This window comes from Nicotiana tabacum, chromosome 21 (genome assembly GCF_000715075.1).
Source record: "Nicotiana tabacum cultivar K326 chromosome 21, ASM71507v2, whole genome shotgun sequence".
Classification (NCBI taxonomy): domain Eukaryota; kingdom Viridiplantae; phylum Streptophyta; class Magnoliopsida; order Solanales; family Solanaceae; genus Nicotiana; species Nicotiana tabacum.
Window position 1 is genome coordinate 56,336,298 of NC_134100.1, and position 72,089 is coordinate 56,408,386.

Consider the following 72,089-nt stretch of genomic DNA (forward strand, 5'->3'; position numbering starts at 1 on the left):
GGTAGATTTTAACATAGAAATTGTAAAAATCATGAGATTATGATGAAAAACCTAGATTTTGGTAAAAAAAAAAGGGATTAGACCCTAAAATTGATTATGGAATTGAGTATAAATGATATATTTGAGTTCGTAAGGTTATGGGTAACATCTATCTACAAAATATTTCAGAATCCGGGCACGTGGGCGAGGGGGTGACTTTTAGGAATTTTCCAAATTTGGGTCAGGTAGTTATTCTAATAGTTAAATTATAATCTTTTGAGCATATATTGATTAGCTTGTACGACCTTTGGCTTGTCTCGGATTGCTCGGCACCGATTTGAGGCAATTAGTGAAGAGCCGAGTAGTGAACTTGGAAGCGAGGTTAGTCTCTTGCCTAACCTTGTAAGAGAAAATTATCCCCGTAGGTCTTTTAATTATTATTTGTTAATAATTGTGGGTGCGTACGAACAAAGTGACGAGAGTCCGTACGTAGATAAAATTATACTTATGTCGGGGTAGACTTAGGACTTTACCATAACATACTCGTATTATTTGAACCCAACTTGTTAGTTTAATTACTTGAATTTAAAATTGAAATTTAATTTTGAAAATTTGTGAGACCGAGCTACATTATCTTGAGTTTTGGCAGAATACTTGAATTGTTGGTGGAAATTATGCCTTCTTTAGTATTATTCTTGGGTTGTAGTCGTTGACCGCAACATGTAGAGTTTCTCTATTCCAGTAGATCGGGCCCAATGCCTCGGCAGTATATATGAGATACATCTATGGTTCGTATCGGTCGACCCTCGGTAGTGTACATGATTATTCTGGATTGGGCCATACGACCTCGGCATAACTCGTGCGTAATATTGCCAGGAGTCCGGTTATATTTGATATTTTTTTCATGACTTGAGAATTGATAATTACTTGATGGATCCTATTTGTTGAAATTGGCATGTGATAATTGAGATTTTAAATTGATATTTTCTTAAGGAATTTTTTTTTCCCATTCCATTGTTACTGTTGTATTTTATGCCTATTTATAATTCATGCTCTTTATTTATCGACCATTATTAAGTGTTGATGTCGACCCATTGCCACTACTTCTTCGAAGTTAGACTAGATACTCTTTGGGTACACGTTGTTTACGTACTCATGCTACACTTCTGCACAAATAGAGCAGGTTCTAAGGCAAGTACATCTAGTACTCGTTCAGGCGTGCATCCATATTACCGGGAGGCCTAGTGGTGAGCTACTCCCCCTTGCTCCGATCTGCAGCACCCGAGGTCTCCTTCTTGTTACATTTTATATTCATGTCTATTTTACTTCAGACAGTAGTTGTAGTGGTTTATATATTCTACTAGATTACTCGTGCACTCGTGCCTAGCCCGACTTTCTTCAGGAACGGGGCAAGTCCCTCGCATTCGTAAAGCACTACCAGCTTCTGCTCCCTAATTCCTCTACGCGAATTCCAGACAGGGCCCGCGAATGCGAAGCTTTACCGGCCAACCCATTGTGAACGGGAAGACCAAATCTCCTACCAGGCCAGCTTCCTCATCGTGAATGCGATCGGGGAAATGCAAACGTGCAGCTTTACCGTCCCTACCTTTGCGAACGCGAGACAATAGTAATGAATGAGAAGCACAAAATCCTAGCAGCCAAAATCATTCTTCCCGAATGCGTGAGACCTTTCACGTTCACAAAGGACAAAACCATACACCATCACCAGCTGTTGCAAAACAAGGAAAAATGATCTGAAACCACTCTGAATCACACTCGAGGCCCCCGGGACCCCGTCCAATCACACCACCAAGTCCCAATACCTTATCCAAAGGCTTGAAATGCCACGAATAACATCAATGTCATGAATCAACGACCAAAATTCTTCTTTCAACTTTCAAACATTCAAACTTTGACGAACGCATCCGAATCATATCTAAACATTCTGGAATGATGCCAAACAAGAATTCATCCGGTTACTTATTTGGGAGTGTTCATGTGCTAACAAATCACTAGAGTTTGGTTATATTCGGGACCAATTCAGAATGGGTGACTTTTAACAATGGTTCTAGTGTGTTCAAGAATTAAAGTGCGGTGTCTAAGGATTTTGGGTTCGTTATGTGGCTGAAGACTGGGTTTTGAAGCAGAGTGTGAAGAATACTTGGGGAATTTCTATGTTATCATCGGGTCTACGGTGCAGTGTTAGAGAAACAACTTCGGATTCGCAAGAGGTCTTCCAGAATGGGTGTATCAGTTAGAGATACTATTGAGTGCAGCAGGAGGGTATGAAATGGCTTATGGGTATTGAGACCATGTGGTCTCATGATTTGGTCACTCGGGATGAGTGTTGTTTGAGGTCCGTTATGTGTTTGAATAGAACTATTATTCCAAAGGCAAGTCAAGAGTAAATTGGAAGAAGTTGAGTCAGTTAGTAAAGGTTTGAATCAGCATGGTTGAGGAAATGATCAGTTCATTCAATGTGTTATGCTATACAAGTGATTTAGACTAAGACTTGAGGTTTGTATTTTCTGCGATTATAGGAATTCCGTTGCGTGTTACAATTGTTCTTCTGAAATGATTTGAGTGAATGGGGTTTAGCCGATGAAGTGCTTATTCTACTGGTGGTTCAGGGTTCATGATTAAATTCTTGTACTATCGCGTAGTGGCACGATAGGTGCAATAAGCATTATGGAAAAACAATTGAAGTTTAGGATCAAGGTTGCGGTTCGGTTTTGATAAGGATGTCACGAGCTCAGAGGAGCGGGGAAGGATTTCAGATGTTCAGAGTATGCTGATGCTATTTTCGGGTAGCCTGAGGATGGTCTATTTTATGGAAGAAGTGTTGGGTATTGGTATGCGGATGCTTTACTAGCACTATAGAAATAGCATGGTCGATGTCCATTGATGTCCAAATTTTACTACATGGTGCGGAAGGTTGTGGGAGTATATACCACGGGAAGATCGTATAAGTATGATGTGTTAGTCATTTGATTGAAAGAGATTTAAAACAAGTATGGATATTCTAGTACTGTCGCTAATGGGAGAGTTTATGTCTGGGAAACACTCTATTCCTTTAGTTGCGGACTGTGGGAGTTTGTTTTGGATCGGACGACTGCTTGTATGTGTCATGAATAGGGTCATTATGGATCTTTGAAAGGTTATCGGGCCAGTATGGGGTGATCGGAATCGGCTTGAGGTCCATTGGTATATCTAATGTGGATGTATACTCTACATCAGATTGGATGTGTTCCATTCAGCATAACATTGCTTATGGAGGAGTCTTCGGGCTTTGTGTGTTATTCCTGTCGTCAGCTATTCTATGTAATACTCTATTATGTCATGTGGGGTGTGAAATGATTATTCACACATGTGTTGTGGTCCTGTGTAGCTTGTGGTGTTATACGAGTGAGATAATTCTCGAGATGTAGGTTGTTTATTGCACCTTAGTCGTACTCGAGTTTTGTAGTGCATGGCGCTATCCGTCTCCCCAGGGCTGTATTTATGCACTTGGTGTGCTTGTGGTCGATATTTGGGTATTTCGTGGGATTGACCATTATAGCTTGATGGGTATTTCCGTATTGATTGTTATCTATGGATCAAGTGGCACACCGCCACGGGTATTATGTTTGGATCGGGTTACACACTGTAACGGTATCATTTGTGGATCGGGTTGCACGCCGCAATAATGAGATATTAAGTAGGGTTCCTTATACGTATTTTGTGTGCCTTGTTTCTCATCTTTGAGATAGGTTCATAGCATCTGTTTGGCCATTTTATTCGTTACACATGCTGGGTAGTTCTTTGCCAGAGTTTGTTCCTCCATATGGGTCATATTTGAGTTTTAGCTTGTTGGCGCATTGATGGCATCATATGAAATTTTAGACGGTATTTGTGGTGGCTTATTGCCCAAGCAACTTGTACTGGGTGAGACGAGGTTATTGGACTTGAGATCAGTGTGATCGGATTTATGTAAGGTATATTAAAGAGAAGATGTCACTATTCAGTTCAGAATGGGGTAATGGTTCTTGTCAAGCGGAGAGGCTCTATGATTTATTAATTTGGCAGGTGATTATGAACTTCTACAAGTCACTTTCATCATTGCAGTACCGCGAGGGTTGTATCAGGGCTTATATGTGTTATGAGGTATACTACGGGCATCAGGTTAGTGAATTAGCAACTTCTACGATTGGGGGATGTTATTATGGGCATACGAATTATGCAGCGCATTGTGTGGTTTCAGCATGGGTGCATGATCATATTTGGTACAGCGGGTTGAGACTGATACGCTGTTCATATATTAGAATCAGGTGTCGTAGAGAATTTCGAATGTTGGAATTTGGTTCTAAGGCTTGCGGGCAAAGGTAACAGGAAGGATCTTCAGTCTGGCTCGAGCTAATGTGCTCATATGGGTTGTGGTGGTATGGGTAGGTGCAAGAGGTGTTGAAAAGTGGTTTCGGGCAATTCCGGAGCTCTTCTTGACACGTTTGAGGACGAACGTATATTTAAGTAGGGGAGAATATAACGACCCGACCAGTCGCTTTGAGCTCTAGCACGTCATTCGGCGGTTGAATGCCTTGAGTAGCTTCACATCATATTTTATAACTTGTACGTGTGGTATTGGAACTGAATTTCGGGAAGTGCAAAGTTGATTCGGAAGGAAAATTCTCAATGTAGAAGCTTTAAGTTAGAAGAATTGACCAAGGTTTGACTTTTTAGTAAACGATATTGGAATCGGGATTTGAAGGTTCCAATAGGTTTGTATGATAATTTTGGACTTGGACGTATGTTCGGGTTGAATATCGGGTGGCCCGGGAGCATTTCGGTGCTTATTGTGGAAAGTTGGCATTTTGAAGGTTTTAGAAATTCCTAAATTTGATATAAAGTGGACTTTGGCGTTATCGATGTCCGTTTGGGATTCTGAGCCTTGGAATAGGTTCGTATCGTGATTCATGACTTGTACGTAACGTTTGGCATCATTCCAGAATGTTTAGATATGATTTGGATGCGTTCGTCGAAGTTTGAATGTTTGAATGTTGAAAGAAGAATTTTGGTCGTCGTTTCGTGACTTTGATGTTATTCATGGTGTTTCGAGCCTTTGGATAAGTTTGGATAAAGTATTGGGACTTGTTGGTGTGATTGGAAGGGGTCCCGGGGGCCTCCGGTGTGATTCGAAGTGGTTTCAGATCATTTTTCCTTGTTTTGCAACTGCCGGTGCTGGTGTCTGGTTTTGTCCTTTGTAAACGCGAAGGGTCTCACGCGTTCGCGAAGAAGAATTTTGGCTACTGGGATTTTGTGCTTTGCGTTCGCAATTATTGTCTCGCGTTCGCGAAGGTCTGGATGGCATGGCTTTGCGTTCACATTTCCACTATCGTGTTCGCGATGAAAAAGCTGGCCTGGTAGGGGATTTGGTCTTCACTTTCACGAATGTGTAGCCGCGTTCGCGATGGGCAGGTTGGTAAAGCTTCACATTCGCGGGCCTATATCGCGTTCGCATAGAGGAATTGGGTAGCAGTAACTGGTAGTGCTTCGTGAACGCGAGGGACTTGCCGCGTTCACAGAAAAGGTTGGGTTGGGCAGTGTTGTTTTAAATCGGGGGTTTGTCTCATTTTCACTTCATTTCTTCCATGGGAGCGCCATTTTCATCATCAATCATGAGGTAAGTGATTTCTACGCGTTGTGAGTTAAATACACGAATTTAGGCTTGTAAATTCAAGAATTTAAGTTGAAAATGTGGGATATTTGGTAGAAGACCTAGAATTGGTATTTTTGGAGTTTGACCACGAAATTGGACATGGAATTGGGAATAAATATATATTTGAGTTCGTGGCATTATGATTAATGTTTATCTTCAAAAATTTTCAGAATTCGGGCACATGGGTTGACTTTGTTAACTTTTCGAGCGGAGTTGGGAATTGTTATAAATTGTTAAATTATAAGCATTTGAGTATATTTTGATTGATTTGCACATTGTTTGACTAGTTTCGGATCGATGGGCATTGGTTTGAGGTGTTAGAGGGGCGTTGGAGCCGGTTATGGAACTTCGAGGTGAGGTAAGTCTCCTATCTAACCTTGTGAGGGGGAAACTACCCCTAGGTGATGTACTTGATATGTGCTACTTGTTGTGGGGTCTACGTACGCACGAGGTGACGAGAGTTCGTACGTAGCTAGATTCATATTTATGTCCGGATAGACCTAGGACTTTACCATGCAATAAATTGTATTACTTGAATTTAATTGTTAGTTTAATTACTTGAAGACTATAAGTGAAATCCGATAGAGATCATGTTAGATCTAAACTCAATTTCGTGAGTTATTTGGCAGGATAATCGATTGATGGTAAATATCATGTTTACTTTACGTCTTTGACCCCTGCATAGTAAATACGCGAGTCGTAAGTCGATAAATTTCTTTTCTTCATGGGGATCGGGCCAAACGTCTCGGCAGTATATGTAAATATAAGATGCATCTATGTGTCACGACCCAAACCGATGGGCCATGACGGGTGTCCGAGTCCTTCCTGTCGAACACCCCTAAGCGTACGTCTAAGATATAAACATGAAATAGAGGTAGGTCATGCATAACATATGTCAATAAACTGTTGAATCATGTGAATAACGTATATATGTAAATAATTTTGTTTATATGTATATACATAACGTATATATGTATATATAAATCATGTGAATAACAAAATTCCTGTGAATAATATATATATATATATATATATATATATATATATATATGCGCATGCACCGTGTTTTAAGCCGATAAGGCTGCTATGGACCACTATATATCAAAATAGAAACCGACAAGGCCACACACAATCCAACTATACATGACAGTCTACAGACCTCTTATAAAGTGTACAACTATATAAAGGACGGGACTGGGACCCGTCATACCCATATATGTATACAAAAATATCATACTAAAACCCAATAGCAGCTCCGGATCAAATGGAGCATACCAACTCTCGCTGAGCAAGGATCCTAAGAAGGGGGACCGTCAGCCTGTCTACCTGCACATGCGGGCATGAAATGCATGCCCCCAAGCAATAGGGGCATCAGTATGATTAATGTACCGAGTAAGTAAGGCATAAAAATCAGTATATAAAAGACATGAAAGAAACATGGAGTAAAGGACACAACCTGTAAGTCTGAATAGCTATGTGATTCATGAAACATTTATAATGTCATGCATATGCGTATAAATGTCATATCATGCATAGGTATATGCGTACATAACATCATCAAGCCTCTGAGGGCATCCCATCATATTATCTCGGCCTCAGTGGGCGAAATCATCAACGTATACCAACTAATCAGGTAGTGGTGCGTATATAACGCCGTAACCTTTTTCCACACCCCATATACATATAATATACGCGTATATAACACCATCTGATCATGGGTCAATGTACATGTATAAATGAATGCAATGCAGAAGAAGCAAGTCAATAAGATCTCTCGGGATGTCACTAGATCAATATGCCTTCGGTTAATATCATGAAATAAACTTTATCACTTATGTATTTTCTGATACCCATGAATATACGATATAATAATAGGATACATGGGGAATCAAGAACATAGGCAACCCTAATACTTGTAAGAATAGAGCCATTTGTGAAAGTTGCGTGTTTGCTCATTTCGTTATATTATATGGATCATGCCAAAAGGAAAGAAAGGATAGCTTTAACATACCTTATAGAAATCTGTCCAATAACAATGCTAAACTCAGCTCACTGCACCCTAATCTGCAACAACACAATGAAGCTATTGTTAAGCTACGAATGACTCTCTCATTTATATAACGAAAGTAACTTAATCTATAACAAAACGGGCAGCATTTCCCCTAATTTTACTACTTCCTTAAGTATACTATAGGCGAGACAACAACAAAATACAATCAGCAACTCAAAAATAACCTAACTACAATTCGAGGCCTTTAATACAACAAAAAACCCAAATATACCATAACACACCCAATCAACAAGTTATCAATTAGCCTGAAATTGCAACGATGAGCGGCCAGCGCACTTCCCTACCACATGTGGTGTTTCTCCATGCCCTTTATCCTTCAAAACTCCATAACTCAGTAGCACAAGAGGCCAACACGAGTGGACTACAAAATAGTCCACTACAAGTGGAATAAATCGAACTCACGACTTTCGATCACTGTCCCATGAGTTCTAACTATTAGGAAATGAATTTATCAACCTTCCTTGAGATTTAAAAGCTTAAATACAACAATTATTTGTTTTCTTAATCATGAAGTACCTTCCAATACTCAAACTACAAATAAAAAGAGAGGCGGTATATGTTATCGCTTCTTGATTTCGTACCCGAGATGTTAATCCTCTTGGAAACCCTTATTGAAGGCTTAAGGATAAGTTTATGGGTTTTCTTTGTTCGTGGTCTATGGAAAAATGAAGAAAAGAACGACATAAGGCATATATATATCCACTTTTGAAAACTCAAAGAGGTGCTAGCTTGGCACCCTAGCATTGGCCCTTCTTCAGACGCTTATATCATTTTATCCGGATGTTGTATGAATAAATGGTTGAGTGTTGGAAACTATATTCTACGACAATCAATTGGGTATATAATATGTCCCAAAAAGATCTCATATAATACACGAAATGTATTGCCCAAAATGCTTCATTACAAGGCAAATCCTTAGTCGGTTTTTTCGCAACTTAAATTCGATTTTTCCCAAACTTTATATTTTATATACAAACATCATATATAGTCATATTATGACTTTAGAATCATTTAAATCATGATTAACAAGTCTCATATTCATTATACGTCATCTTGGGACACACAAGATGTAACCATCTTCCCCTCTTAGAAACATTCGTCCTCGAATGTTAAACTCCCAAAGATCTATAGAGATTTTGGCAGAGTCTCCTCTGTAATGGTACTACTACCAACCTGTCATGTAGCAAACCGAACAATACAATGCCATACGGGGCCACAATCATCAATAATACCAATCGCCTCATACGACCAATGATAGTAACTAACATAAGAATCCAGTATCGTATACGCACCTAAAGGTTGTGATGTCTCAGTCTGATCCTCCTTCGGAAGTGGAAACAAGTGAGGATACCTAGACTTCATGTCTTGTTCAGCTTGACTAGTCATCTCCTCCACATTCTTGCTTCTCTAAAGTACTTTAACCGAAGCGTCGTCCTTAATTTTCAATCTCTAAACTTGTCTATCTAGTATAGCAATGGGAGCTTCCTCATATGATAGCTGCTCTGTGACCTGAACATCGCCAACTGGAATGACTTTAGACGGATCTCCGATACACTTACGGAGCATAGATAGACAAGCTTAATCTTCTCATCTGCCTATTGTACCAACTCTAGTCCTACTAACTTAGTTTCCCCAACATCAAACCATCTGATAGGTGACCTACACTTCCGTCTGTAAAGAGCTTCGTATGGAGCCATCTGAATGCTGGAATGATAGCTATTATTATATGTGAACTCAATAAGCGGAAGATGATCATCCCAGCTACCCCTGAAGTCTATTACACAAGCTTGTAGCATATCCTCAAGTGTCTGAATAGTACGCTCAGCTTGACCGTCTGTCTGGAGATGAAATGTTGTACTAAGACTTACCTGAGTTCCCAATCGTTTTTGGAAGGACTTACAAAAATTAACTATAAACTGAGCATCTCTACCTGAGATAATAGATATAGGGACACCAAGAAGTCGTAATATCTCCTTAATATAAAGCCTTGCATAATCCTCTGTTGAATACGTAGTCCTGACAGACAGAAAATAGGCTGATTTTGTAAGTCTATCAACAATCACCCGTATAGAATCGAACTTATGTTGGGTACAAGGTAAGCCTATGATGAAATCCATATTAATTACTTCCCATTTCCAAGTTGGAATCTCTATAGCCTGCAATAATCCACCGGGTTTCTGATGCTCAATCTTAACTTGCTGATAATTAGGGCACTAAGCAACAAACTCTGCTATATCCTTCTTCATTTTGTTCCACCAGTATATTTCCCTGATATCATGATATATCTTCGTCGCTCCTGGATGAACAGAATAACGAGAATAGTGAGTTTCTCCCATAACTTGCCGGCGCAACCCTGCCTCATTAGGAACACATAATCGACCTCGATATATGAGGACTCCATCGTCTGTAATCTCAAATGGTGTCTTCTCACTTTGAGGGGCAGTATCTCTGTAATGAGCTAGCACAGGATCCTCATACTGGCGTTCCTTCACTTCAGTTACTAAATGGGATGTTGTCGTGTCCTGAATAATAACTCCGCTATCACCTAAATCCAATAATCGAACTCCAAGACTAGCTAACTGATGAATCTCATGGGCTATCTCACTCTTCTCTAGCTATAAATATGATAGGCTACCCATAGATCTACGGCTGAGGGCGTCAGCTACTACATTCACCTTCCCTGGATGGTATAAAATATCAACATCATAGTTTTTCAGTAGCTCCAACCATCACCTCTTTGCTTGAAGATATACTGAAGGCTCTTATGATCCATATAGATATCAACATGAATGCCATACAAATAGTGCCTCCACATCTTTAGTGCATGAATCACTGCTGCTAACTGTAAATCGTGGGTCGGGTAATTCTTCTCGTGCTTTCTTAGTTGTCTAGAAGCATAAGCGACAACCTTACCATGCTGCATCAATACACAACCCAATCCAACGAACATTTACCATTCAAATTGAAAATGAAAATAAAAGAATATTTACAATCACTATTTAATAATATTAGTATTAGAATTGTGATAAATCGAAATTCTATATCGCTATATTAATCCTTATAATCTAGAATATTCAATATAATATTGAATAGTTAATAACTAACATTCAAATTCCAATAATTTAGTCAATTACTTGGGTTGTTCGATCAAGTAAAGAAAATTAAATGGAATTCATAACTGTCTCAATCTTATTTTTTCTGTTTTTCTTTTTATTTTCTGAATATTCAGTTTCTAAGACCATTCCAAAGCCCCCTTTCACCATGCATAAACTAAACCAATAATTAAGATAAGCACGAAAATGAAAGCTTCTATAAATACAGATACACACAATACGTCGAAACTCATTGCCCATGGATAAAGAAAAATCGTTTCAATGAATAGATAGCATAACCATCGGTTCCCTCAGAGAGTGTCAGAACCGGTGTTGAAGTCAATCTGTCCTTCAATGCCTGGAAACTCCGCCCACAAGCATCAGTCCACTGAAACTTAGTTGCTTTCTGATTCAACTTTGTGAATGGTGCTGAAAGAGAAGAAAAGCCCTCTACAAATCTCCTGAAATAACCTGCCAAACTACGAACCTTAGTTGGTGTCATGGGTCTAGGCCATGTCTTCACTTCCTTAATCTTCTGTGTATCAACCCGAATATCCTCACCTGAAATAATATGCCCAAGGAAAACTACAGAATTCAACCAGAATTCACATTTAGAGAATTTTGTGTACAACTTCCTTTTTTGTAGAACTTTGAGCAAAGTACGCAAATGATCTGCATGCTCAGCCTATGAACGGGAATAAACCAAAATATCATCTATAAATATAATCACGAACAGATCTAGAAAGGGTCTAAACACAGGGTTCATCAAGTCCATAAATACTCCTGGGGCATTGGCCAAACCGAACGACATAACACAAAACTCAAAGTGCCTGTATCTGGTCCTGAATGCTATCTTTGAAATATATTTCTCTTTAATCCTTAACTTATGGTACCCAGACCTCAAGTCTATCTTAGAGAAACACCTGTCACCCTGCAACTGATCAAATAAATCATCAATCCTCGGGAGCGGGTACTTATTCTTGATCGTCGTTTTATTCAACTGCATGTAATCAATACACATCCTCAAGGAACCATCTTTCTTTCTCACAAGTAACATAGGTGCTCCCCATGGTGATATACTGGGTCTGATAAAGCCCGTTTCAAGCAAATCCCTTAGTTGTTCTTTCAACTTTGCAGGTACCATTCTATAAGGAGGAATAGATATCGGCTGAGTATTTGATAATATGTCAATAGCAAACTCAATTTCCCGCTCTGGCGGAAGGCCTGGAAGCTCATCGGGAAACTCATTAACCACCGAGATAGACTGAAGGGTCGGTGACTCTGCTTTCACATTCTGTACCTAAACTAAGTGATAAATATAGCCCTTTCTAATCATCTTCCTTGCCTTGAGATAGGAAATAAACCTACCTCTCGGCTATGCAGTATTACCTTTGCACTCAAGAACTGGCTCCCCTGGAAACTGGAACCGAACCATCTTTGATCTACAATCAAAGTTAGCATAACAAGAAGCCAACCAATCCATACCCATTATAACATCAAATTCTACCATATCTAACTCAATCAGGCCTACTACTGTAGCACGACTATGAACTACTACTATACAATCTCTAAATACCTGTCTAGCTATCACTGGATCCCCAACAGGTGTAGATACCTCAAAAGGTTTAATCAAATCAGGTTCTATCCCAAATATACTATCAACCAACGGAGTGACATACGATAAGGTGGAACCTGGATTAATCAATGCATATACATCATATGAGGAGACTTATAATATACCTGTAACAACATCAGGTGACGACTCATGATCTTGTCGACCCGCTAATGCATAACTGTGGTTCTGTCGACCTGCACATGCGGGCATGAAATGCATGCCCCCAAGCAATAGGGGCATCAGTATGATTAATGTACCGAGTATGTAAGGCATAAAAATCAGTATATAAAAGACATGAAAGAAACATGGAGTAAAGGACACAACCTGTAAGTCTGAATAGCTTTGTGATTCATGAAACATTTATAATGTCATGCATATGCGTATAAATGTCATATCATGCATAGGTATATGCGTACATAACATCATCAAGCCTCTGAGGGCATCCCATCATATTATCTCGGCCTCAGTGGGCGAAATCATCAACGTATACCAACTAATCAGGTAGTGGTGCGTATATAACGCCGTAACCTTTTTCCACACCCCATATACATATAATATACGCGTATATAACACCATCTGATCATGGGTCAATGTACATGTATAAATGAATGCAATGCAGAAGAAGCAAGTCAATAAGATCTCTCGGGATGTCACTAGATCAATATGCCTTCGGTTAATATCATGAAATAAACTTTATCACTTATGTATTTTCTGATACCCATGAATATACGATATAATAATAGGATACATGGGGAATCAAGAACATAGGCAACCCTAATACTTGTAAGAATAGAGCCATTTGTGAAAGTTGCGTGTTTGCTCATTTCGTTATATTATATGGATCATGCCAAAAGGAAAGAAAGGATAGCTTTAACATACCTTATAGAAATCTGTCCAATAACAATGCTAAACTCAGCTCACTGCACCCTAATCTGCAACAACACAATGAAGCTATTGTTAAGCTACGAATGACTCTCTCATTTATATAACGAAAGTAACTTAATCTATAACAAAACGGGCAGCATTTCCCCTAATTTTACTACTTCCTTAAGTATACTATAGGCGAGACAACAACAAAATACAATCAGCAACTCAAAAATAACCTAACTACAATTCGAGGCCTTTAATACAACAAAAAACCCAAATATACCATAACACACCCAATCAACAAGTTATCAATTAGCCTGAAATTGCAACGATGAGCGGCCAGCGCACTTCCCTACCACATGTGGTGTTTCTCCATGCCCTTTATCCTTCAAAACTCCATAACTCAGTAGCACAAGAGGCCAACACGAGTGGACTACAAAATAGTCCACTACAAGTAGAATAAATCGAACTCACGACTTTCGATCACTGTCCCATGAGTTCTAACTATTAGGAAATGAATTTATCAACCTTCCTTGAGATTTAAAAGCTTAAATACAACAATTATTTGTTTTCTTAATCATGAAGTACCTTCCAATACTCAAACTACAAATAAAAAGAGAGGCGGTATATGTTATCGCTTCTTGATTTCGTACCCGAGATGTTAATCCTCTTGGAAACCCTTATTGAAGGCTTAAGGATAAGTTTATGGGTTTTCTTTGTTCGTGGTCTATGGAAAAATGAAGAAAAGAACGACATAAGGCATATATATATCCACTTTTGAAAACTCAAAGAGGTGCTAGCTTGGCACCCTAGCATTGGCCCTTCTTCAGACGCTTATATCATTTTATCCGGATGTTGTATGAATAAATGGTTGAGTGTTGGAAACTATATTCTACGACAATCAATTGGGTATATAATATGTCCCAAAAAGATCTCATATAATACACGAAATGTATTGCCCAAAATGCTTCATTACAAGGCAAATCCTTAGTCGGTTTTTTCGCAACTTAAATTCGATTTTTCCCAAACTTTATATTTTATATACAAACATCATATATAGTCATATTATGACTTTAGAATCATTTAAATCATGATTAACAAGTCTCATATTCATTATACGTCATCTTGGGACACACAAGATGTAACCATCTTCCCCTCTTAGAAACATTCGTCCTCGAATGTTAAACTCCCAAAGATCTATAGAGATTTTGGCAGAGTCTCCTCTGTAATGGTACTACTACCAACCTGTCATGTAGCAAACCGAACAATACAATGCCATACGGGGCCACAATCATCAATAATACCAATCGCCTCATACGACCAATGATAGTAACTAACATAAGAATCCAGTATCGTATACGCACCTAAAGGTTGTGATGTCTCAGTCTGATCCTCCTTCGGAAGTGGAAACAAGTGAGGATACCTAGACTTCATGTCTTGTTCAGCTTGACTAGTCATCTCCTCCACATTCTTGCTTCTCTAAAGTACTTTAACCGAAGCGTCGTCCTTAATTTTCAATCTCTAAACTTGTCTATCTAGTATAGCAATGGGAGCTTCCTCATATGATAGCTGCTCTGTGACCTGAACATCGCCAACTGGAATGACTTTAGACGGATCTCCGATACACTTACGGAGCATAGATAGACAAGCTTAATCTTCTCATCTGCCTATTGTACCAACTCTAGTCCTACTAACTTAGTTTCCCCAACATCAAACCATCTGATAGGTGACCTACACTTCCGTCTGTAAAGAGCTTCGTATGGAGCCATCTGAATGCTGGAATGATAGCTATTATTATATGTGAACTCAATAAGCGGAAGATGATCATCCCAGCTACCCCTGAAGTCTATTACACAAGCTTGTAGCATATCCTCAAGTGTCTGAATAGTACGCTCAGCTTGACCGTCTGTCTGGAGATGAAATGTTGTACTAAGACTTACCTGAGTTCCCAATCGTTTTTGGAAGGACTTACAAAAATTAACTATAAACTGAGCATCTCTACCTGAGATAATAGATATAGGGACACCAAGAAGTCGTAATATCTCCTTAATATAAAGCCTTGCATAATCCTCTGTTGAATACGTAGTCCTGACAGACAGAAAATAGGCTGATTTTGTAAGTCTATCAACAATCACCCGTATAGAATCGAACTTATGTTGGGTACAAGGTAAGCCTATGATGAAATCCATATTAATTACTTCCCATTTCCAAGTTGGAATCTCTATAGCCTGCAATAATCCACCGGGTTTCTGATGCTCAATCTTAACTTGCTGATAATTAGGGCACTAAGCAACAAACTCTGCTATATCCTTCTTCATTTTGTTCCACCAGTATATTTCCCTGATATCATGATACATCTTCGTCGCTCCTGGATGAACAGAATAACGAGAATAGTGAGTTTCTCCCATAACTTGCCGGCGCAACCCTGCCTCATTAGGAACACATAATCGACCTCGATATATGAGGACTCCATCGTCTGTAATCTCAAATGGTGTCTTCTCACTTTGAGGGGCAGTATCTCTGTAATGAGCTAGCACAGGATCCTCATACTGGCGTTCCTTCACTTCAGTTACTAAATGGGATGTTGTCGTGTCCTGAATAATAACTCCGCTATCACCTAAATCCAATAATCGAACTCCAAGACTAGCTAACTGATGAATCTCATGGGCTATCTCACTCTTCTCTAGCTATAAATATGATAGGCTACCCATAGATCTACGGCTGAGGGCGTCAGCTACTACATTCACCTTCCCTGGATGGTATAAAATATCAACATCATAGTTTTTCAGTAGCTCCAACCATCACCTCTTTGCTTGAAGATATACTGAAGGCTCTTATGATCCATATAGATATCAACATGAATGCCATACAAATAGTGCCTCCACATCTTTAGTGCATGAATCACTGCTGCTAACTGTAAATCGTGGGTCGGGTAATTCTTCTCGTTCTTTCTTAGTTGTCTAGACGCATAAGCGACAACCTTACCATGCTGCATCAATACACAACCCAATCCAACGAACATTTACCATTCAAATTGAAAATGAAAATAAAAGAATATTTACAATCACTATTTAATAATATTAGTATTAGAATTGTGATAAATCGAAATTCTATATCGCTATATTAATCCTTATAATCTAGAATATTCAATATAATATTGAATAGTTAATAACTAACATTCAAATTCCAATAATTTAGTCAATTACTTGGGTTGTTCGATCAAGTAAAGAAAATTAAATGGAATTCATAACTGTCTCAATCTTATTTTTTCTGTTTTTCTTTTTATTTTCTGAATATTCAGTTTCTAAGACCATTCCAAAGCCCCCTTTCACCATGCATAAACTAAACCAATAATTAAGATAAGCACGAAAATGAAAGCTTCTATAAATACAGATACACACAATACGTCGAAACTCATTGCCCATGGATAAAGAAAAATCGTTTCAATGAATAGATAGCATAACCATCGGTTCCCTCAGAGAGTGTCAGAACCGGTGTTGAAGTCAATCTGTCCTTCAATGCCTGGAAACTCCGCCCACAAGCATCAGTCCACTGAAACTTAGTTGCTTTCTGATTCAACTTTGTGAATGGTGCTGAAAGAGAAGAAAAGCCCTCTACAAATCTCCTGAAATAACCTGCCAAACTACGAACCTTAGTTGGTGTCATGGGTCTAGGCCATGTCTTCACTTCCTTAATCTTCTGTGTATCAACCCGAATATCCTCACCTGAAATAATATGCCCAAGGAAAACTACAGAATTCAACCAGAATTCACATTTAGAGAATTTTGTGTACAACTTCCTTTTTTGTAGAACTTTGAGCAAAGTACGCAAATGATCTGCATGCTCAGCCTATGAACGGGAATAAACCAAAATATCATCTATAAATATAATCACGAACAGATCTAGAAAGGGTCTAAACACAGGGTTCATCAAGTCCATAAATACTCCTGGGGCATTGGCCAAACCGAACGACATAACACAAAACTCAAAGTGCCTGTATCTGGTCCTGAATGCTATCTTTGAAATATATTTCTCTTTAATCCTTAACTTATGGTACCCAGACCTCAAGTCTATCTTAGAGAAACACCTGTCACCCTGCAACTGATCAAATAAATCATCAATCCTCGGGAGCGGGTACTTATTCTTGATCGTCGTTTTATTCAACTGCATGTAATCAATACACATCCTCAAGGAACCATCTTTCTTTCTCACAAGTAACATAGGTGCTCCCCATGGTGATATACTGGGTCTGATAAAGCCCGTTTCAAGCAAATCCCTTAGTTGTTCTTTCAACTTTGCAGGTACCATTCTATAAGGAGGAATAGATATCGGCTGAGTATTTGATAATATGTCAATAGCAAACTCAATCTCCCGCTCTGGCGGAAGGCCTGGAAGCTCATCGGGAAACTCATTAACCACCGGGATAGACTGAAGGGTCGGTGACTCTGCTTTCACATTCTGTACCTAAACTAAGTGATAAATATAGCCCTTTCTAATCATCTTCCTTGCCTTGAGATAGGAAATAAACCTACCTCTCGGCTATGCAGTATTACCTTTGCACTCAAGAACTGGCTCCCCTGGAAACTGGAACCGAACCATCTTTGATCTACAATCAAAGTTAGCATAACAAGAAGCCAACCAATCCATACCCATTATAACATCAAATTCTACCATATCTAACTCAATCAGGCCTACTACTGTAGCACGACTATGAACTACTACTATACAATCTCTAAATACCTGTCTAGCTATCATTGGATCCCCAACAGGTGTAGATACCTCAAAAGGTTTAATCAAATCAGGTTCTATCCCAAATATACTAGCAACCAACGGAGTGACATACGATAAGGTGGAACCTGGATTAATCAATGCATATACATCATATGAGGAGACTTATAATATACCTGTAACAACATCAGGTGACGACTCATGATCTTGTCGACCCGCTAATGCATAACTGTGGTTCTGAGGACCGCTCGATCTAGATGCTCCACCTCTTCCTCTACCACGACCTACGGGTGCCTGTGAACCTTGCCCAGGGGGCGTATTGATGATGACAAACCAACTCTAGATCCCGCTGTCTGAACTATACCTGTACCACCTCTTGTCGAATAATCTCTCATAATGTGGTCTGGATAACCACAAGTATAACAAACACCCAACCCTACAAGGCACTGCCCGGCATGCTGCTTACCACACTGAGCGCATCGTGGCAAGGGCGGCCTCATCTGACTTGACTTACCCCTATACTGAGAACTAGAGGCCCCGAAACTCTGACTGGGCCCTGAATATGTGGGACGATCAAATCTCCTACCAGCAAACTGGGGGTGCACTAGCCGATGGCTGGGCTAGATACCTCAGGTACTGCTGTGTCTGACCACCTCAAAACTCACCAGAAGGACCTGAAGATCTCGCTCTCTTACTCTGGCCCCTATCATTAACACGATCGGCCCTCTGCTTCTGCTTCTGCTTACGCTCCTCTACACCCTGAGCGTATGCCTGAATATGAGAATATCTATGCCTGGTTGAAGTGAGACCGACATAGAGTCACTAAGGAGGTGCGGCTCCAACCCCATCATGAACCGGTGAACCCTATCCTCCATCTTAGCTACAATAGTGGGAGCATACCTCGCCAAAGAATCAAACTGAAGGTTGTACTCCCAAACACTCATATTACCCTTCCCAAGGGTCAAGAACCTATCAACTCTGGCCTGTCTAATATCTGGTGGAAAATGATGATGAAGAAAAGCCTCTGTAAACTCCTGCCATACAGCTGGAGGGGTATCCTCACCTCTGGACAACTCCCAAGACTCGTACCAATTAACTGCAACATCCCGAAGTCTATAGGAAGCTAGCTCAACTGACTTAGTCATAGTGGCCTTCATTACCCTCAAAGTCCTCTGCATCCTATCGATAAATACTAGAGGGTCCTCGTTTGGATCTGCTCCAGTGAATACTGGAGGGTCCAAATTATTGAAATCACGAACCCTCGCACTGATGGCCCTATCTACCCGACCAATACCTACCTCCTGGCGCCGAGCCTGTGCAGCCACTAATCGAGTCAATAGCTGAATAACATCTCTTATCTCCTGACCTGGTGCATCTGGTTGAGGAGCTAGGGGTACTGGGGCTGGCATTGGAGCTGGTGCCCCTCGGATCTCCTCTAGAAAGGGCCGGGTATGTGAAGTCTAAGAGATGGAATCTCACTCCGAGACTCTCCCCGAGCCCTAGTAACTCATGGAGTTTGACTCGTAGTCTCATCAGCCACGGACTTGCCCTTTTGGGCAGCTATAGCCTTCTTAGGCATAGCTGAAAACATAACATATCGTTAGGAAAATAAATCCTTATATCGCACTATCTAAGATAATAAGGGAGGATAACATTCTATATGTCCTGCAGCCTTCTGTTTATAAGTGTGGTGCACAACATACTTATAAACAAGACTATACAAGATACGGTCTGTAGACAACTCTAGGACAGAACTGCTCTGATACCACTTTTATCACGACCCAAACCGATGGGCCACGATGGGTGTCCGATTCCTTCCTGTCGAACACCATGTATAAATGAATGCAATGCATAAGAAGTAAGTCAATAAGATCTCTCGGGATATCATTAGATCAATATGCCTTCGGTTTATATCACCAAATAAACTTTATCACTTATGTATTTTCTGAGACCCATGAATAAACGATATAATAATAGGACACATGCGGAATCAAAAACATAGGCAATCCTAGTACTTGTAAGAATAGAGCCATTTGTGAAAGTTGTGTGTTTGCTCATTTCGTTGTATCATATGGATCATGCCAAAAGAAAAGAATGGATAGCTTTAACATACCTTATAGAAATCTATCCAATAACAATGCTAAACTTAGCTCACTGCACCTTAATCTGCAACAACGACGGTGGAGCTATTGTCAAGCTACGAATGACTCTCTCATTTATACAACAAAAGTAACTTAATCTGTAACAAAACGGGCAGCATTTTCCCTGATTTTACTGCTTTCTCAAGTCTAGTATAGGCGAGACAACAACACAATACAATCAGCAACTCAAAAATAACCTAACTACAACTCGAGACCTTTAATACAATAAAAAGCCCAAATATACCATAACACAATCAACAAGTTATCAATTAGCATGAAATTGCAACGACAAGCGACCAGCCTACTACCCTACCACATGTGGAGTTTCTCCATGCCCTTTTTCCTTTCAAACTCCATATATCAGCAGCACAAGAGGCCAACATGAGTGGACTACAAAATAGTCTACTACAAGTGGAATAAATAGAACTGATGGCTTCCGATCACTGTCCCGTGAGTTCTAACTATTAGGAAACGAATTTATCAACCTTCCATGAGATTTAAAAGCTTAAATACAGCAAGTATGTATTTTATTAACCATTAATTACCTTCCAAAAACTCAAAATACCAAGAAAAAGAGAGGCGGTATAATGATACTTACGTCGTAGGGATCGTTCTAATGTTATCGTGTAACGACCCGGCCAGTCGTTTCGGGAGTTGTAGCCCCGTTTCTCCCATTTATATTTCCTTTATGCTCTTAAGCTATATTATGTTATATTGGGTTAGTTGGTTCGGGACCGGAGTGGTTTCAGAGTGAATTGAGACACTTAGTCTCTTAAGTAGAAACTTAAGTTGGAAAAATCAACTGGATGTTGACCTATGTGTAAACGATCTCGAATTTGAATTCTAATGGTTCCGTTAGCTCCGTTAGGTGATTTTAGACTTAGGAGTGCGTCCGAAATGTGATTTGGGGGTCCGTGGTAGAATTAGGCTTGAATTGGCAAAATTGGAAATTTGGCGATTTCGGTCGGCAGTGAAAAATTTGATATCGGGGTCGGAATGGAATTTCGGAAGTTGGAGTAGGTTCATAGTGTCATTTGTGACGTGTGTGCAAAATTTGAGGTCATTCGGGTGTGATTTGGTTGGTTTTGGCATCGGTTGCCGAATTCGGAAATTTAGAAGTTATTAGGTTTGAATCCGAGGGTAATTTGGTGTTTGGATGTTGTTTTGAGAGATTCGAAGGTTCGACTAAGTTTGTATGTTGATATATGACTTGTTGGTATTTTTGTTTGAGGTCCCGTGAGTCTCGGAGTGATTCCGGGTGGTTAACGGATTTGTCGAAGTTGAAATTTGCAGCTGGAGATGCTGCTTCTGCTATTTTCACACCTGCGGAAGAAAGCCTCGCAGGTGCTAGGCCGTTGGTGCGTTTGGGGAGTGCGCAGGAACGGGCGACGCTGGGCCAAGGCTGGGAATTTAGGTGCGAAGAATTGGCCGCATCTGTGAGCCTGCAAGTGCGAGGCCTTGAGCGCAGATGCGGAGATGAGAATTTTGGGCTTGTTTCGCATATGCGCACCAGGGACCGCAGATGCGAGTCCACAGATACGAGTCCGCAGATGCGAGAAAGGTGTCCGCAGGTGCGGAAGCTGGGGGATTAAGTGAGTTGCACAGATGCGGTCGCGCGGGTGCGAGAAAATGGTCGCAGGTGTGAAAAACTTGGGCAGAAACCATAAATAGAACCTTTCGCGATTTTGGTGCATTCTTCACATTTCTATTCGGTTTTTGGAGATTTTGGGAGAGATTTGAAGAGGGAATCAAGGATTTCGTTGAGGTAAGTTACTTGAGCCCTAATATTTGTATATATGGTGATTTTGTGTTGTTTAATCATGGTAATTAGTGAAAATGAGGGGTTAGGGCTTTAAATTTTTGGAGAGTAATTTAAGGATTTGAAGGACCAAACAATGTCAGATTTTGATGAATTTGATATGGTTAGACTCGTGAGTGAATGAGCTTTCTAGTTTTGTAAATTTTGTCGGATTTCAAGACGTGGGCCCGTGGGGCCGGGTTTGAGCCAATTTCGGGTTTTGGTCTAATTTTGTAGCTTTTCTTATAGAATTGATTCCATTAGCGCGTATTGATGGTATTGTACTGATTGTGAATAGATTCAGAGTATTTGGAGGCCGAGTTCAGAGGCAAGAGCATTGCGGGGTAGAAATTTGACCGGTTTGACATAAGTAACAATTGTAAATCTAGTCCTGAGGGTAAGAAACCCCGAATTTTGTATCAGTTTACTATTTTTAGTGACGCACATGCTAGGTGACGGGCGTGTGGGCGTGCACTGTTGGGGATTGTAACTTGGTCCGTCCCGTAGCAACTGTAAAGTTGCATACTTTGTTGAAACTATATGATACTTATATGTTTTAGAAAGAGTCTCTGTAAAATTGGGCTGAGTGCCATGTTTGGGCCTTGCGCCAGTGCTGTTTGGACCCTTAGGGGCTTCTCTTACTATCCTCTCATTGTCTTCGATTGAAAAATCTATACTCAGTCATGTTTATACTTGTTTACCACATAACTCAGTTTTATGACTCTATTTTGATTCATATAAATGTTTTGGGCTGAATGCCCTGTTTTACTGAAATGCCCGAGGGGCTTGAGAGGTTTATGATTGAGTGAGGCCGAGGGCCTGATTTGTGAGGATGAGTATGGATTGGGGCTACCCGCCTGTAATGTATTTTATTATTATAGCACGTGAGTTGTCCGTGCAGCACGTGAGTTATCCGTGTAGCACGTGAGTTGTCCGTGCAGATTATAGCGTTTGAGCTGAAGGAGCCCCTCTGGAGTCTGTACATACCCCCAGTGAGCGCAGGTACCTACTGAGTGCGAGTGCCGAGTGACTGGGAGGCATGAGTGATTGTGAGGTATGCCCGAGTAGCAAGAGTGATTGTGAGGTATGCCCGAGTGGCAAGAGTGATTGTGAGGTATGCCCAAGTAGCACGAGTGACTGTGAGGTTTGCCCGAGGGGCTGTATATGAGTGATGTTTTTCCCGAGGGGCTGTTTATGATTTCATCATTTTTGCTCACCTTTGCATTGAGCCTTTGTTTGAAAAACTGCTGGAAAAATATCTTTAAATGATTTTTACTGGAGTCGGGTTTAAACGAGATGATTTGATTCAAACACTGATTTTTAAAGCATGTTGTACTTTACTGAGATTTTATGATATGAACGTTATATGCTTTATTGCTCGTCACTACTGCTTAGTCTTTATTTATTGTTGTTACTTACTGAGTTAGCGTACTCACGTTACTCCCTGCACCTTATGTGCAGATTCAGGTGTAGCTGGACATGGTAGCGGTTATTGAGTGTTCTGGTTGCAGATTTTCTTGGAGATAGCAAGGTAGTTGTTTGGCGATCGCAGCCCCTGCTCTTCTCCCTCTTATATTCCTCTAGTTGTATTTAGCTATTTTCCAGTCTGAGTTAGCCTTGATATTGTTAGACAGATTGTAGTAGATGCTCATGACTAGTGACACCCCGATGTCAGGCTTTTCTTTTCCGCACTTCTATTTTTCTTTGATTTGAACTCCTTAAATGAAGGTTTTATGTTAAATAGTATTGAAATTATCTTTGAAATGAGAATATCGGTTTGTTTGGAAATGAGTCGACTTGCCTGGTTCCACGATAGGCGCCATCATACCCGAGATGTTAATCCTCTTTGAAACCCTTGTTAAGGCTTAAGGATAAGTTTATGGGTCTTGTTTGTTCGTGGTCTCTGGAAGAATGAAGAAAAAAAATGACATAAGGCATATATATATCCACTTTTGAAAACTCAAAGAGGTGCTAGCTTGGCACCCTAGCATTGGCCCTTCTTCAAGCGCTTATATCTTTTAATCCATATATTGTATGAATAAACGGTTAAGAGTGTTGAAAACTATATTCCAAGACCTTCAATTAGGTATATAATATGTCCCAAAAATACCTCATATAATACACGAAATATATTCCTCAAAATGCATCGTTACAAGGTAAATCCTTAGTCGGTTTTTCTGCAACTTACATCCGATTTTTCCCATACTTTATATTTTATATAAAAATATCATATATAGTCATATTATAACTTTAGAATAATTTAAATCCTGATTAGCAAGTCTCATATTCAATTATATGTCACATTGGGACACACAGGATGTAATCATCTTCCCCTCTTAGAAACATTCATCCTCGAATGTTAAACTCCCAGAGATCTATAGAAATTTTGGCAGAATCTCCTCTGTAATGGTACTACTACCAACCTGTCATGAAGCAAACCGAACAATACAAAGCCATACGAGGCCACAATCATCAATAATACCAATGAAGCAAACCGAACAATACAAAGCCATACGGGGCCACAATCATCAATAATACCAATGAAGCAAACCGAACAATAATGATAGTAACTAACATAAGAATCCAGTATTGTATACGCTCCTAAAGGCTGTAATGTCTTAGTCTGATACTCCTCCGGAAGCGGAAACAAGTGAGGATACCTGGACTTCATGTCTTGTTCAGCTTCCCAAGTCATCTCCACCACATTCTTGTTTCTCCAAAGTACTTTAACTGAAGCGACGTCCTTAGTTCTCAATCTCCAAACTTAGGATGTACAGGATGTAACATCATGGATCGGGCCGTACGACCTCGGCAGTATATGTACATGACTATATGGATCGGGCCGAACGACCTAGGCATAATTCATGCGTAAAATCTCTAGGAGTCCAAATACCCTCGAGATTACCCTCTTGTTTGAACTTGGAAATTACGTGATATTCTCTTTATGACCTGAGATCGGATGTTTAATTGATGGTTCTTATTTGTTGAGATGGCATGTGGAACTTGGGGATTTTTAAACTAATGATCTTTTGTTAACGGATTTTGTTACCTATTGTTCCTTATTCTATTGATCCTGTTGTATTTCATGCCTTCTTATGATTTATGCATCTTATTTATTTGACCACTAGTAAGTGTCGATGTCGACCCCCCGTCACTACTTCTCCGGGGTTAGGCTAGATACTTACTGGGTACGCGTTGGTTTACGTACTCAAGCTACACTTCTGCACTAAATATGCAGGATCTGACAGGTTTATTTGGTAGTCATCTTGGTGCGTAGGCGCAGCTGCTGAGGGGATTTTATGGTGAGATGCATCCCATGCTACGCGTCGCAGACCACATAGTCTCCATCACATTTATTTACTTTATCCTCTCTAATTCACATTCCAGATAGATGTTGTATTATTATTGAACTCCTTAGTAAATACCCATGAACTTGTGATACCGAGTTTTGGGAATGTTCTAGAATTTATTTATGGTTTTGCTTAGCACTGTCACTTTTATTTTGTGTTTTATTTAAATTGTATATATCTATGAATTCTAATGCATTAATTTCCTTATCTAATAAGATTCATAATTTTAAAAATAATAAAATGAATAATCAAGTTGGTAGTTCACCGTTGGCTTACCTGACTGTGACGTTGGATGTCATCCCGACCTATAGTGGGAATTGGGTCGTGACACCCCAAATCCTTCATCGCGAATGCGAGGCTTTCTCTGCGTTCATGAAGAAGGAAACCAGCAGCACAGTTTCTATAATTTTTTACTTAACTCCGGTCCGAAATACACCCGAGCTACCCGGGACCCCGTCAAATGCACCAACAAGTTCATAAATATAATACGGACCTGCTTGAAGATTCAAAACATATAAACAACATCAAAACTAAGAATTGCATCCTAAAATCAAATTAATCAACTTATGAACTTTAAACTTTTTCAACTAGCTCCGAACGCGACGAATCATACTTAGACAACTCGGAATTATGCTAATTTTGCGTACAAGTCATAAATCACCATATGAACCTATCACCAGGCTCAGAATCCGAAACGAATATCGATAACACCAAAGTTTACTTCAAACCAAATTTAAGAAACTCTAAAATCTTCAAGGTGCCAACTTTCAACGTTAAGTGCTGAAACGCTCTCGTGTCACCTGAAACTAGATCTGAACACACGTTCGAGTCCAAGATTATCATATGAACCTATTGAAACTATCAAATCCTAGTTCCGAGGTCGTTTACTCAAAATATTGACTCAAGTCAAACTTGACCATCTTAGGCCACTATTAAGGAACTAAGTGTTCTGATTTCAATCCGAACCCTTCCAAAACCAAACCAACCATCCCCTCAAGTTATAAAACAGTAAAAGCACATACGGGGAGTCTTAAATAGGGACACAGGGATCTAGAAAGCAAAACGACCGGTCGGATCGTTACACTCTTAAATATTCATAGTATACTACACTTTGGTATACCACAATTAGTATAATATACCAAATTTTAGGATTCACCGATTTAACTAGAAAGAAAAAAAAAGGTAAAAAAGAGTGACATACTTTTGATTTTAAAAAAAAGCCTTAATTTCTTAATAAATTGCAAAAAAATTCATCTAAAAATATAAAAGAGTGACACCATAACTATCGAAAACTATAATCGATTAATGATTGTGTTGAAAGTATTCCAATACTAATTTTAGACTAGATTTTTTATCTAGAAAGAACAAAATAAAAATAAAATTGGACATCTATTTCAATTTAGATGACACACTTTCCTTATTAGTCCATTCCAAAAAGAATGACACATTTCTATAATTGAAAATAATTTAACTTTAAACTCTTTATTTTACCCATTTTACCCTTAATGAGAATCTTTTATAACCACACAAATGTCATAACCCCACAAAGCTTTTACCCTGCTTTTAAGACTACAAGTTTTAAAAGTCTTCTTTTTTCTCTTAAACTCTGTGCCGAGTCAAACTACCTCATCTAAATTGAAGCGAAGGGAGTAATTATAAAGAAAAAATGTGACAAATATTTTAAACGAACAGATTTTACTTTAAAAAATAAAATCTAAAATTTCCTAAAAAACGACAAAGAAATATCTACAAATATTAAATAAAATTTTAAAAAAATAAAAAATAGTAACAATGGTAACTCTCAGTAATCATAATCAATTATTAATTGTATAGAAAGTATCCCAATTCAAATTTTAAGACTTGGTTGGTTATTTAATAAATAAATAAAAATAAAAGTTAAAGAAAGTGATAACAATTTTGGGCGGAAGAATTTACTGAAAAATAAAGATGAAAAATAATAATGAAAAAGGAAAAAAAGTGACAAAATATTTTGGACGAAGAGATTTTAGTGGAAAGAATAAAATTTAAAAAAAATAAAAAAACACATCAAAATATTAAAAAAATCAAGATAATAAAATAAAGTAAAAAAGAGTGAGGGGGTTACTACTAGAAAGAATAAAAATAAATAAAAAATTAAAAGAGAAAATAATTTAAAAAATTAAATAAAATAAGAAAAGATGAATAAGAGTGCATAATTTTATTAAAAAGAAAAAAACAAAGTGAAGAAAATAGCAAACAAATATGATAAAAACGTGAAAAAATAAAGAAAAGAAGAAAAAGGATCTTTGGTGAAGCCTAGGGCCCTAGACATAGAAAGGAGGGGCATCCTGATCTTAAAATCTTCAAAGGGGGCATGTTTTATCTTCTTCTTTTTAAATAAAAATAAAAAGGGACCATTTTGGTCATTAAGTATTTAAAAGGGGCTCTAAGTGTCATTTTCTCATTCTTTTTCTACTACAAGATAGCAAAATTGTGAGGTCTCACCCTTTGATGAATGAAACTTCTTGCCTCCTATAATTTGCGTAGAACTTTAATGAAATAATTAATAACAATAAATACAACATATGATCACGGGCTGAATCCCAAATATAAAATTATTTTAGTCATAACATATTGTTTCACAAGGAATAACAAAAGAATATATACTATGAACATCATTTTCAAATGAAGAAGTATCAAGCGAATATGATCTTAATAACATTTTTGTGCCTAAAAATATAAATATAATGTAATTACAAATAATATTAACTACCTTTTTTTTATATGATTAACCCTCATGGAAGCCAACGTGCCACTCAAAATCCACATAGTGAAAGATCATGACATGAAAGAAAGGCTTTGCTTAGAAGTGGAAGAGGGTGGAATTGAGTGATGATCTTGGGAATTAGCGAAGCAATGACAAGTTTTATAGAAAAGGTTACAAATAAAGTTACCTTGTGTATTTTTTCCTGCTAAAAAAATAATAAGTGAAGAGTGATAGCTTTTACCTAAAAGATTATGAGAAGACTGAAGAGGAAAAGGAAAAGAAAGAATTGTTGATCCTACAGCGGAAAAAGAGAGGAGTACATTTGATTGACGGTATTACCTTTTTCATTCTAGTAAAATAGATTATTCTAAAGATCATAAGTTTATGAAGGTTCTAATTTTTTCTAATGATAATTGATAAATACATTAAAATAATTATTACGAAAAAAAATTAGAAGAAAAGGATAATATTGCAAACTATATAAAAAAAAGTGGGAGTTATGAAGCAAAACCTAAGAAAAGGTCTATAGAACTTTCCCTTTTAATTACCGGCACACCAAGATACAAAAGCTCATGCAAATTACTATCAACAATCTCATTTGTCTCTTGAAAACTAAATTTTAGGATCTGCATGCACCATAGTTAGAGCCTCTAAGGGTTCCAAATGGATGACTTGAGTAGGTTCAAATAGACATCCAGTGAAATACTTTGAAGGGCTCATTTAGTTTGTTGTATACGAAAAAATGATCATGCATCAAAGATACAATTTAATTGTTTCTCATAAAGGTGTCAAACGGGCCGGGTTGACCCGGTTCCGGACCGGCCCTGACCGGTAGGTAGGGGGCGAGCAGGGTTGAGTTGGGACGGGGAACGGCTTGTGCCGGGTAGGATTGTGGTACCGATCAATCGGATCGGTAAGAACCGTTACTGTCTAATCAATTTGGAAGCGGTTAACCGGACCGGTTCAACGACTATTTCAATTCTTTTTAAATATAGTTGAATGTTGGCAACGGTCAGTTGCCATTTTGACCGTTGCCCAACGACTATTTTGTAAGAATAGCCCTCTTTGGGTATTTGTTTTCAAAAATAACACTTTTAGTATTTACTAATTTAGCCCTTTGAAAAACTATAAATATACTCCCCCTCCCTTTTTCTTCATTTCTTCACTCATCTCTCAATTCTCAAACCCAAATTCTCAATTGTCATTCTCTCATTCTTCACCGAAATTGCAATCAACTATTTAGCTCTCTTTTTTTTTTTGAAATTTTATTTATGGTATTATTTGAAGTGTGAACTTTGAACAATTGACGTTTCTTCGTGGTAACATCGGAGTTGCGAAATTCAATTTCAAGACTTCAAAAAACATATAGTGTTCAATTTATTGCGGAATTCGATGCACTCGTTCCAACTCTTTCTCTTATTTAATATTTTATTTGCATATTTAATTTTTATTTGTAGTTAAATTTTCACAATATGTTTAATGCTGCAAAAAGAGTTTGTAATAAGGTTGCTAATCGGGGTAATCGAGAAAATAGAAAAAGAGGTACTACTTCAACTTCTAGTAGTAATTTAAATGACTTTACACATGTTTCTGAAACATCACCTGATTATAATGTAGATTATGAACAATTACAAGAAGATTTCGGTATAGAAGATAATAAATTAGAAATTGAAGATGAGACACCACTTACACCAAGTAGTGTTAGAGTTTGTAGCAGGGGTGGTGGTCGTGGCACTAGTAGTAGACCACCTGTGGCCCCGACTAGTAATCGGAGAAGGAGAAGTAAAGTTTGAAAATATTTTGAGGAAATAGAGAATTCTGATAGAGTTAGATGCAAAATTTATAAAAATAATTTTAAACATAAGACTGGAGGAAGTTTAGGAGGGACTGGGAAACTTAGTAGACATATGAGAATTACTCATCCTAAAGAATGTGGCTCTGATTTAGATGAAAATCAAAGAACTCTAAACTCTAGTACTGGAGGGCTTATGAAATATGATAAAATGAAGGATGATGAGTTAACAAAAATAATTACTTTGGGTTGTCTACATTTTTCTTTTACTTCTTCCTCATATCTTATTATGTATATTGAAATGATTTATAATCTTTTATTTAAAGGTATCCTTAGAAGTACTTGTAGATATGATATCTTTAGACTTCATGGACAATATCATACATACATACGTTATTTATTTGACCACCTTCCTTGAAGAGTTTCTCTAACTTTTGATATTGGCCATGCTGTTAATGGAAATGATTATTTGACAATTACATGTCATTGAATAGATGATAATTATTGTATGCAAAAATATATTATCGCTTTTAAATATGATGAAGATCAAAGTCATACTGGTATTTTTATAAGTACTACTATTTGCAAAGTTATTGCATTTTACAATCTTACTAAAAAAGTATTATGTATGTCTTTTGATAATGCTTCTAACAATAATGCCGCTATTTCAATATTAAGATTGCATTTGAAACCACCGCTTGACGAAATTTTTCATGTTAGGTGTGCATGTCATGTTTATAATTTAATTGTTAAAAGTGGCCATGATTTATTTTTGACTGAGATTACTCATGTTAGAAGAGCAGTTGATGTTATTCAAGGAAATAATAAACAATCTAGAATTAGGGAATTTAAGACTAAGTGTATCGAACATAATCTTAACCCCAGATTCATTCCGGATGAAATTGTTACTAGATGGAATTATACATACTTATTTTTAAAATGATGCTACAAATATAGATTGCCGATAACTAAAGTTGCTAATGCGCATTGTACTGGTCCAAACCGTATGTTAACAACTAATACTTGGGAGACCATTAATGATGTTAATTTTTTACATAAATTTTATACAGCTATTGTTGAATTTTCTGGAGCATATTACCCTACTATTACTATAGCTTTAGTACATATAGCTGAAATTTTTTTTTTACTCTCTGAATTTAAGAAGAAAGAAAAATATAAGTGTCACGACCCAAAATTTTCACTAGTCGTGATGGCACCTAACCCAACCCGTCAGGTAAGCCAATTTCCAACAATCCAATTCTAATGAAATTAATTAAAAGAAAATATCTAAAACCAATACATCTCCCCAAGAACTGATAGTACAAATCATGAGCTTCTAAGAATAGAGTGTATAAAGCGGAAATGAAATGAATACATAGTCTGTTTTTATAATACATAAACAGAGCTTTTATAAATCTAAGGCTACCCTGAACAAGAGGCAGCTACAACAGGAATGCAGATACATCTTCAAATCATGCAACCATCGAACAAAGCAACAACAACAGCAAACATCTGCACGCAATGTGAAGAAGTGTAGTATTAGTACAACCGACCCCATGTACTGAGTAAGTAACAAACCTAGCCATAGGTTGAAAGTAGTGACGAGCTTCCACCAAGGTCGGGTCCAAAACCAATAGTCCACAATAATCCATAACAACATAAAGCAGATAATACCAGAAGTAACTCGGGGATAAAATATCCAGCCAAATAATAATTTCAAAAATAGTAGTTCTTTCTTTCAAATACATCAGTGAAAACCCAAATCGTTTGCCGAAGTTGCCTATAATATGAATAGTTTAAAAACGATAATTTCTCCAAAAATCTTTTCGATAATAAATAATATGTTTCATTTTCCTTTCGGATAACCCGTGTAAAACAAATGCATCACTATGCCCATCTGTCCAAATGGGTGAGAAATCATGAATGATGTGATGTTGTTCATCATGAGGAAAACTACATCTCTATGCATGTATGTCATGTGTGCATGCCAATGCGATGCAACTCAGTGATAAAATCATAAACAGCCCCTCGGGCAGAACATCACTCATATACAGCACCTCGGGCAAACCTCACAGTCACTCGTACCACTCGGGCATACCTCACAATCACTCTTGCCACTCGGGCATACCTCACAATCACTCTTGCTACTCGGGAATACCTCACAATCACTCATGCCTCCCAGTCACTCAACACTCGGTACTCGCACTCAGTAGGTACCTGCGCTCACTAGGGGTGTGTACAGACTCCGGAGGGGCTCCTTCAGCCCAAGCGCTATAATATGCACGGACAACTCACGTGCTATAATAATAAAGTATACTGCAGGCGGGCAGCCCCGATCCACACTCATCCTCACAATCAGGCCCTCGGCCGATATCAAACATGTTGCGGCGTGCAGTACGATCCCATAAATATCCTCACAAATCAGGCCCTTAGCCTCACTCAGTCATAAACCTCTCAAGCCACACGGGCATTTCAGTAAAAGAGGGCATTCGCCCCAAAATATTTATATGCATCAAAATAGAGTTATAAAACAGAGTTATGATATGCAATAAAATGAATATGACTGAGTATGAATTTTTAATTTAAAACAAATAATTCACAGCAATATAACCTCTGTGGGTCAAAATAATACTAGCACATAGCCTCTATCATGATTTTCAATATGTTTTTCAGCTTAATTTCTCTAACTCATAAAATGCATGGAAAATGCCAAGATCATTTAATTACAAAATTCCACAGAAATAATTATGTCACAATTTCTATAGTGCACGCCTACACGCCCATCACCTAGCATGTGCGTCACCTCCCTACAATTCACGAAATACATATATTCAGGTTCATACCCTCAACTCCAAGATTAAAAGAGTTACTTACCTCGAACAAATCGAATCCAATGTCGAGCAAGCTAGGCAATGCTCCAGAAATTTCATTCTGCACGTATCAACTTCCAAACGGCTCGAATCTAGTAACAATTAATTTGATTCAGCCCACAAAATTATAGGAATTAATTCCATATCAAAATACTAATATTTTCCATAAAATCCGAAATTACGCCCCAAAAATTACCTGTGGGGCCCACGTCTCGAAACCCGATGAAACTCACAAAATACGACAGCCCATCCAATTACAAGTTCAACCATACAAATTTTACTAAAATCCGACTTCAAATCGGTATTCAAACTTGAAAAATTTGTTTTGTGATATTATAGAAATTTCATTCTATTTCTCTTGAATATTCAATAATCTTACACCAAAAATGAAGATTAATTCATGGAATATAATCACAAGGGAGTTAAGAACACTTATCCCAAGTTGTGTGGAAAGTTTTCTCTCCAGAATCGCCCAACCTGAGCTCCAAAATTTGTAAATGGGAAAAAATCTCGGAACCCTCGTTTTAAACACTGCCCAGGCATTTCCGCACCTGCGGTGCCTGGGATCGCACTTGCGCATCCGCATTTGTAGATAAAAATGCGTGCCAGTAGAAAACAGCCGGCCCTCTAAAATCTCGCATCTGCGGCGCTTCACAGATGCCCATTCCCCTTCGCACCTGCGGTCGCCTCACGCCTGCCCCAGTCTGCATCTGCGCCAACGCCTTCGTACCTGTGGCCTCGCAGATGCGGAAAATTCCTCGCACCTCGAGCACTGCCCAGTCCCACTCTTGGCCGCTTATGCGGCTTGTTTTATGCATATGCGGCTTCGCACCTGCAATCAAAATCTTCGTAGTTGCGATCACACCAGTAGGTAGCAGTTCCAGCATTTCCTTAAGTCCAAATTTGATCCGTTAACCGTCAGAAACTCACCCTAGGCCCCCGGGACCTCAACCAATTGTATCAACAAGTCCCATAACATAACACGGACCTACTCGAGGCCTCAAATCACACCTAACAACATCGAAACGACGAATTACACCTCAATTCGAAATCATTGAACTTTGAAACTTCAAATCCTATAACTTGTGCCGAAACACATCAAATCACGTCCGATTGACCTCAAATTTTGCACACAAGTCACATTTCACATTACGGACCTATTCAAATTTCTAGAATCGGATTCCGACCTCGATATCAAAAAGTCAACTCCCCGGTCAAACTTCCCAAAAATTCATCTTTCGGTATTTCAAAACCTAATTCCACTACGTACCTCAAAATAATTTTCCGGACACGCTCCTAAGTCCAAAATTACCATACGGAGCTATTGGAATCATCAAAACTCCATTCCGAGGTCGTTTACACATAAGTCGATATCCGGTCACTATTTTAACTTAAGCTTTAAACCTTGGAACTAAGTGTTCCAATTCATTCTAAAACCTCACCGGACCCGAACCATTTACCCCGGTAATTCACACAACAACTGTAAAGTACAATTCGAACAGTAAAGGAGGAAGCAGGGTTGTAATACTTAAAATGACCGGTCGGGTCATTACATTCTCCCCCACTTAAACATACGTTCATCCTCGAACGTGCCAAGAGTTGTTTCTAAGCCATCAAATCACTGTTCCATCTTACCACACACGTACCCGGGGGTGAACCCACGTCACCCTATTCCATATACGCTTGACAACACAATCCAACTGAATTCATTAATTTAACTCTAGCCCATAAACCTTGGAATTTACTTTCCAACCTTTAGAATTTCTTTCAAGACATGAATCTTACATTTACACCCTGTATGAGTTTGAACAAGTTGTATCAAGCCATAACCATAACCGTAACCATGGACAAAATCACCTAACATATTACACAACTCGCATACTCATAGCACCATTCCTGACCACAGTGACTACTCCAAAACCAATCAAATACTAGTATTAAACTCATATCGAACCAAACCTCATCCCAAAACCTTCGTACACTGTTGATAATAAACGAAACATGCGAAATTTCATGACCACTTACCAAATCAACAAGTCATGGAGCTCTCTCGCCCCAACCGAAACCATAATCACTTTCTGAGCCGACTCTCAATATTATACTCCCGAATATACCGAAATCAAACTTGATACTACCCATTCTAGGTCCAATGACCTTATATTACTAAACACAATTGTTCCATAGACATGCCGCACCAATATAACATCAGATCCACAGCACGTGCTATCCGTGCACCAATACGCAGTAATTCAAATGTACCTAGTCATGGAAAATGACTCAAATGAGAGAACTGTCCCGCCAGATTAACAAGTACCGCACAACGAAATGCTGAAAATTCATCATACACCGTAGAACCATCACCCGATTCTAACACGAGGTTCATATTATATACCCCGAGCCACCCTGCTCCAAATTAATAACGACGGAGAGGCAAATGACAAAAAAAATACCACACAAAACCTGAAAGGACATAACCATTACGCTATCGATCATGCAATACCCAAATACTCATCACACTCAAATTCCGCTATAAAGCTCAAATAGAACCGCACCATCTGTGCATATAACCAATGAATCACAACTCCTCGTAGCATAAAGGAGTAACTCACAGATCATTTGAGAACATGAATAAGTTCAACATCAACCGAATGACACATCCCTCAATAATAGCAGTATGAAGCCAACCATTCCGGCTCGGTGTAGAATACACATCTTAATTGGGCCTACCTATGGACTCCCAAATCAACTTGGGTTACCCACAAATAGATAAAAATTCTTTCAAAAATCCAAAATGACTGAATCATAACACATTCTATCATCTGGCTAGCTCCGACCACAACTTCACAGTCCACAGCCATGAAACAATCCGCTCCTGAGAACTCCCAATCTCCAAATCCATAGAACACGCGAATCACCATATTTGATTCCATCTCCACCGCCCGAATGTCTAACACCTCTCTCATACACGATCATCCCACAAGAAATACTTTAAAAATTTTCTCGTGCCACTTGGCAAAATTTGAATATCAACATTCTATCAACCGTGTGAGTATCGCAATACTAATTTATACATTCGTAAGTCAAAATACAATGCGCCTTCTGAAGTCCGCCCCTTTCTCATACAACACCAAGTAGTAATAATATTCATCTAGTTATTTGAAATCGTCCATGTTGTCCAACATTCGTTACCTTCTTTTCAAGACCGTACTGCCACCTTGTACATGAAAATCTAGCTTTCGTACAACCCATAACATCTATCCTGCCATCATATGAAAAGCACAAGAATCTTATTATCAACTTTGAGTCACCAATAATTTACATACTATTTTAGTTAGAAACCTTTCTCTTGCTTCTTTCCAGGAGGAAATCACAATTCACAACACGTTCTCCACACCGGTAGAAACCATCAAGAATACTTTGGAATCCATTTGCACATAATCAAGCCCTTAAAACTAAATTCCTCTAACTCGACCAAGCCACGCAGGTCGCCAAGTCCAGGTCTATTGCCACAAAGCACCTATAGAAAACCCCCACGTCATAAGCACCTAAAGAACCGATCATATTCATTACCATACTGATCCAACCTTCTACCCAGTTGTCCTATTTTCTCTGAGTCCCTTCCGAATTTGTCTTCAGATTGATATTTCTTCTTGCTAAAATACCACGATCTTTAACCACAACTCACCCTACAAACCTTAGCATAAAATCACAATGCCCTACGGCCAATAAGCAACTGTATTCTTCTTAATCACCTTCAAAAATACCACAACTATAACACTCACTCTGAGAATACCTTATGTGAATTTTGAAATTGTTCTTCTTACCTTCCTTATACAAAATGTAGAATCCATAGTCATATAGAATTTTCGCAAGTCTAGGCACCATCAAACGCAAATCTCGGATTTTATCCATACACAAGTCCGGAAACATTCTCAATTGCTATATATAATTCTCAAACCCACTAGAATTTTTCTCGGGAGACACCCACTTTGCTCAAATATAATTGCACCGCCCAAATGGGCCAAAAGACATGTGCCCCATTAGCACCACAATACTCAAAGAAGTAACTCTAATTTAACACCACATATCAAATTCATACTCCGTACGCACTACATCATTCACCAATAATAACTCACTCATCCCGCGAATTTCATTTACTCATACGTGCAATATAATCCTTAACCAGGAATTTCCTTATTCGAGTCATCCTCGATCTCAACTTTTGCAAGTCATAGCTAACGCACAAGTATGCCTCAGACCAAAATTAAAATTTAATATATAACCATGAAATTAAGCCCTCTGCAGCAGGCTCCCCCACTTGGCTCAAAGCCATAAATTAAAATATTCCATAACTCACAATACCAATACTCTCTTATTGCCATAATTTCACAAGCAGTCCAACGAAACTTCTTCCCAAGTTCATACAACGCCAACCATAAAAATACCTCAATCATCCGCTAAGCTCGTATTCATCCTCTTAACACACAAGTCAACTTTCTCAACCAGATTCAGATTCAAATCTCCACCCATACACCTCGTCGGCAGAAAAGAAACTCTCTACTCACATCATAAGGAATGCTCCTACGTAGATTACTCCGCATGAGATAATTCACCTTCTTAGCCTCAATCTGGTATCTTGTTATACCCTTTCGCATTCACAATTACTATGCAATCACTTAGTCTATCTGAGTCCAAACTCATTAACCAGATGTGAGAATTTAGTTTTACCCCAAAATTTAACAATGTGAAAGATCCTTCAAAACATTCATACTGGAGACTGTACGCCACATCAATTAGAAAATCAAGCACCCAATGGCCTTTCCTATACATTTCAAGGAAACACTTTTCGTCATATTCAAATCGTCTTAACACATCCTGCATTTACATCATACTCATCACAAAGCCATTCCGCCGCTCATCGAGCCACAACTTCTACTCATAGGGATATTACCGGACATATGAGTCCAAATGTACAGGTTACAACTGAAGCTACCGAGCCTAAGCTGCGGTCTAAACCTGGCCTCAAGTCCTCCAGACTAGCTCATCACCAAAACACAGAATACACATCTCCAACATCGTTCATGGAATCACAAGCCGGCGATGCACAACTGATACTAAACGCTCATGTGCGCATACGAATACGTGGAAGGAATTCAAAGAGTTATGTCTCAAGCTGAATCAATCTCGCACAATAAGGAAAGAAAGATGGAAAGTATATATCCTAAATTCCATGTAGCCTCTCGAAGATAATTATGGACGTCATCATACCGATACGCAAGACTCTACTAGACACTTGCTCATGAATTGTAGAACCTATGAACCTAGAGCTCTGATACCACCTTGTCACGACCCAAAATTTCCACTAGTCATGATGGCACCTAACCCAACCCGTCAGGTAAGCCAATTTTCAACAATCCAATTCCAATGACATTAATTAAAAGAATATATCTAAAACCAATACATCTCCCCAAAAACTGGTAGTACAAATCATGAGCTTCTAAGAATAGAGTGTATAAAGCGGAAATGAAATGAATACATAGTCTGTTTGAATAATACATAAATAGAGCTTTTATAAATCTAAGGCTACCCTGAACAAGAGGCAACTTCAATAGGAACGCAGGTACATCTTCAAATCCCACAACCATCGAGCACAGCAACAGCAGCAGCAAACATCTGCATGCAATGTGCAGAAGTGTAGTATCAGTACAACCGCCTCCATGTACTGAGTAAGTAACAAACCTAGCCATAGGTTGAAAGTAGTGACGAGCTTCCACCAAGGTCGGGCCCAAAACCAATAGTACACAACAATCCATAACAACATAAAGCAAATAATACCAGAAGTAACTCGGGGATAAAATACCCAGTCAAATAATGATTTCAAAAATAGTAGTTCTTTCTTTCAAATACATTAGTGAAAACCTAAATCGTTTGCCGAAGTTGCCTATAATATGAATAGCTTAAAAACGATAATTTCTCCAAAAATCTTTTCAATAATAAATAATATGTTTCATTTTTCTTCCGGATAACCAGTGTAAAACAAATGCATCACTATGCCCATCTGTCAAAATGGGTGAGAAATCATGAATGATGTGATGTTGTACATCATGAGAAAAACTACATCTCTATGCATGTATGTTATGTGTGCATGCCAATGCGATGCAACTCAGTGATAAAATCATAAACAGCCCCTCGGGCAGAACATCACTCATATACAGCCCCTCGGACAAACCTCACAGTCACTCGTGCCACTCGGGCATACCTCACAATCACTCTTGCCACTCGGGCATACCTCACAATCACTCTTGCCACTCGGGCATACATCACAATCACTCATGCCTCTCAGTCACTCAGCACTCGCACTCAGTAGGTACCTGCGCTCACTAGGGGTGTGTACAGACTCCGGAGGGGCTCCTTCAGCCCAAGCGCTATAATCTATACGGACAACTCACGTGCAGCACGGACAAATCACGTGCTATAATAATTAAGTATGTTGCAGGAGGGCAACCCCGATCCACACTCATCCTCACAATCAGGCCCTCGGCCGATATCAAACATGCTGCGGCGTGCAGCCCGATCCCATAAATATGCAACATGTTGCGGCGTGCAGTCCGATCCCATAAATATCCTCACAAATCCGGCCCTCGGCCGCACTCAGTCATAAACTTCTCAAGTCACTCGGGCATTTCAGTAAAATAGGGCATTCGGCCCAAAATATTTATATGCATCAAAATAGAGTCATAAAATAGAGTTATGATATGCAATGAAATGAATATGACTGAGTATGAGTTTTCAATTGAAAACAAATAATTCACAGCAATATGACCTCTGTGGGTCCCAATAATACTGGCACATAGCCTCAATCATGATTTTCAATATGTTTTTTAGCTTAATTTCTCTAACTCATAAAACGCATGAAAAATGCCAAGATCATTTAACTACCAAATTTCACAGAAATAATTATGTCATAATTTTTATAGTGCACGCCCACACGCCTGTCACCTAGCATGTGCGTCACCTCCCAACAATTCACGAAATATATATATTCAGGGTTCATACCCTCAACTCCAAGATTAGAAGAGTTACTTACCTCGAACAAGCCGAATCCAATGTCGAGCAAGCTAAGCAATGCTCCAGAAATTTCATTCTGCGCATATCAACTTCTAAACGACTCGAATCTAGTAACAATTAATTTGATTCAGCCCACAAAATTATAGGAATTAATTCCATATCAAAATACTAATATTTTCCATAAAATCCGAAATTATGCCCCAAAAATTACCTGTGGGGCCCATGTCTCAAAATCTGACGAAACTCACAAAATACGACAACCCATCCAAATACAAGTTCAACCATACTAATTTTACTAAAATCCGATTCCAAATCGGTATTCAAACTTGAAAAATTCGTTTTGTGACATTATAGAAATTTCCTTCTATTTCTCTTGAAGATTCAATAATCTTACACAAAAAATAAAGATTAATTCATGGAATATAATCACAAGGGAGTTAAGAACACTTACCCCAAGTTGTGTGGAAAATTTTCTCTCCAAAATCGCCCAGCCCGAGCTCCAAAATCTTAAAATGGGAAAAAACCTCGGAACCCTCGTTTTAAACACTACCTAGGCATTTTCGCACCTGCGGTGCCTGGGTTCGCACCTGCGCATCCGTATTTGCGGATAAAAATGCGCGTCTGCGGAAAACAGCCGGCCCTCTAAAATCTCGCATCTGCGGCGCTATTCTCGCATCTGCGGGCTTCGTAGATACGCATTCCCCTTCGCACTTGCGGTCGCCTCACGCCAGCCCCAGTCCGCATATGCGCTAACGCCTTCGCACCTGAGGCCTCGCAGATGCGGCGAATTCTTCGCACCTCCGAGCACTACCCAATCCCACTCTTGACCGTTTCTGCGGCTTGTTTTACGCACATGCGGCTTCGCACCTGCGATCAAAATCTTCGCAGGTGCGATCACACCAGTAGGCAGCAGTTCCAGCATTTCCTTAAGTCCAAATTTGATCCGTTAACCGTCGAAAACTCACCCGAGGCCCTCGGTACCTCAACCAATTGTATCAACAAGTCCCATAACATAACATAGACCTACTCGAGGCCTCAAATTACACCTAACAATATCGAAACAACGAATTACACCTCAATTCGAAATCATTGAACTTTGAAACTTCAAATCCTATAACTTGTGCTGAAACACATCAAATCACGTTCGATTAACCTCAACATCCGGTCACTATTTTAACTTAAGCTTTAAACCTTGGAACTAAGTGTTCCAATTCATTCCAAAACCTCACCGGGCCCGAACCATTTACCCCGACAATTCACACAACAACTGTAAAGTACAATTCGAGCAGTAAAGGGGGAAGCGGGGTTGTAATACTCAAAACGACCGATCGGGTCGTTACAATAAGGACTCTGTTGAAAAAATACAAGCAAAATTCAAAAAATATTTCTTTCTAATTCCTCCTATTTACTTCATTGTTGTTGTTTTAAACCATTCTATTAAGATGTCTAATTGTTACCAATTAATCAATGCTTTATATACTTATATGGAGATTGAACCAACTGAAACCCGAGATATATATTGTTGTATGAACAAGCTAAATGATTATTTACAATAATTATATAATTATTATACAAATATAATTGATGATGCTACTATTAATGTAGGCAATGTTAATCCACTATGCATTGTACTACTTCTACTGCATCTGCTACTATGGATGAAGATGAAGACCTTGATGGTTTTAATATTTGGTCTACATTTCCTTCCACTCAAACCAGTAGCAGGAACATTGATGAACTTCAATTCTACTTACAAAAGCAAACAGAGCCTGGAACAAAGGAATTTTCACATGTGGCATGGTGGCATGAGAATGCAAATCAATTTTCTGTTCTTTCCGCTATGGCTCGGGACATGCTAAATGTGCCAATTTCAACTGTTGCATCAGAGAGTGCATTTAGTCAAGCAAGACAACAACTATGAGACACTCGTCACCCATTGGGAAACAATGCTTTGGAAGTTTTAGTATGTTTCAGAGATTGGATTAGATCGGAACGAAGAAATCAAGAACGTGAAGATGTTGAAAAACCAGAAGACGAGGAACTTGGAGATATATTAACACATGGTAACCCATCTGAATTTAACACTCCAGAAGATGACCAAGAAGTTCATATTGATTATGAAGAACTTACTAAGGCAATGCAAAACCTTTGAAGTTCTTGATTTATATTTAATAATTCAAATTTGAATTTACTCTTTTTTCTTTAATTTAGTTGTTGTAAAATGTAAACTTTAATTTGCAAGTTTGAATTAAAAAAAGAACTTGCAAATTATAAGTTAAATTTTTTTCTATCTTCATTGTATTATATTAAATTCTTAATGAAATATTCAAATATAAGGCTTCTAAAGCCTTTGAAGTTTTTTTTTTTCATAATTCCAAATATAAGACTTTTAAAACCTTTGAAATTTATCAAACACTCTTTTTATAAGATTGTTTTTATGTTTTACATTTTTACTTTATCTTAATATAAATTACGATAGTTATATAAAATACACAAAAATAAAACGGTCCGGAACCTTCTGGTTCAAATTTTCACCGGCGAGGTACAGAACCGGTAAAACCGGTAACCGGACCGGTACGGAGACCGGCCGGCCCGGCCCCTTGACACCCTTAGTTTCTGATACAAGACTTATTCAACTATTCCATATGGAATAAAACGACGAAAATAGAACTTAGAAGCATCAGAAACTACATATTAATTTGTTCATTTTCCAATCATGTCATCTGTCTTTTCGCAAAAATTTCTGCACATCAATATAAGAATCAGTCAAGTAATTTATGAATATAAGACAATACTAATAAAGAACCTGTTCCCAACAGTGTTTGGAGAGGGGGTAGGGGCATGCTTAAGATTCAATCAAGAACAGTTCAGGAACTCTCTGCTGACCACTTATTTTTTCATCATAATCCGTCAGAAGCCTATCTTGCGCAGATTCTCCAAAATGTTGTCGCATCCATGTCGGTTCCTCCAAAAAATCACTACTTTTGGATGATCCGACACGTACCCGGCAACATCTTCGTAGAGTCCGAGCAACATAGCCAGAAACTAGAGATCCAACTTCCATGTTCTCCTACACCTTATAAGGTATACTATTGCTGAAAGATTTTGAGCAAACACAAGCTGGAATCAGACTTTTGGGTTTTGTTCAAGTTATAGGAATGCAAATATACTTGTCGATGGCAAATAGCTCGATTAGCAAAATTCGAGTTTGGCAAAAGAACCAAATCAAGAAGCTACCATGCTTCAGATGGAATTCCATTTATTCCAGTGGCATGCAACCATCGTAAGAAAAAGAACAAGATATAACTCTTATAAGATGATTTATGGCCTGTTTGGCCAAGCTTTCTTTTGGGCCAAAAATTGAGATGTTTGGCCAAGCTTTTAAAAGGAAAAAAAGTGCTTTTGAGGAGAAGCAGAAACAGTTTTTGAGAAACAGAAAAATATAGTTTCTCTCCAAAAGCACTTTTTTGATAAGCACTTTTGAGAAAAATACACTAAGAAGCAATTTTTAAAAGCTTGGCCAAACACTAATTACTGCTCAAAAGTGTTTTTAAAATTAATTAGCCAAACACAAACCGATTCTCACCAAAATTACTTTTTTGAAAATCACTTTTGAAAAAAACACGTATCAAAATAAGCAGATTTTAGAAGCTTGGCCAAACTGGCTATTAAGCTCTATTCACCGCCCAACCTCAGAATGTCACTGATACTTCAACAACTCGTAGTTCATAAGAAAAGTGGGAAATGTTTCTCCTGGCCTTCAAAAATTAGCAGCAAAGATTATATGATAGTTATATCATTAGATTATATCAAAGACTATGAAGATATAAAACAAAGAAAAGATCAAGTGATTTCATCCCATCCTACCAAATTTGTCAATGTAATATAAGAAAAGAATAAGAAAGAGAGGAAGGCGTGGAAAATATTCTACCTAGGTAACATGATAACAACCTAAAACTTACGACTGAAACATTCTTCAACAATGAAGGCTTGTTAATAATGAAAGGAGTAGCAGTGTAGCCAGATAGAGCATTCAGCATTGCTTATTCACATTAACTTATTCATGCTCTCTCCCAATAATAAGTTTTACACAATTAATATTCTAGTTAAACATGTAGCAACCACAACATTTTTAGCGTATGTTTGGATGTATCCTTAATTTCACCTAAAGCTTCCAAGTGTGTATGTCCTCACTCTAAACATGCACTGCAACTATAATCCACTACCAACCCGCAACTTTCATGGCTAAAATGAAGAATTATATATAGCTCTACTAGATTGAAGAACGAAAAATCATACTCCAGGGTCCAGAGGTACTCGCACATGGAAACATGATATACTTTCCTTGATCAACGAACGTGATAAAGCGAAAAAGTACTCACTGAAATTAAAAGAAAAAAAAAGAATTTATATGAGACTTCTTCCTTACAGGAAGATAAAATTACCTCTCAATTTTGTCCGACGAGTCCCTCTTGCTTCTTTCTTGAGATCACACTTTTATTATGCCTTTTAATCTGAAAGTACAAGATGTCTGAAACATTCCAGTAGGAATAAACCTCTCATGAAGAGTATCTTTTTAATAACTAAGGTCAGGTGATGTTTTTTTTTAATTACCAGCAACAAGCATGTGCTGGTAATTACAGAGAAAAATACGATCTCTAGTGGAGAGAATGCTTTAAAGTTAGATAAGGAAAATGAGCAGAATCAACTAAACAATAGTTTTATGCTTCATGGACTCTTCATTTGCCTTGAAACACCAGTGTCGATCAGTTGGTTATGGGTTATTTGCAATAGGACAGAGGAGGAAGATAAGAAAATGCAACAATCTAACCAGTAAGAGCAACTCAGCGAGAGAGACAAAGACGAGAATTGTGTGTTTTGGGGTTTTGGGGGGGTTGTTACGATGGTTATGTTCATAGGTAAACAATCAACAGGCGATGCGATGTCTGACGTTAGTGGAAAACTGAAATTGCAAAAGCATAAAATATTCTCGTGCAAATCTTTTACGAAGAACAGAGGTACTAAACTCATCAATTCCTTTAATCAACATCCATAAGATCTGCCCTCTCTACAAACCTTAAACTCAAGAAATTAGGTATAACAAACAGATCATTTCCCACGTTTTAAAATTGCAGTGAAAATGAAAGAATAGCTGCAAACTTTAGGTTCCACCTCCGTGTAGTTTCTCCTTTTTCTTCATGCAACACCGGCATGAACGGCGAGGACATGCTGATACTCTACCATTACTTTGGAAGTCGCAATTACTGTGCATGCAAAAGGAAAATTAGTTTGTTGATAAGCTTCAGCAATACGAAATACAATATCAGCCGAGAGATGTTCCTGCAATTTAGTAGTATTGTGCACTTCAAGCTTTGACAAGAAAAGTAGTTTGCACTTCAATTTCTTTAGTAGCATCAACAGATATATACTAGACCAACTTATCTTCTTGCAGCTACTGAATGTTCAAAGAAAGAGTTTTCCTTGTTCGTGATTAACAGGACCTCCTGTACCGATATTCCACAGCAACTACTAGCATTTTGGACATCCTTCGTTTTATTCTTGACTTTTAACAAGGAATTTCCATCCTTAAGTTCCTCAAAAGCAGGGTTTGATTAAGGATCTTCTGGACAGAAATGGAACTCCAGCTTATTTGACTGTGAAGTTCGAGCCTAAAATTACACCGAGCATCAGCAAAAATTAGATTCCTTACAATCAATTGGCATAGAAGCTGCTACATGTCTGTACATCCAATAGTCAGCCATTATTTATTTTTTATTTTTTTATAAGTAGTCAGCAATTGGTATTAATTCACATTCCTTGGCACCACTTTAAGCATTCTAATACGATTCACTAATATTATTCACTTTTCTATGATTTCCTGAACAACTCGCATTCTAGGATATAACAAGGCTAGATCGGGGTCTATACCTCATGAGGAAAGGAGAAAGTTATCATCCACCATTCATGACATTCAGTTTTACTTAATAATTGTACTTGAAAAAGTGTCTTCTTCTTTAATTAAGTAGCAACTTTTTCGAGTTCTTTTCCACTAAATAAGGTATCAACTCCTATCTATTAAAAACAAAACAAAAAAATGTAAATTAAAGCCCATATTTTTGGAAAACTAATCAAACTATTTTTGTTACCTTTTTCCACTTTCATTTTTGTAGAATGCCAAATAGATGTCATACATCTTTTTATTTTTTTGATCAGGTAAGATAAAATAGATGTCATACATCTTTAAAGCAGTTAGTAAGATTTTCTTGAATGTTATGCAAAGGTTCGATGATGTACACTAATTTGCAGTACACATACCATTCTCTGATATTCCAGTACCACCTGCAACTTTTGGAACATGGTCCCTACCAAGGATATCTCCGCTAATTTTCCTTGCATCCTCAAAAAATTGTCCAAAAGAATAATCACATAACATACACAAAGGAAAAAAGAAAAAAATTAGCATCAGAAGACTGAAAATTTAAGGACACTGTAATAGCAAATACAATAATCCATCAGATATGAACACAATAATGTAGCTTTATAAAAGATTTAAGAAGTTGTAATCTTCTAAATAGGGTATTATATGAAGGCTAAATATGTATAGTCTGGAAATCAAATAAATGCTAACAGATGCAATAAAATGCAGACCTATTTATAAGATGCAAGGCCAATTCCACGAGGCATTTTCTTTGAGCTAGAATCTTCAACGTCTTTCAACTGATAGTAGTGAGGAGCTACCTCTACTAGCCATTCTGGTTTCAATTCAGTAACCTGCCGCATGTACTCCTTAGTTGTCAGGACCAGCTCATGGTAGACAACCCATCTAGGAAGCACCTGTGATAAACCTGAGCTGGGGTGAATATGACCTGTCTGGGGATGCTTAACAGTTCGATAGGATCCACTCTTCTGTAGTCTTGCTGCGTGAGGAAAGAACCCTGATATTATAGATTTCTTAACAACTTCCAAGTCATTAACATTTGAATTCAACTCAATTCCAACCCTTTCCAGCAGGCCTTCTAACTGATCTCGGATATCTCTAGCTATTTTCATGCTTCTGACTTGGATATAATTCTCGTAGCACCATTGAGTTGAAAAGTTTATTTCTTTCCAAGAATTGTAAACCTTAAGCAGAGCAATATGATCTCCCACATTGCCTATGTGAAAGTTCATCCATGCATTGTCAGCTTGGACTTGTCTATCCTTTGGACGATAGAAGACTGAATTCCCCACAGAAAGCATTGCAGCAATACTTATTATCTCAGCAGAGCACTTGTACTTGTCAGAGGCAACAATCATCTTGGACAGCATGGGATCCAGAGGAAACTCAGCCATTTTTTCACCCACTTTGGTTAACTTACCATCCTCATCAAGGGCACCAAGTGCAAACAACAGCTCCAGGGCTTTAAGTAGAGCTTCAGTTGGTGGACGATCCATGAAGTCAAAGTTCAGCAAGTCTTTAATCCCAAGGCTCTTGAGTAAGAGCACGACATTTGCAAGGTTGGTCCTTTGTATTTCTGGAATTGTGTTATCTTCCAAATCGTTCATGTAGCTATGTGCAGTGTATAACCGGAAGCACTTCCCAGGACCTGTTCGTCCTGATCGACCAGCACGTTGGTTGGCAGACGCCTTCGAGATGGGAGCGACCAGCAATGACTCGGTTCCTGTCCGAGGGTTGTAACACATGATCTTACAAAACCCTGTATCAATAACATACTTAATCCCATCAATTGTCAAAGATGTCTCGGCTATATTTGTAGCCAGGACAACCTTACGAGCCCCTTCAGGAGTGGGCTCAAATATCTTGGCTTGTAGTTCAGCTGGTAAGTTTGCATATATTGGGCAAGTTATCAGCTCTGCTATTTTTGTTCCCAAGCCCTTTATCCGGTGCTTAATGATACTCTCGGCTGTTTCAATCTCCTCCTGCCCCGTCAAAAAAATTAATATATCACCATCACCCTGTGGTTGAGTTGCATGGATTTGAAGGGCAGTAACTACTGCTGCATCCACGTAATCTGCTATTGGTGCTTTTGTATGGTGTATGTCAATAGGAAACCGCCTTCCAGGTATTTTAAAAATCGGAGCGCAGTCAAAATAATCGCTGAACTTTTCTGCATCCAGGGTGGCACTAGAAATAAGCAATTTGAGATCAGGGCGAGCACGAGCAACATCCTTGACCAGGCCAAATAGAACATCAGTTGACAAAGTTCTTTCGTGAGCCTCGTCCACCATGATGACACTATAGCTCGCCAAATCAGGCTCTCTAAGAAACTCCCTTAGCAACATTCCATCAGTCATGTACTTCAGAACAGTTTTTTCAGAAGTACAGTCTTCAAAACGGATGGAATAACCAACTTGGTGCCCGAGTTTAACTCTCATCTCATGAGAAACTCGTGCAGCAACCCTCATTGCAGCAACTCGACGAGGTTGAGTACAACCAATCTTCCCACCGTTCTTAGTATAGCCCGCCTCGTGCAGATATTGAGGTATTTGAGTTGTCTTCCCAGAACCTGTTTCTCCAACTATAATAAGAACCTGATGATCCTGAACAGCTTGGAGCAAAGCATCCTTATAGGGATAAATTGGTAGGTCCTTCCTATCCTCGTTGAGTTTAGATTTTTTTACTGACGACTCACTGGTAGGCTGCTGCTTATCAACTTTAACACTAACACCATCAGTATCCATTACAGCTGCCTTTAAGAAATCAATTTGGCCTTCAAACACAAATTGATAATCTGTTGGCTTTCTGTCTTTTGATCCAAAACGAAGTGTTGCCTTCTGAAGCTGATTTTGCTCCCATGCTTGTTGTGGGTGAATCTGCAGTTCGTCCCTGTAACGCTGCGTAGTTACAGAAAATCTCTTTTTCTGATTAACACTACCACCTTCAAAATTATCATACTCTTCAGGAATCCTATACACATCCGCCTCTTCTTCTGACCACTGCTTCTTACTAACTAGGTCAAAAATTTCCTTCTTGTATCTTAATTCCCGTTGTTCTGATTCAGTCAATTTGTCCGCCTCAAATAAGTGTCCCTCTTCTTCGATATCACATTTGATTTCCTCTACCTTCTTCTGCTCCCGTTTCTTCAAATACTCTTGCCTAGATTTTTTCCTCAAATTTTCAATCATAGCCTTTTCTTCTTCTTCTTCTACAGTACGTCTCTTAACCGCCCGTCTTTTAACATTGTTGTCGTCTTCATCGGCCTCCAAAAGCTTGTAGGTCTTCTGCTTCTTGGCCAACAATGCGGCCTCTCTTTCTTGTTGAACATACACATTTGTCCTATTTTTGCGCTCAACCCTGGCAAAGATTTGTTGAGCAAACTGGCTTACCCTAGTTTCATCACAGGATGACAACATTCCTGTATCAACAAACTGATTTGCGAGATCCTCTGGTGATGAACATCTCTTAGATGCACTAATAATATGAGCGATATCCAGTTCTGTCGTCGTTGAATTGTACCCTAGGGACCTCAATTTCTCTCCAACCCACGTCTTCAAATCACAAGCCATCTTAATTTCCTCTGCCAACTTTGTGAGACCGATTTTGATTTTTCTTTGGATGAGGAAGAGAAGGCATTTGGCAACGCTTAAATAGAACAATTCCGAGGTGAGTTCTACTTTCGTAATTATAATGCGAGTGGGAATGAGAAAATTGAAACCAAATTTGGATTGGTTTTGAAAAATAAAAAGGTATATTACTCCGTACTAATTTTGACTGACCAAAAATTTTTAACGTCATTTTATACTTAACTTTAGTTTCTTTCTTTTTCCCTCTCTAACTTTAGTTTTGTTTGTGTGTTTATTAAGTATTATTCCTTCATAGTTGAGTTATATTTAATTAATCATTTTAAGTTAATTTATTTTATAATTAATATTATTATTATTCCATCCCTTTCAATTTATGTAAGCTTATTTGACTGTATACGGAGTTTAGAAAAAAAAAATAAAGATTTTTGAACTTGTTGTGTAAAATTATGCACATATTTTGTGCGGTTATAAATCATTGAATAAATATAAATTATTTTCAAATATGGAAAAGGGATTTTTTTTTTAACGGATTAAAAAGAAAATTCACATAAATTAATTTTGACCGAGCATTAATTTAAATGCGCTATAGTGATAGGAGTGTGCTCCTATAAGCGTAATGTTGGCAGTTGGGTCCAACCGATTCTAGCTTTGATAATAGGCATGTGCCTGCGAATATACTTTGTCAGCACGTTTAGAAATGAGTGGTGGAGATTTATTGGCTGGCCTCCATTTCTCTTTTTCCTTTATGTGCGTGGAGGCCAAGTTTGTTCCCTGTAAATAGGACTGTTCTCTATTGAAGAAAAAAAAATGCAAGTCAAGCAAGAGACGGTACGGTGGAACAATGCTACAGTGAGGTGGAAAAAAATAAAGAAAATTAAAGAAATGATTTTTTTAATCAGAAAATGATATGAAACCTTTATACTCGATATAGTGTCCGCTTACGAGGGATATGAATTTTATCTGCCACCATTCGTCGACTTCCTATTCTATTCTTGAAAGCGTGTAGACAGAAGGCCCTTTTTTCGGACTGTCTTGTTTTCAGATGATACACGAGGAATCTTTTTATGGTGGTTCTTCCTTCTAATGACCGGCATATCTATGATTATTTTCTCTAGAAAAATGCAAGGGGCGTTAGCGGTCTTTTTTGCCTCATCTGCTACTGGGAAGAGAGAGCCACTGTCATTCTTCGCTTTGTTCGAGAATCAACCGCACATGAATGCTTGGGGCTCAGAGCTCCTTAAGCTTGGGTTCGCTTTGGACTTGCGTTCGACCTTGGCTTCGGGGTTGGCTCCTAGGCCCAGCTAATAATAAACTACAGCACCAGATCTCCAGCGGATACTCAATGGTAAGAGGGTGGCACGTCAATTAGCTAAACTATCCATTTCATCATCAGGGATGGGAAAATATGGTTATAGGAGGTTGTTGAATAAAATTCCTCTAATAAACCATGGAGTCTTTCTAGAAATTGGATGTGTTTGGCCAAGATAAAAAAGTGTTTTTGAGTAGCATCAGAAGCAGTTTTTCTACTTTTGAGAAAAAACTACAAATTGTAGCTTATTCTAAGAAACAGAAGCGAAAAATTAATTATTTGAAGACAAAAGTATCCTCACAATAAATTTATATTTTCAAAATTATGTTTCATTAATTTAATTTTTTTCTCTTTCTTTTTTGTTTCTGCCATCCTTTTTATTTAATTATATTATTTTTATTATATTTTTATTCTCCTTCTCCAATTCTTCTTTGAAATAGTCTTTCCACTATAACTTCCTTTTATATGGAAGTAATAAAGTAAATTAATAATTTATATTGGATTATTATATTTTGATATATTTAAATTATCATATAAACAATAAGTAATATCTGATACCTAATATTGTTGCTTTGGATAACTATATCTTATACTGATTAAATTTTTAATATATATTTTTATTTTATATGTTATATTTTAATTAAATAAAAATAATAATTATTTTTTTATAATAAATATTGAAATTTATGTTTTCTTTTAAATAATATACTAATTATAAACTGAACATTTACTAGCCATTTTCGTAATTTAACACTCAAAGGTACTTTTGAAAAAATTGACCAAACATAATTTGCTTATCAAAATTATAAAAAGTACTTCTCAAATGGATTGGTCAAACACAAATTATAACTCTCCAAAAGTATTTTTTGGAAAAATCTTTTTGAGCAAAAATACTTTTTAAAATAAGCAGTTTTTGACAGTTTGGCCAAACGTGCTCTAAGTCTTGTGCATTTTTATTGAAATTGTCAAATTGTAAAATATAGTGGATCACTTTCATAGCGACTCATGTTTTTTTTCTTTATTCAAAAGGACTTTCACGTTAAATCTTGATGTTTTTGTAGTATTATTTATTATTATTATTATTATTATTAATTAGATTTTGGTGCTCTAGTTTTGTTATTATTTTATATTGTAAAAATTATTCCTATGTGTTATTTTTTTTTCCAACAAATACGACACCAATGTTTATCTTTTTCTGTGGCCTTATGAAAAGACATGCACGTCAGCACGTGACCTATTTTTTCAATGTAGTATGTGTTTCTACATCTTTAAGGGATCATTTGGTTTGAATAATTAGCATATCACAGTATACAAACATGCATTTTCTTATTAGGTGTTCGGTTATCATTTTGGATTAAGCATATTTAATAATGATATAGTTATACAGTAATTTTTGTATTATTTTATACCGAGTACAATGTCGGTTAACTAATTGATAAATGACGAAAAGTGTATGTTATTTAGTACGTTTGCATATTGTTTCTTATGTGAATCGCGGGGGATTACATGCTTATAAACATAAAATATGCTCATTACGTGTTTATTATAGGTAGGAATAGGTTTGAATGGAAGTTGATGAAAATTGGATGAAACCAAATTGGTGCATTGCATGAAAGGTAGGCGCAAAATGGCCTAGAAAGTGAACCAAAACCAGTGAAGTATGGCACTTTAGCGCCAACCCCTAGCACGCGAAAGAAAGAAAGAAAAAGAAAAATTGGGAGCGTGCCTAGGGGTCGCGCGTTGCATGAACCCTAGGCACGCGACTCAACTTCTCCTTTTCGAGATAGGAGTGCTCAAGGACGTCCCATACAAACCCTAATTGATATAAATACATCATAAAACGTCCTTTTGAAGAGAGAGACACTACTGTAGGGTTAGACAACACCTAAGGAAGCGAAAATACGCTAGGAACAAGGAAAAAGATTCAACCACGAGTTTTTCCCCTCTTCTTCCTATTTTTCATCGTTGGTTATGACTTTTAATATTGTAGTATTACATACTATTATGAGTAGCTAATTTATTATCTAGAGTTTTGATGGAACCTTTTGGAGGATGAATTCTTGTTACGTTTTAATATAATTTAGCGTTTGGATTGCTCTACTTGTTTAACTACGTGCTTATTTTAGTTGATTGAATGACCATCAATTGACTGTGCCTATTTATTATATATTGCTTGAGAAAGGGTACATATTTAATGTAATGACCCAGCCGGTCTTTTTGAGTATTGTAGCCTCGTTCCCTTATTTATTGCGTATTCTATATTCATTTATTATTATGTGACTTGTCGGGGTGGTTGGTTTAGTTCTAGGGATATTTCAGAATGAATTGGGATACTTAGTCCCAAGGTTGGAAGCCTAAGTTGAAAGAGTTGACCGGATGTTAACTTATGGGTAAATAACTCCGGAATGGAGTTTTAATGATTCTGATAACTCCTTATAGCGATTTTGGACTTAGGTGTATGTCCGGATATTGATTTGGAGGTCCGTAAATGATTTTGGCTTGAATTGGCGAAAGTTAAAAAAGTTGAAGTTTGGAGAGTTAAAAAGTTTGACCGAGAGTTGACTTTGTTGTTACTGGGTTCTGATTGTGGTTTAAAAAGTTAAAATAGGTTTATTGTGTCATTTATGAATTGTGTGCAAAATTTGAGGTAAATCGGAGTTGGTTTGATATGTTTCGGTATCAATTTTAGAAGTTGAAAATCCATTATTTTTATCAGGCTTGAATTGGGGTGTGATTCATGTTTTTGATGTTGTTTGATGGGATTTGAGGCCTCGGCTAAGTTTATATCTTGTTTTATGACTTGTTGGTATGTTTGGATGAGGTCCCGAGGGCCCCGGGTGTGAATCAAATTGAAATTGGGATCAAAATTGGACAAAGAGGATTGCTGAATCAGCTGAAGTCTGGTGTCATCACACATGCGGTGGGTGTGGCCGCAGGTACAGTCACGTAGGTGCTGATGAGTCGTTGCAGGTGCGATATTTGGGGAGGAGGCCTCGGAGCGTAGGTGCGAAGAATATTTCCGCACCTGCGAGGTCGTAGATGCAGAAGAGTGGCCACATGAGCGGAAGAAGGACTTGAATGGCAGGTCCACAGAGGCGGAGTATTTTGCGCAAAAGTGCACCCGCATGTGCGGGCGTTGGACCGCATATGCGGTTGGTCGGGCCTTAAGTGGCTTCCGCAAATGCGATTTTTTAACCGCAAAAGCGGTAACGCAGAAGCGAAAATGCTGGGCAATTCTATAAGGACGAGTGTTAGAGTATTTTCTCCAATTTTGGACTTTGAGAGCTCGGATTGAGGCGATTGTTGGAGAGGTTTTCACTAGATTTCAAGAGGTAAGCAACTTTTGATCATTTTTATCTATTAATATTGAATACCCATTGAATTTCCTCCATAGATTTGGTATTTTTGAGGTAAAATTTGGGGATTTTTTATCTATGTATTAGAGAGTAAGGTTTGGGGATTTGAGTGTCGATTTGCGGTCGGAATTAAATAATTTTGGTATGGTTGGATTCGTTGTTGAATGACTGTTCAGATTTTTTTAATTTTTATCGGGTTCCGAGACGTAGGTCCGGGGTTGACTTTTGACTTTGGTTAAAGAACTTAGTTTTGTCGTATGGAATTGATTCCTATAGCTCTTATTGATTGAATTAAGTTGTTTGTGTCTAGATTCGAGTCGTTCGGAGGTCGATTCGCGAGGCAGGGGCTTGTTGGAGTAGGGATTTACGCGGTTTGAGGTAAGTAACACTTCTAAACTTAGTTATGAGGATATGAATTCCTGAAATACATGTTATGCGGTTGGTATTGAAGTGATGCACATGCTAAATGATAGGCATGTGGGCCTGCACCGTGATAATTATGATTTGGTTGACTCCGTGGTACCGTGATGTTATCAAACCTTATTGCTAATCATGTAATCCTTACGTGTTAGAGTAATTGAGCTGAAATCCATGTTAGAAATCATGTTTAGGCTATATGCTTATTCCGTGGGGCCCGCTGAGGTCATTTCTATTGTTGAATTATTTGCTTAAACTGAAAATTTTATACTCAGTCACATTCATCATTTGCATACCATATCTCAGTCTCTGTTGTCATTTATTGTTACATCGTGTTATCATTGTTCGGGCTGATTGGCATGAGATTTGTGAGCCTGAGAGATTGGAGAGATTGATGACTGAGTTGGGGCCTGAGGGTCGGATTGTGAGTGATATTGATGGGATCGGGTTGCACGCCACAACAAGTTTTATTGATTCATGATGGGATCGAGTGCACGCCGCAATAGGTATTAATTATTCATGATGGGATCGGGCTGCATGCCACAACATGTTTTATTAGCGCTTGGGCAGGATCTGCCCCTCCAGAGTCTGACATACTAGCAGTGAACGTAGGTACCGTACAATGCTGAGTGATTGAGTGTGATGAGTGAGGGTTGTGACAGTCAGATTTAGTACTCTTAGAGTGTGAGTACATAAGTTTATCACTGTGATGCATTACATGTGACATGCACATTTTACATGTAGATATAGAGATGTAGCATTCCTCAAATCAGTCATACTTGGCATATTTTATCAGTGTTGAACTTAAATTGTTAAACTTGAAAGCATGTCTATATTTCTGCACTGTGTGCAAACTGATTATGAGATTTCTCTGAGTTATTACTATCATTTTCCTGTCGTATATGTATTGTTATTATATAGATTTGGACTGTACCTTTCGGAGCTTGTAACTACTTTCAGCCCAAGGTTAGTCCTGTTACTTATTGAGTACATTGGTTTGATTGTACTCATACTACACTCTGCACTTCGTGTGCATATCCAGGTATATCTGGACCCGGTGGTTGCTAGACTAGGAGCATTACCTGCTTGGAGACTTTTGAGGTAGCTGCTATGGTGTTCACAGACCTCAGCTCTCCTTCTTTTCACTTTATTTAGCACTGTTCAATCTTTTCAGATAGTTGTATTAGAAGTTTTGACTGTGTTGACATTTAGTAGCTCATTGTCATGACCCCAATTTCCCGCCGTAGGATGTTATGATGGCACCTAGTCTCTAAGACTAGGTAAGCCTAACATACATTCAATATTAATTGAGAATTTATAAAGGACCTTCAAATAACTTAATCATATAAAACATTCCCATAACTCAACAGAAACACAACTTCCCAAAATCCGGCGAATACAAGTCACAAGCTCTATAAGATGGTACTAAACATCCCTATACATTAGTATCTATAAAAGGATAAGAAAAGAAAATAGACTAGATAAAGGGTGACTCCGAGGCCTGCGGACGCCGGCAGGTATACCTTGAAGTCTCTGAACTGGGTTCGTCTCACTAGTGCCTGGACTGGTAGGAGGTACCTGGATCTGCACAAAAAGATATGCAGAAATATAGCATGAGTACACCACAATGATACCCAGTAAGTGCCAAGCCTAACCTCGGTAGAGTAGTGACGAGGTCAGGTCAAGGCCCAACTGGAATAAATAAGAAACTGGATAGGTATATAACAATGAAATAATGATAGCAATAGAAATGAGACAATAAAGGAATACACCAAGATTAGCTACACTGAACTAAGGCAAATAATGCATCACGGAAGGAAAACAAGGAATGTTATGACACAGAACAAAGCAACAAAACACAAGTGAAGTAATAGAAAAGTATCAACAAGAATCACTACTGAGGTACCACCTCGTAGTCTCAAATCATAAAATAATTCACAATCTTTCCTTATATCACCGCGGGAGCATTGCATTTAGTTTTCAAAATTAGTTTTTCCAAAATAGCATCCCGCGTTTTAGCATACCTTATCACACCGCGTGGCTTCAAGTGGTTCCCCTACTAGCAACACGCTTATCAATCCCACCTTATCTCACCATATGCGTTTCAATCCCAAATTCTTATACCACCACATGCGTATTAATATCACAACGTATCACAAATCGCACCTCAAGTGCCTAATATCACAACATGTCAAGAAACCAACAACAATAGTGTTTTCACAACAAATAGCCCATGGCTGAACCACAATATGCACAAGAGTCTCACAATAACAACCGGAGGTGAATAACTCAACAAGAATAATATTTCACAACTTTACAATTTTGCCTCAATGTAAATCACGACCTTTATAAATCGATACCAGTTTCAACAACAAGATATTCCAAAAATAACAACTTCAGGTAAAGAAGTCAACGGTTAAATAATGAATAAGGAATAAAGGAAACAATACTTTGACTAAACATGTAAAGGCAATTAACAAGTAAGGGATAAGACAAGTAGAGAATGTGAAAATAGACTAATGATGATGATTATAACATGTTAATGTAACTCAATTAAGGTTTGAAAGGAATCTACATAGCTAAAACCGGTAAATTTCCATATTTAGACCCTGTACACACTCGTCACCTTGCGTACATGGCTTTCCCATATCATAATTAACGCAAACCAACACCAATCCTAAGGGGTAATTCCCCCACACAAAGTTAGGCAAGACAATTACCTCAAGACACGCTAACTCAATCCACTAGTAAGCCCTTCCCTCGATTATCCAACTCGGAACGACTCGAATCTAGCCAAAACAACTTCATACCATAAATATAAACTATAGGAAACTATTTCGAATAATAAAGTTACGATCTTTACAAAGAAACAAAAAGTCAACATGGGCCCGCATCTTGGAACCCGACCAAAATTACAAAATTCGAACACACATTCGATGACGAGTCCAACCATACAAGAATTACTCGAATCCGACCTCAAATCGCTTTTCAAAACTCCCAAATTTAGTCTAAGAAGTTTTCACAATTTCCCCCCAAATTTCCAATTCAAATCACTAATTAAATGATGAAAATAACAATTGATTCTAGTAATATAACCAAAACCGAGTTAGAATCTCTTACCCCGATGAATTTCTTTAAAATCTCTTGAAAGATTGCCACAAACCGAGCTCTCTAGGTCCAAAAATAAATAATGAAATCAAACCCTCGAACTTTGCCCTTTTTTGCCCAGTGAATTCGCATCTGCGAAACCACAGCCGCATCTACGGCTCTGCACCTGCGGAATTTCCATTGCAGGTGCGGTTCTCACTAATGTCTTGAGATCCTGCTTCTGTGGACCATTCAAGCGCATCTGCGCCCTCGCTTATGCGACCACTGGATCCCTTCTGCGCGCCCGCATCTGCGGAGCACTGACTGTATCTGCGGTCCAAGTTGGGCAATACCAAACTTACTTCTGCGGCTCGAAGGACGCTTCTGCGGTGCCGCACCTATGGCCCAAAGTGCGCAAGTGTGACTGCACTAGACATAACCCACCTTTAGTAATCACACAAGTCCAAATTTGATCCGGATTCAATCTGAATCACACTCGGGCCCCCCAAGACCCCGTCCGAATATACCAACAAGTTCCAAAATACATAACAGACCTACTCGAGGCCAAAAATCACATCAAACAGCATCGATTCTACAAATCACACCCCAATTCAAGCCTATTGAAACTATGAACTTCCGAATTCCAAAACTAGTGCCGATTCATACCAAAACAACTCCGATTGACTTCAAATTTTGCACACAAGTCATAAATAACATGACGAACCTATTACAGCTTCAGAATCAGAATCCAACCCCTATCAATAAAGTCAACTCCCGGTCAAACTTCTCAACCTTCCAAACCTTCAACTTTCTAACTTTTTTCCAATTCATGCCGAAATGACCTACGGACCTCCAAATCAACATCCGAACAGCTCCTGAGTCCAAAATCACCATACAGAGCTATTGGATTTGTCAAAACTCTTATTCCGGAGTCGTCTACACAAAAGTCAAACTATGGTCAACTCTTTCAACTTAAGGCTCCAACTTAGGGACTATGTGTCTTATTTCACTTTGAAACTCACCTGAAACCAAAACCAAACACCCTCGGCAAATCACATAACCATAATACAACATAGAGGATGCAATAAATAGGGAATCGGGGCTAAAATTCTCAAAGGGGCCGGCCAGGACGTTACATCCTCCCCCTCTTAAAACAAACATTCGTCCTCGAATGAGTATAGAGACATACCTGAAGTAGTGAAAAGATGAGGATAACGGCTACGCATATCATGCCCGGTCTCCCAAGTCGCCTCTTCAACTGGTTGACCCCTCCACTAAACCTTCACTAAACCAATGTTCTTCGACCTCAACTTTCGGACTTGCCTGTCCAAAATGGCCACCGACTCCTCAACATAAGACAAATCCTTGTCCAATTAGACTGAGATGAAATCTAACACATGTGACGGATCACTATGATACTTTCGGAGAATAGAGACATGTAATACTAGATGAATTGCAACTAGACTAGGAGGCAGTGCAAGCTTGTAGGCCACCTCACCAATCCTCTCAAGGATCTCAACCTAGTGCTCAACTTGCCCTTCTTCTGAACCTCATAACGCCTTTCATGGGCAAAACCCGGAGCAAGACTCGCTCTCTAACCATGAACACAACATCGCAAACCTTCCGATCCGCATGACTTTTCTGTCTTGATTGGGTTGTACGAAGCTGATCTTGAATCAATTTAACCTTTTCCAAAGCATACTGAACTAAGTCAGTACCCAATAGCCTAGCCTCCCCCAGCTCAAACTAACCCACTGCAGACCGACACCGCCTCCCATACAAGGCCTCATACGGAGCCATCTGAATGCTCGACTAGTAGCTGTTGTTGTAGGCAAACTCCACAAGCAGCATGATCTGATCCCAAGAACCCCCGAACTCTATCACACATGCACAAAGCATATCCTCCAATATCTGAATAGTGAGCTCAGACTGTCCATCCGTCTGAGGGTGGAATGCTGTACTTAACTCAACCCGAATGCCCAACTCAAATTTGTACGACCCTCCAAAATTGTGATGTAAACTGCGTACCCCGGTCAGAGATGATGGATACCGGCACACCATGAAGTCGGACAATCTCACGAATATAGACCTGAGCCAGCTGCTCTGAAGAATAAGTAGTCGCCACTGGAATGAAATGAGCCGACTTGATCAACCTATCCACAATCACCCATACTGCATCAAACTTCTTTTGAGTCCGTGGAAGCCCAACAACAAAATCCATGGTAACCCGCTCCTATTTTCACTTGGGAATCTCTAGCTTCTAAAGCAATCCACCTAGCCGCTGATGCTCATAATTCACTTGCTGACAATTTAGGCACCGAGCTACATACTCCACTATGTCTTTCTTCATCCTCTTCCACCAATAGTGCTGCCTCAAGTCCTGATACATCTTAGCGGCACCCGGATGAATGGAGTACCGCGAACTATGGGCCTCCAGAAGAATCAACTCACACAACCCATCTACATTGGGCACACATAGCTGGCCCTGTATCTATAACACACCATCATCCCCAATAGTAACCTCCTTGGCATCGCCGTGCTGAACAGTGTCCTTGAGGACAAACAAATAGGGGTCGTCGTACCGACGCTCTTTGATATGATCATATAGAGAAGATCGAGAAACCACACAAGCCAAAACTTGACTCGGCTCCGAAACATCCAATCTAACAAACTAGTTGGCCAAGGCCTGAACATCCAATGCTAATGGCCTCTCCGTTTCTGGTAGATATGCAAAACTGCCCAAGCTCCCCGCCTTTCGACTCAAGGCATCGACCACTATATTGGCCTTCCCGGGATGATACAGAATGGTGATATCATAATCCTTAAGAAACTCTAACTATCTTCGCTGACGCAAGTTAAGATCCTTCTGTTTGAACATATGTTGTAAACTCCGGTGGTCGGTGTAGACCTCACAAGGGACACCGTATAAATAGTGCCGCCAAATCTTCAAGGCATGAACAATAGCTGCTAACTCGAGGTCGTGGACATGATAATTCTTCTCATGTACCTTCTACTGTCTAGACGCATAGGTAATCACCCTACCACCTTGAATCAACACCGTGCTAGGGCCAACACGTGACGCATCGCAGTACACAATGTAAGACCCCAAACCCGTAGGTAACACCAACACTAGGATGTAGTCAAAGCAGTCTTGAGCTTTTGAAAGCTCTCCTCACACTCCTCGACCCACCTGAACGGAGCACCCTTCTGGGTCAATCTGGTCATAGAAACCGTAATAGATGAGAAACCCTCTACGAAATGATGGTAATACCCTGCCAAACAAAGAAAACTCCGGATCTCAGTAGATGAAGAAGGTTTGGGACAACTCTGCACAACTTCAATCTTATTCGGATCTACCTTGATCCCCTCACTAGACATAACATGACCCAAAAATGCCACCGAGTCAAGCCAGAATTCACAGTTTGAAAATATTTGTATACAATTTCTTTTCTCTCAAGGTCTGAAGCACAATCCTCAGGTGCTGCTCATGATCTTCCCAGCTCCGGGAGTACACCAAGATGTCGTCAATAAACACAGTGATGAATGAGTCAAGATAGGGCTGGAATACACTGTTTATCAAGTGCATGAATCCTGCTAGAGCGTTGGTCAGCCCAAATGACATAAAAATGAACTCGTAATTAGGGGTGTGCGTCGGTCGGTTCGGTCGGTTATTATGAAAGTACGGTTCGGTTTATCGGTTTTTGATTTTGTAATATTAATAACCAAATCAAACCAAAGTATTTACGGTTCGGTGCGACTTTTTCAAAGTTCGGTTCGGTTATTTTTGATTTAGCTTTTCGATTATTAACGGTTCAAGATTTTTATATCTTGGATTTACTTCCAGTGATCATAAACTTCCAGTCTAGTGGTTTTTGGATCTTGAGCCACTGGGCAGTGGGCATAATGTTTTATCTTTTATGGATGTAGCATTGTAACTTCTTGCAGCATCCAAACATGAATAATAGCAGGATTTCACAATATAACAATTAACCTTTCAAGTCCAAACAAGCTATCAATATACGAATCACTGGATTTCACAAACAAGCTAACCTTTCAAGTCCAAACAGAACATAACAGGATTTCACAATATAACAATTAACAACGTCAAACATCCAAGTAGCAAAATACCGCACAGTTCAGCAAACATAGTGGCAAATCTCGCAGCTACCAAAGTCCAAAACAAGTCTAGAAGTACCATCACCAAACAACAAAACAATAGCAAACTAGTCACAAGCCACAAGCCACAAGCCACAAAGTAAGTCTAGAAAAGGATACTTAAAGTCTTAAATGCGAATCATTGGATGAGTTATGAGACACTTCTTAATATGCTTTACTAAGCCAAAAGTGCCATAATACTTTGGATGACAATTATAAACTAGACCACAATGAAGGCACTTTGCTTTGCGGGCTTCTTCATTTACTTCAACTAGCTCAAAATGTTCCCAAATAGGCGATCTAGCTTTAGGACCACAAGGCATAGTTGAACCTACAAAAAAAGAAAAGATCACAAGTTAATAAAATATTTTTAATTATAAATAACAAAAGGATATTATAAAACAAGCAAATCTTTTAACTTACCACTTGTTCAAACTATGCATCAACAATGCTAGTATCTCTTTTAACAATGCAAGTTTCTCTTCCGCTCGTTGCCATATCTAAATATAATTTGATAAAGTGTGTCATTTAAACTTACAAAGTAAACTAATTTTCACTTAAACACTCATAAAAGGTACACCAAAATGTACAAGATCTACACCAAAATAGAATGAGCTGAGGAAGAAAACTGAAATGGAACTTAGAAGAAGTCGCACTAACCTGAGGAAGAAGGATGAGCGACGAGCTAAGGAAGAAGGCATCACAGTCGGGCGTCGGCAACACTGCAGTAGTCGCATAGAGGTGAGAGGACTAGAGGAACCCTAAATCTAATTTTTGATTTCTAATTCTAAGGTGGGAACATAAGTCAGTAAGAGTAAGTCACTAGGTGACTAAGTCTTAGGTTTGGGTAAATTAGGTGGGCTTTAAATGGGTATTGGACTATTGGGCTTCAGCCTTCAGATAGGTAATAAGTTTTGGACTCTCAAAAGAACCCATATGTTCAAACTTATTTTTCTGAATTTCTCAACTGATACCCAAAATTTTGGTTTTTCGGTTTAACTTAAAACCAAAATACCAAAACCGTAAAATGCATCGAAAAACTAAAATTTAATAATTTAAAAACCGTGCACCGATCGAATAACCAATTAAACCAAAACTGAAAAACCAAAATTCACGGTTCGGTCAACTTTTTCGGTTCGGCCGGTATTATGCCCACCCCTATTCGTAATGACCATACCGAGTCCTGAAGGCAGTCTTCAAAATATCTAGCTCTCGAATCTTCAACTGATGATAGCCTGACCGCAAATCAATCTTTGTGAACACTCTGACACCCTGTAGCTGATCAAATAGGTCATCAATACGTGACAATGGATACCTGTTTATCACTGTAACCTTGTTCAACTGTCGATAACCAATACACATCCGCATAGAACCATCCTTATTCTTTACAACTAAGACTGGTGCACCCCAAGGTGACACACTAGGCCGAATGAAGCCCTTATCAAGCAATTCTTGCAACTGCTTCTTTAACTCCTTCAGCTCTACTTAGGCTATACGATATGGTGGAATAGAAATAGGCTGAGTGCCCGACAATAAATCAATACCATAATCGATATCCCTATCGGGCGGCATGCCCGGAAGATCCGTCAGAAATACATCTGGATAGTCCCTCACTACCAGAACTGACTCAACGGTAGGAGTATCAACATTGACATCTCTCACAAAGGCTAGATATGCCTCACACCCCTTCCCAACCATCCGCTGTGCCTTAAGGAAACACACCACCTTGTTAGGAACATAATCCAAAGTACCCCTCCATTCCAACCGCGGCAAACCTGGGATAGCCAACATCACCGTCTTGGCGTGAAAACTAAGAATAGCATGATAGGGTGATAACCAGTTCATGCCCAAAATAACATCAAAATCTACCATACTAGCAACAATAGGTCAACTCTGGTCTCAAAACCACCAAGATCAACTAAACATGACCTATACACACGGTCAACAATAATGGTATCTCCCACTAGCGTGGACATATAGATAGGAGAACTCAAGGAATCATGGGATATACCCAAATATGGAGCAAAGTAAGATGATACATATGAATAAGTGGAGCCTGGATCAAATAAGACTAATGCATCTCTATGAAAAGCCGGAACAATACCTGTGATAACTGAGTCGGATGCAACTGCCTCAGTCCTAGTCGGAAGAGCATAACATCTAGCCTGGCCTCCCCCTCTAAGGCGACCTCTACCCACCCGACCTACACCTCTAGCTGGCTATGTAGGTGGAGTGGCAACTGGTGCGGTAACCACGGCTTGAGAAGCCTGAGGACCTTGTGGAATACGTGGAGCCTGAGTAGTCTGTAGAGGTGCACTCCTCCTGAGTCTGGGGAAGTCCCTCACCATACGACGAGTGTCACCACACTCACAACAAGCTCTTAGAGGACGTGGCTACTGGGACTAGCTCAGTCCTGGTCAGCCAAACTAACTGCTAAAAACCTCGTGCAGGAGGTGCACTAGAAAATGGCGGTGCATAATAGGCAACCTAAGACCTGGGAGTGGCCGGAATACCGCTAGAAATTGGAAGTGCTAAATGAATAGGGCAGGTCATATAGCCTCTACCATGACGGGCTGCAACTGGGGAACATGCACCACTATATGCACCAGAATCTCGAGCCTCTTGGCCGCTCTCTCCTCTCTCTCCTGGCCCTACATACCCTCTAATCTTCGAGCGATCTCCACAACTTGCTTGGGGTATCAGTCTCTAACTCCCGAGCCATTCTGAATCTAATACCATGGTTAAGCCCCTTGATAAATCGACAAACTCGCTCTCTGACAGTGGAAACTAATGCAGGTGCAAGTCTGGACAACTCGTTGAACCTAACAGCATACTCTAATATGGTCATAACACCCTGGCGCAACTGCTTAAACTCTGCGCGCCATTCATCCCGAAGACTTTGGGGAACAAACTCTCTCATAAACATCTTTGAGAACTAAGACCATGTGAGTGAAGCTGCCTCAGCTGGGCTAACCAATTCATATGCTTGCCACCACTGATATGCTACTCCCTTAAATTGGAACGTAGTGAAAGAAACCCCACTCGGCTCCATAATACCCTTAGTACGGAGGATACGATGACACTCCTCAAGAAAACCCTGTGCGTCCTTTGTATCTAGGCCACTAAATGTAGGAAGATGGTACATTTTCTACCTCTCAAGCTTGATCTGCTCCTCCTCAGATGCTACTGCCTTATCCCTGGGCTGAACTAGGACAACCGGCTGCACTGATATGACCTCTGGGACCTGGTCAACCTGGACCCGCTGCTCTAGGGTACGGCCTGTGGGAGCCTGTGCTCCTCCCCCAGCCTAGGATGTGGCGGGAGCAAGTGGAATCAACCCTACCTGAGCTAGAGTGCCAAACATGCTCAAAAACTGGGCGAGGGTCTCCTGAAGTTCAGGGGTAGTAACAGGCATCTCAGGTGCCTGCCCTCTAGCTGGAGCTACTGGTAACTCCTCTGTCGCAGCTCAGGCAGGTGCTTTAGCTGCACCACGTGCCCATTCTCGGCCTTTGCCATGACCTCAATCTTTGGCGACTCTAGTAGGGGGTGCGGGTGTCTGATCGTCAGATCCAGCTGTGCATATCCTCACCATCTGTGAGAGAATATAAAGACAGAGATTTAGAATTTCGAAGTCAACAAATTCACATGATAAGGGATCAAACAAGTGAAGCTTTCCTAACAGTTCCATAGCCTCCCGAAGATAAGTACAGACATCTCCGAACCGATCCGCGAGACTCTACTAAACCTGCTTGTGACTTGTAACACCTATGAACCTAGTGCTATGATACCAAGTTGTCACAACCCCGATTTTCCTCCGTAGGATGTCGTGATAGTACCAAGTCTCTAAGACTAGGTAAGCCTAACATACATGCAATATTAACTGAGAATTTATGAAGGACCTACAAATAACTCAACCACTATCATATAAAGAAGCCCCGTAACTCAACAGAAACACAACTTTTCAAAAATCCAGCGAATACAAGTCACAAGATCTATAAGATGGTACTGAACATCCCTATACATCAATATCTATAAAAGGATAAGAAAAGAAAATAGACTAGATAGAGGGTGACTCCGAGGCCTGCGGACGCCGGCAGGTATATCTTGAAGTTTTCGAACTGTGCTCGTCTCACTAGTGCCTGGACTGGTAGGAGGTACCTGGATGTGCACAAAACAATGTGTAGAAGCGTAGCATGAGTACACCACAATGGTACCCAGTAAGTGCCAAGCCTAACCTCGTTAGAGTAGTGACGAGGTTAAGTCAAGGCCCTACTGGAATAAATAAGAACCTGGACAGGTATATAACAATGAAATAATGATAGAAATAGAAATGAGACAATAAAGGAATACACCAAGATTAGCTACACTGAACTAAGGCAAATAATGCATCATGGAAGGAAAACAAGGAGTGCTATGACACGGAACAAAGCAACAAAACACAAGTGAAGTAATAGAAAAGTATCAACAAGAATCACTACTAAGGTACCTGTTTACCCGTAAAACGGTACAATTAAATTTATACATGGTTTCTAGACAAGTGAACTAATTTGATCCTGATATAATACAATAATTGAAGAAATGTACAATACATAGCCTTAAAATGCAGATGAAACAAAAGAGATGACAGTTTCGGAAACAAGATTTCCGGGCATAGCAATGATGAGATCAAAAAGTGAAAAAGTAAGATTGTATTAAGCTTTATATAGAATGTGGTGTAAGTTTTGCCAGCGAATTCGTTTACTTTACACTAATAACTAGGCTCACTATTTATAGATGTTTATAGGGAAGGAGGTCCTAGGATCGTGCCCTCCGTTAATGTCAATTATGATGGTCATTGATGAAGATGTAATAGTGAATATAAATGCCAAATTCTCTGTAACGGGCCATCGCTCTTAATGTAGCAGAATTTTTCTTATTAAATGCTACCGGGCATAGAGCATTTAATACATCTTTATGAACGTTATCCCTTCCGGTGACAAGCGGAATGACTGTGTTCAGTATTTGGCCATCCTCATCTAGGGTTCCACGTGTCTTTCTTTTAGATGACCACGTGTCATATCATATTTCACCCTATACAGATAGTTCCCCTGCTTTCCAGTGACATAATGTTGTATTACTGGGAAGTTGGTAGAAACACTCTTTTGGTGAGAATTACTATAACTCCCTCTGAAGGCTTCTGACAGTTGATTAGAAGCACGTCTCTCCGCATTTAATCCCCTAAACATGCGTCATCCCACGATTCAGCACAACGTTTGCCGATCATCGAGGTAATCATGGCCATGAATTTAGCCGCCAAAAGTTTACTTATAGGCATCATTCTTTTCCTTTGCACTTCACAATTTCTCGAACTTCTGATTTGCATCTTTGTTCTCCATCCTTTCTCTAATTCACTTCAATCAAAAACATTTTCCTTCTTCTTATTCAATGGCTTCTTCCTCCAAGCGTGCCATTTTTTCAAAGAACAAGAACAAAGTCGAGGACTCTACTCCTCCAACTGTGGGTTCCATCATCCCAAGGAGAATCAGTACCACAAAGGACTTAGAAGAGAAATTCCCTACTGCTAACCCTCGTACATGGGCTGTTAGTAGGTACCCTTCTTTCATTCGTCCTTTTAGTATTCCTGTTGTGCAGGAAGACTACCGCTGTCATGAGTTGGATATCATTGCTCCTGATCTATCAGAGCGAGTGACCCTTCCTAAGGAAGGTTTTACATACATTTACATGTATCCCTTTACTTTGGGTGCGTTTTCTTTGAGTGGAGAGATTGATTCCATGATTGCGAAGTTTTGCCTTCGCTACCAGGTGTGTTTGGCACAGTTAAGTCCTTCAGTGTAGAAGGACGGTCGCCTGCCTTCGACGCTTGTGCCAGGAGACTGGAGAGGAGCTGACCTTAGCTCATATGATGAATCTCTATTCTCCCAAAATCTTCCGTGGGGAAGTGATAAACTTCTGCAAGCGTGGCCACCATGCTTTTCTGTCTAGCATATATGATGGCAATGACCGTGGGTAAATGGAACAGGTCGTTACAGTTGCCATCAATGACATCATTCCGACAACGACTTCATCCTTTCCGGTCGCTTGGAACCGCACTCGTTATCTCTTTGTTTAGTATTTACTTTTAGTAAATATTTTTCTATAGCCATATTGATCCTCCATCCTTCATTTGTTTCAGCAACTCGATGGATCCCACCGGTGATGGAAGGCTTGGACTGGTGGGTTCAAAAGGTCTTGGATGTCATGACGCCCGAAACTCGTTTGTGGAAAGAACTAGCCCTTAAATACGGGTGGAAGGTAAAAAATCATGGTAATTTTAACTTACCTTACTTCCAATTTTTTTTATATGTAAAACTTGGTCAAACCCTTCTGACTTGTTCACAAAATTAATTCTACCTGTGGGCTCTGTTGCTGTCCCCGAGGAGGACGTCTTGGCTGATGCTGTTGATGCAACGAGGTTGCTTTAGGAGTCACTTACTCGAACATGTATCTCCGGGCCTATTTTGGGAGAAAACACTTCTTTACGGAGTACCCGGTCGGAGGATAAACAACCTAAGAGAAGACGTTCCTCTATGGCCGTGGAAAAGAATAATAGTGCAAAGATTGATGCCCCTGAGTCATCTTCGGTGGCGATGGTGACTGGTCTTCCTTCCGGTCCGGTCATAGACACCATGTTGATTGATGGTGATGAAGAAGCTAGTGATGAGGGAGTTTCTTTACATAGAAGACAACGATCCTCATTATCTCAATAGGATGCTCGACCTGTTGAGAGAGTTACACCAACTGAGGATGACGCCTCGAAACTTTGGGGAGAGTTTGATTTGGTAGATAATGTCAATTCCCTTTTTCGAGCCCCAATTGATGTGTCTGGTATTATGGGGCTGAGTACCGGGTCCCTGTCGTCTTTGGTTGGCGAGCATCCAACAACCAACACTGCATTTGATGCAACTGCTTCTCACTCTTCAACTCCATCAGCTTCATCTCCATCTTCACCAATACCAGCAACTGCTACATCACTTCCATCTTCATCCACTCTTCCACTAACAGTTGGTACATCGCCTCCACCGGCCGTACCTGACCATGAAGAGGGTGTTACTCTTCCACAGTCCCCAGTTCATGGGAATTTGGGGCAAAATTATGCTTCCCCTTCTGAAGATCCAAAAAGGAGGAGGAACATTACTCTTTCGGTCTCTACCAGATGCAACTTGCTATCCCGGCCGGTGGAGCTTGCTAATTATCTGATGCCTTTGGCTTCAGAGAAAGACTGAGAAAAGATTCAGGCACTCTCGAGAGAGTGTTTGTTGAACAATGCCATACACAACACTGCAACGGTATGTTCCTTTCTTCCTTTGTTATTTTTTCTACTTTTGTATGAATGTATTCTAAGTATTACTTCTTTTTGTTTTTAGGCCAACTTTCTTGCTTTTGAGGGCCTTCAGAGGTTGATTCGTGAGAAGGAGGAACTTACTTCTGAACAGAATCAGCTTTTGGTGGAATGGGACCGAACTGTTCTCCGCCTCTCGAAACTAGAAACCAAAGCTACTGAGGTCATGGTTTTGGAAGCTCGTTTGCAGCAAAGTGAGAAATAACTGATAACCCTTAGAAATTAAATTGGCCCGCTAAGGGTTAGATTTGATAAATCCAAGGCCAAATGGGTTGAAGTCCAGGACGCCGTTCTTGTTGTAACCGAGCGCGAGGCCGCCTACGTTGAAAGAGTGATTAACTTAGAGGCAGCCTTGAACTTCAAAATTGAAGAGCTTGCTGCTGTGGGGGCGAAACACGCCCAGCTAGAAGAGAAGTATAGGAAAAATATCGAGCATAATAGGCTCTTGATGTCGGCCTCAAATTTGCTAGGTTCACCCGGAAAAACCTTTCTGCCGAGGTAACCCAACTCAAAGAAGAACTCAAGCGCCGAGAGGCTTCCCTCGTTGTTGAAAACACTTAGGCCATATACATCATGAGGATAAAAACCTTGGAAGAGGCCAAAGTTGGTGTCATTGACTTTGATGCCAAAATTGCTAAGGCACGCAATCTTGAGTTAGCTGCTAAAAGTGGACTCCCATCGAGGTCTGATGTACCTGGCCCTTTTGGTTTTGGTTCTGAGTTTTCAGGAACTGAAGAAGAATCGTAAGATGATGATGCCGAAGGCCAAACAGATGCAAATATTGAGCCATCGGTGGACCCACCTACTTTTCCCGGGGATGTAGACACTTCTCTTTCTCCTGGTTCCAGAGGTACTGCAGTTTAGCTTTTCTTTTCTTTTTTCCATTTTGTACTTTTACCGTTTTGGCATGTCTTTGTAAATAAAGACATATTTTTGCTCAAGTATTGTTTGAGTCTTAATTTCGTTTGAATATCCATGCAAGTATTTAACCTTTTCATTTACATGAGAATTCTGCGCACGTGTTTCTGTTCGCGCTTTACTATGTGTAGTCTCGGATGCATTTTCCTCGAAGTACTTTTGTTCCTAGCATTATCCCTTTTACGTGAGGATTTTTATAAGTATTTGCGCAAGTTTACTTTTTGTGTCCTTTCGTGTATGTCTTCGGGTGCATTTTTCCTTGAAGGCATTTTGATTTCGGGCATAAATTCTTCCGAAACCAACCCTTTAACGTGATGGTTTTCATAAAAGATGGCCCCTCTTATGTTTACGGTGCTCTTTAAGAGGACGTCTCCTGTTCATTATGGTACTAACATTTGAAGTACTTTTTAACTTTCAAATGACAAAGTTAGTTCATCGTTCAGACAAGAAACAAGATAAAAATAAAAGGATTTCTTTTCATATAATTCCTTCTATTTTCAAAAGTACACAAGCATTTATTATGCTAAGAAATTGCCATTACTTGTGGCTAGAATTTATTATGCTAAAAAGAAATTGCTATTACTTGTGGCTATCTTGTACAACTTGTTTCTATGGGGCTGGCTGCGCAGTCCCCGGTCTCGATGATGCATTTTGTTTCCGGATTTTCGTTTCCCGGTTGACGCGGGTCAATGTTGCCGTATCCTCATATTATTCCCCCCAGTGTTCGAATGCGAAGAATGCGAATTGGAACACTGGAAGTCTTGTGTCTTCAAAGATCCCACCAATGAATTGCTAGATAATCCTTAACTCGGCAACATACCTTACTTTCCCTTAGGAATCCATGCTATCGAACGAAAGAATATCTAACAATCCTCTTGCGGTTTGTGCTCGTGAATGGTCGGGTAACCTCTGTTCAGTAGAAAACTTAACTTCCCAGTGGGAATTTTCTATTGAATCAAAGATTACCTAACCATCCCCAAGTGGAAGATTGTTTGTTTGCTTTACTATCAAAGGTCTTATTGCTGCTATCTTCGTAATATGCTTTCTATCGCTGCCTTATTAAAAAACCTTGCTAGAAAAACCTAATTAGGACAAAAACTGAATGAAGGGAAAAATAGTGCAGCACATACTTTCTGCTTGAGTAATGTTTATCGGCAATGATATTTTTTGAGGTGTGCCACGTTCCAGTTTCTAGGCAATTTGTCTCCATTCTGGTTCTCCAACTCGTACGACCCTTTCCCAGTGATAGCTGAAATCTGGTAGGGACCTTCCCATGTTTGACCTAGCTTCCCCGCTTGAGCTCCTGGGTATTTTGGGTTACTTTCCTTAGAACCAAATCTCCTACTTTGAAATAATGGAGGTTGGCTCTTCGATTATAATATCGCTCCATTCTCTGCTTTTGAGCTGTCATTCTTACACGAGCCAAGTCCCTGCGTTCCTTGAGCAGTTCCAAGTTGATTAACATTGCTTCGTTGTTCGATTATTCATCTACCCAAAAATATCTCAAAGTGGGTTCGCCCACTTCCACCGGGATTAGGGCTTCAACATCGTACACAAGGGAAAAAAGAGTTTCTCCTGTGCTCGATTTGGCCGTTGTTCAGTAGGCCCATAGAACTCTAGGCAATTCTTCGGGCCATTTGCCTTTTGCTGCTTCCAACCTTTTCTTGAGGTTTTGAATAATCACTTTGTTTGTTGACACCGCTTGAATAATCAAATCTTCTAGGAATTTTGTAACTTTTGCACCGATAAACTATGGCCCATTGTCGCATGCTATCTCTTTTGGTATTCCGAACCTGCAAATTATATTTTCCCACAGGAAATCCATCACTTTGCGTTCTCCGATCATCTGATAAGTACCTGCTTCCACCCATTTAGAAAAATATTCAGTCAGAATTAAAAGAAACCTTACCTTTCCAGGAACCGGTGGCAGCGGTCCAACGAGGTCCATCCCTCATGTCATGAACAACCATGGGGACAGAACTGAATGTAAGGGTTCTGCCGGTTGGTGTACTAGTGGTATGTAGCGTTGGCACTTATCACATTTTCGTACGAAGTCTTTAGCATCTTGTTCCATGCGAGGTCCATAATATCCTACCCGTACCAACTTCAGCACCAAAGAATCTGCGCCCGAGGGA

At 39.2% G+C, this 72,089-nt stretch overlaps 1 protein-coding gene across 2 annotated transcripts; it reads right to left on the minus strand.

Annotated features, from left to right (window-relative positions):
* Positions 1–44,796: 44,796 nt before the first annotated feature.
* On the minus strand, positions 44,797–49,468 carry LOC107832486 (pre-mRNA-splicing factor ATP-dependent RNA helicase DEAH1-like). Of its 2 annotated transcripts, none has more exons than XM_075242104.1 (3): positions 46,458–49,468; positions 46,125–46,206; positions 44,797–45,073 (listed from the first exon to the last, which is right to left on the minus strand). In XM_075242104.1, exon 1 carries the CDS (start codon positions 49,314–49,316, stop codon positions 46,458–46,460), a length of 2,859 nt encoding a protein of 952 aa, XP_075098205.1. In that variant the 5' UTR covers positions 49,317–49,468; the 3' UTR covers positions 44,797–45,073; positions 46,125–46,206. The 2 variants fall into 2 exon arrangements, with proteins under 2 accessions (XP_075098205.1, XP_075098204.1); XM_075242103.1 differs by having other exon boundaries at positions 44,797–45,478.
* Positions 49,469–72,089: the final 22,621 nt, after the last annotated feature.

Bases quoted from the DNA above. Each gene is read 5' to 3' on its own strand.
- LOC107832486 (XM_075242104.1), bottom strand. From the start codon at position 49,316: ATGGCTTGTGATTTGAAGACGTGGGTTGGAGAGAAATTGAGGTCCCTA.